Genomic DNA, 72,089 nt, shown 5'->3' on the forward strand with positions numbered 1-72,089 from the left:
TAGGTGCTGCAAAGCCAGTAGAACGTTTTTTTTTTCAAAGTGTGGGAACTCTTATAATGATTGATGTTATGTAGATTTCGTATCAGTATGTCATGTAATAATTGTAAATATAAGGAAGACGATTATTAAATGTAAAATATATTACGATTTTAGGTAAAATTAATGTCTAATGGCGATGAAAATAATTTGTGTATGATCGTTTTTAACATTTGAGATATTTATGAATGTGATGTCTAATAAGCTTAAAATCTTTGTGCATGGCCTCTCTTATCCTTTATATTTGTGAATTTGCTACTACTTCAAATTCAAACACTTTGGCCTAAGAAATTAAATTATATTTATGAATACTTCTTGTTAGCTTTAAGATATTTTTATCATATGTGGATATCTTTTTGATAATTTTTCACATATGTTTTGTATTGAATGATGGTCTTGCAAATTGTATATCAATGCATCACTATTTTGCATGCCCTCTTGATATGATTACAACGCTTGATCCTATGCCCACTATTTTGCATGCCCTCTTGATATGATTACAACGCTTGATCCTATGCTGGGCATCAAACTTTAATTTGTCTTGCTACATCGACTCAACGTGCTATTGGGATGCAAAATTGCATCGAGTCAACATTTTATTGAATTTATATAAGCAACTGCATGTAAATGATTTATGTATCCAATTGAAAGGATGTTACAATGTAGCATCACATTTTTTTCCTTCATAGTAAAAATGTTGTTTGCCTATGTGCATGCCCGGCTGTGCTTTCGTTAGCTCGAAAAGATAGAGAACACAATTTTGTTGTAGAAAACAAGAGAAGATCATAGAGGAAAACTGGTAGAGAATGGGTTACCCATTTTTTTTTTGGAAATGGGTTACCCATTTGCATGCTCAATTTCGTGTTTCCTTCGAGAGAGCATTTTAGTTTTCGAGAAATTTGGTTTATATATACTGCATATACCACAAACCTAAAATGCATCCTACAAGTTTTTTTGAGTACTCCAACAGATGAATCATTTGAAAGACCCATAAATCATTTGAAAGAGCCTTAAAAACATAGGAATTTTATGTGAATAGGTGTTTGGATGGAATAAAGGAAAAACATAGCAATCTTTTGAAGAAAATGGGTGCACCATTACATTAATCAATCTAATAATGTGCTTTAGTTGATTGATGGCATGATTTGCCTTGTTCCCACGCAAAGGAAGAGAAAAAAAAGAGAGCTCTGCATAGATGTGTTTTTCCTGTGATGTTCATGTGATATGGCTAGCGCATGAAATTTCCCTATGAATTTCCTACGATTGATTTCCTTTGATCCTAATGGCGCTACAGGGAAGCAATCCATAGGAACCGTAATTCTTCATTTTTCCTATGTTTCTCCACTCCGAATGAACCCTAAAAGGTCTCGTGATCACATAATTCCTCTTTTTCTAGAAGCTAAACCTATGTTCATAAGACCCTGTAGACACAATCCTACCTAAAAAAAGATGATATAGAAAAACAGGTCACATAAATGCTTCACTCTGGAGTAATTCAGCCCAACAACCGTGCTTTTTCCCCTCCAGCCTTGTTGGTGAAAAAGAAGGATATGACATGGAGGCTTTGCATTGATTACAGACAATTTAATGCAATCACTCTCAAAGGAAAGTTTCCTATACCAGTTATCGATGAGCAGTTAGATGAACTTTTTGGTTCCCATTTCTTCTCTAAATTTGATCTACGAGCTGGTTATCATCAGATCAGGCTGATGGAAGGAGAGGAACATAAAAGGGCCTTCCAATCACACTCTGGCCACTATGAATACAGAGTGATGTTTTTTGGTTTGACTGGAGCCCCTGCTACATTCCAGGGTGTTAAGAATGAAACTCTTGCTCATGTGCTCATGAAGTTTGCTCTTGTTTTCTTTGTGACACATTCATACATAACCCTGACATGCACTCTCATGTAAATCATCTGAAGCAAGTGTTGCAATTACTTCTAACGCATCAATGGAAAATGAAGCTCAGTAAGTGCTCTTTTGCTCAAAACTAGCTCTCTTACTTAGGTCATACAATCAGTGGGCAAGGGATTACTGCTGATCAATCTAATATTGAGGAGATGGTAAAATGGGCAGTTCCTAATAGAAATAAGTTCACCAGAGGTCCCTCAACTTAACAAATTTTTTGAGGTCCCTTAACCCCAAAACCAGAAATGTTTACCCCTAAACTCACTTAAACCGTGCACTCAAGTGGTTTCGCTGAAGTGGCATCCTAGTCAGCAAAAAAAAAATTAAAAAAGTATTTGGGACATGGAGCTCAAGCTCACCTCCGCAGCCGACTCGGCCTCCACCGGTCCTTTTCTCCCACTGCCGCCGTCGCGCCGGCCACCTCCTCTCCCGCCGCTGCCATCACGCCGGCCGCCTCCTCTCCTTTTCTCCCACCGCCGTCGTAGCGCCGGCTGCCTCCTCCCCCTCTCCACCTCTCTCCACTCCCCGTCCCCGTCGCCTAGAGTGCCCCGATAGGAGGAGGGGAAGGGGAGGCGGCCAGCGGGAGATGGGGAGGGAAGAGGCGCGATGACAAGGACAACACGGCGACGGGGGACAGGGGGCGTGGTGCGGCGACGGGGACGACGAGGCGATGGGGGATGGGGCGCCCGGTGCGGGGTCAGCGGCGAGCGGAGCAGGGTCATCCGCGGAGGGCGACGGAGGCACCGCAGCTGGTGGAGGAGATCGAGGGCCGGAGCTCGTGGAGGTGGAGCTCGAGAAGCGTGGCGGCAACCGCCACTCCGCCCCTTTTGCCGCATCCCTTGCTGCCATCCTCCCTCTATGGCCTACTACGGCCGCTCCGCTTTGCCTGCTGCCACGCTCGCCCGCCGCCGGTCCCCTCCTCTGCCGTGCTTGCCCACCGTCGCTCTCCCCTCTTGCACGCTCGCCCATTGCCGGCCCCCCCCCTCTGACAGCGACGGCGATGAGGAGCGTCGCCGGGAGGAGAAACGGCAAAGTTACGAGGCTCTAGACTCGTCCTCCTCCCTCGGTATTAGCTCCGATAGTGGCGACCCGGAGATGCCGCTCGCTCGCCGTCGCCGCTCCGCCACCGTGCTCGCTCACCGCTTGCCGCCGCCGACGCCAATGCTCCGCAGCCGCGCTCGCTTGCTGCCGCCGACAACGATGCTCCACAGCCACGCTCGCCTGCCGCCGCCGTGCTCGCCGACCGACGCCGTCGCTCCGCTTACCTCCGGCCGTCCGCCACTGCCGCCGCCGTCTCTTGCCTCCACCACCTCTCACACCTCTACCGATGGCCCGGTGTTGGATTTGAAGGGAAGAGAAGAATAAAAAAAAAGAAAAGTGAGACCTCAAAAAAGTGGTTAAGGGACCTCAAAAAATCTCGCTGTTGAGGGACCTTCGGTGAACTTATTCCTTCCTAAAACTGTCATGAAATTAAGGGGCTTCCTAGGATTGGCTGGTTATTACAGGAAATTTATCAATAACATTGGTGTAATCAGCAAACCTTTAACACAACTATTAAGGAAGAATATGACTTGTTTGGAACACTGCAGCTGAGCAAACATTCCAATCCCTTAAAAAGGCCATGGTCACAGCTCCAGTATTAGCTCTACCAAAATTTTCCAAACTATTCACAATTGAAACGGATGCTAGTGATGGTGGAATTGGAGCCGATGTATCAGGAAGGACAACCTATTTCATATGTCAGCAAGGCTCTGAGTATCAAGACTAAGGTTTTGTCCAACTATTGGCCATTTTTTGTGCAATAGATCACTGGAGGTCCTATTTGAAGCATGCTGAGATTGTTATTCTCACTTATCACCATAGTCTCATGCATCTCACTGAGTAGAGGCTTCACACTCCTTGGTGATATAAAGCATTCACCAAACTGTTGGGTTTCCAATTCAAGATTTGCTACATGAAAGGAGTTAGTAATGCTGCTGCTGATGCCCTTTCCAGGAAATATACTGAAGAGACTTGTGAATTGCAGGTGGTGTCAAGCTGTGCTCCTGTTTGGCTTCAGGAAGTTTGTGATAGTTACCTTCATTATGAGTTTTCTAAACAATTGCTGTCTGAAATAACCCTTAATGCAAATGCTAGACCCACGTACACTCTATGCAATGGTGTGATTAAATACAAGGGAAAATTTTGGTTAGGTAACAATGTTGATTTACAACTCAAAGTCATCAATGCATTGCACAACAGTTCCATGAGGGGTCATTCTGGCATTCTTGTAACTTACAGAAGAATTAAGTCATTATTTGCTTGGCCCAATATGAAATAGATGATTCAGACCACTATCAAAGGGTGTGGTATTTGCCTCCAGTCCAAACCAGGTAGGAACAAATACCCTAGCTTGCTGCAACCACTCCTTGTTCCTGATGGGGTATGACAGGTTATTACAATGGACTTTATTGAGGGCTTGCTTAAATCAGGGCAGTTCAACTGTATTCTTGCGGTAGTGTACAAATTTTTTAAATACTCTCACTTCATTCCTCTATCACACCCCTTCTCTGCCTATGACGTTGATAGTTCCTTCATGTGGAATGTCTACAAGTTGCATGGCCTGCCCAAATTCATCATCTCTAACAGAGATGATTTTACTAGCCAGTTGTGGGAGCAATTGTTTACTAGATCTGGCACTCAGTTACAGTTAAGTATTGCTTACCATCCACAGGTTGGTGGCCAAACCGAGACGGTTAACCAATCTTTAGAGATTTATTTGCGTTGCTTTGTACATGCAATGCCTGTTAATTAGTGGAGTTCTTGGCTATACCTGGCTGAATTTTGGTTTAACAAACCTTACCATTCAGCATTGCTCAAGCCTACATTCGAGGTGTTGTATGGTTACCCACCGAGTCATTTTGGAATCAGATCTGATGCTTGTTATATTCTTGACCAAGATGAGTGGTTGAAGGGAAGGAAAAGTGTGGTGCAGATTCTGCAGCAACACTTGAACAGAGCTCAACGACAACTGAAAACTAATGCTGATAAGAACAGAAGTTTCAGGGAATTCTCCGAGGGAGATTGGGTTTATGTGAAGCTGCAGCCTTATGTACAATACTCGGTAGCTAAGAGAGCAAGTCTCAAATTGTCATTTTGATACTTTGGGCCATTTCAGATTCTAACCAGGGTGGGAAAGGTGGCTTACCATATCATATGCAACGCCCTACTGACAATACCATTCACGCAGCCCCAACTGCCATCTCTGTCCTAGCTAAAAACGCCAGTCTCTATTTCCTTTCAAGAGGTACATGGGCGTTCTGAAGAAGTATATTCGTAACCGTGCTCGTCCAGAGGCAAGCATCACCAAGGGTTATGGAACAGAGGAGGTCATCGAATTTTGCGTAGAATTTATCGAAGATCTTCGCCCAATCGGGATACCTGAATCACGCCATGAAGGGAGACTACGGGGAAAGGGAACTCTCGGAAGGAAAGCAATAATGACAGTAGACAACAATTTATTCCGTAAAGCCCATTCCACGGTTCTGCAACAATCTTCATTGGTAGCTCCTTACATCGAGGAGCACTTTGGCTCTAGTTCGCGCCAGGAACATCGGTAAGTTCGATGCATGGATTATACGGCATCACATTGATACTTTCCCCGCGTAGATAAGACAACATCTCATGGGTAACGAGTCGATCAACCAACAACTTGCCTTCCTGGCGAGGGGACCGTCTGGGTCGATCGCGTCATTCCAGGGATATGAGATCAATGGGTACATATTCTACACGAGAGCCCAAGACATGATGAGCACGAACCAAAACAGCGCTGTTCGTGTCGATGCCATGGGACACGATGGAACAACTGGCACGTATTACGGTGCCATCGAGGACATATGGGAACTTGACTATGGTCCTCTCAAGGTCCCTCTGTTCCGGTGCCAATGGGTTAGGTTGATTGGTGGAGGCGTAATGATTGATGATAGTGGGATGACAACGGTTGACCTTAACAAGGTTGGATACTCGGACGAACCTTTTGTCCTTGCCAATGATGTAACGCAAGTCTTTTTCGTGAAGGACATGTCTAGCAAAGGAAAGAAGGGAAGAGGGCTTGACGAGCCTAAGCGTCACGTGGTTCTCCTACGCAAAAGAAAAATCGTCGAAGTTGAGGACAAGACTGACGAGGATTACGATCAGTTGGATGGGCAACCCCCTTTCACGGTGACGATTGACCCTAGCATCCTCCTATCAAATGAAGACACCCCTTACTCACGTAGCGATCACAAGGAGGGAACAATAGTGAGGAGAAAGTACGTGCGGTCAACCGTCACCGCCGATGTATTGCCATAATTATTGTGTACACGATGTAAACTATTTTGGATGTATTGATTATCCATATAAATCAATTGATGTATGACATATGTTAATTACGCACGATTATTAGAGGTTTTAACAAGTTTAAATCATGTATATGCTAGTTATATGCGATACTTACAATTTTTAAAAGTATTAAATCACGCAGGTGGCAATTTCATATGTTAATTAGAGTTTTTAACATTTAATTTACTATCATTCATATGCTAATTATAATTGACTAGAGAATTTTTAAAAGTTTCAAATCATGCATGTGGCATTTACATATGTTAATTAGAGTTTTTCACAATTTAATTTACTATCATTCATATGCTAATTATATATGACTATTCGAATTTTTAAAATTTTTAAATCATGCATGTGGCATTTACATATGTTAATTAGAGTTTTTCATAATTTAATTTAATATAATTCCTATGCTAAGTATATATGATGATTACAATTTTTATTAATTTTAAATCATGCCCTATGTATATACATATGTTAATTAGAGTTTTTACCAATTTAATAATATCATTCATATGCTAAGTATATATGATTATTAGAATTTTTGCTAATTTTAAATCATATATTTGCTTATTACGTTCTATCCACTTAATTTATTACAGACAACAATAATTTTTCGAAGTAATTGTCATTAATCTTTGTACTTTAAATAATTGTAATGCATTATCTTCTAATTTAGAAACACATATGTAATGGAAAATAATATTCAGTGCGCTTATCAGTAGTCCCGGTTATTAACCCTAACCGGGTTTAAAAAGAATTTGGAAATAGCGGGAAAATATCTTTAGTCCCGGTTGATGAGAACAACCGGGAGTAAAGATATCTTTACTCCCGGTTGTTGAGAACAACCGGGAGTAAAGATCTTTTCTTTAGTCCCAGTTGTTCTCAACAACCAGGAGTAAAGATATCTTTACTCCCGGTTGTTCTCATCAACCGGGACTAAAGATCTAGGGCTATATATATTCTCGATGCGCGCCCTCGTCTTCTCCACCAACACTTAGAAGTTTTTGCCCGATCGATCTCACTCGGCTTCTCCTTCGCCGCCACTGCCTAGGGCATCCCCGCGCCGACGCTGCCGCCGTATCTCGCCGTCGTCTCGCGCTCGTCGTTGTCGCCGCCGCCTCCGCCTCCTCCGCCGCCACCGCATCTCTGGGGTGAGAGCCGCCGCGCGCCGCCTCCCTCTCGATCTCTCTCTCCGATCTCGATCTCTCTCTCCCTCTCGGTTGCCGCCGGCCGCCGAGTTTCAGACGCCGACGCCGACCTCGTCACGACACGACGCCGCGCCACGACGACGCCGCGACGCCGCACGCCGCCGCCGCGCCCCGCCGATGCCGCGCGCAGCGCCACGCCGCCGCGCCACGCGCCGGCCCGATGCCGCGCGCAGTGCCACGCCGCCACCGCGCCGCCCCATCGCCGCTCCGCTGCCGCCACACCGCCGTCCCGCTGCCGCCACACCGAGAACGTGAACGAGCGAACGGACATGAACGAGAACAAGGTGAATGAACGTGAACGAGAACGAGCGAACGAACGTGAACGAGCCAACGAACGTGAACGAGAACGAGAGAACGAACGTGAACGAGAACAAGGTGAATGAACGTGAACGAACAAACGTAGGTGAATGAAACGTGACCTTAACGAGAACGCGAACGTGAACAATATCGTGAACAAAACGTGAACGTCAAATGCAATATATGTTACTTCGCGTTTATCCTAATACATCTTTTTGTATCTTGCAGAAAAGACGTTGTCGGAGTCGTCCCTCAAGCCGGAGTGGTAGAGCTAGCCCTCGAAGGAATTCGCCCAGGCAAGTGACGTAATTATATATATATATATATATATATGATTGTTATATTTGTAATGCAATTAAGATTATTAGATTTGTAATTAGACTTAATTAGCATATAAGATTGTGTAGTGTTCTAATATACGACAGTTACACTTAGAATACATGACTATTTGAGTTTTAGTATAAGATTATTGGAGTTTTAATATAAGATTATTATATTTGTAATTAGACTTAGTATATATATAATTATTGACTAGCTAGGGTCCTATAATATACGTCACCTAGACTTAGCATATATATCACTATTTGAGTTTTAGTATAAGATTATTAGATTTGTAATTAGACTTAGCATGTAAGATTGTGTAGGGTTCTAATATATGACAGTTAAACTTAACATACATGACTATTTTAGTCTTAGCATATAAGATTATTGGAGTTTTAATATAAGATTATTATATTTGTAATTAGACTTAGTATATAATTATTGACTAGCTAGGGTCCTATAATATATGTCACCTAGACTTAGCATATATATCACTATTTAAGTTTTAGTATAAGATTATTAGATTTGTAATTAGACTTAGCATGTAAGATTGTGTAGGGTTCTAATATACGACAGTTACACTTAGCATACATGGCTATTTTAGTCTTAGCATATAAGATTATTTGAGTTTTAATATAAGATTATTATATTTGTAATTAGACTTAGTATATAATTATTGACTAGCTAGGGTCCTATAATATACGTCACCTAGTCTTAGCATATATCATCACTATTTGAGTTTTAGTATAAGATTATTAGATTTGTAATTAGACTTAGCTTCTAAGATTGTATAGGGTTCTAATATACGACAGTTACACTTAGCATACATGACTGTTCGTTTAGTCTTAGCATATAAGATTATTTGAGTTTTAATATAAGATTATTAAAACATAAATGTCTTATGACTTAGCAGATGTTTCCTGTATGAACAAATGGCTGATCGCGATGAGGAACAGATATTGTACGATACAATCGCGGAGGGAAGCAGCCAGTACTGGAACGAAGAAGAGGGGAACGAGGATCCAAACCAGTATTTGAACGAGGAAGGGAACGTGGAGAGGGATGCGGAGGGGAACCAGGAGGGTCACGTGGAAAGTGATGTGGAGGGGAATCAGGAGGAGGAGCTAGTGGAAGTCAACCCTCCGTTGGACAGAAGAGGGCACGCGGGCAACGAGGTGCCGTGAAGAAGCTTGAGGGTCGGCACATCATAACGGAAGTGGAAGAAGATGGACGACCTAGTGCCCCGGCAGAAGCCGCTAAGAACTATGTACGTCACAGCGGTTGGGTTGTGCGGGATAACGTGCCTGTCAGTACGGTGTACTGGCGAAGAACAAGGGCACGCGAAGATCATGAGAGCTTTGTCCTAGATTCGGAGAAAGAGATGCTGTGGACCACAATGCTCGAGACATTCACCCTTCCCGGGGGTACAGAGTACAAAGTGAAAAGGTGGACTCTGAAGAAAATGGCAGAACAGTTTCAGAGCTTCAAGGGAGAGCTGTACAAAAATATATCTTGAAGGGGCAGACACCGAACTTCGACACATTCCCAAAGCTAAGAGATCACTGGGACGAGTTCGTTGCATATAAGACAGGTGAACAAGGGAAAGCGATGATGGAAAGAAACAAAGAAAATGACGCCAAGAAGAAGTACCATCACTACTTAGGTTCAGGCGGCTATAGCGTCGCGATGCCGAAGTGGGAGGAGATAGAGGCTAGCTTGGTTGAGAGGGGTATCGAACCGGCCACCGCTAATTGGCTGGAACGATCGAAGTTCTGGTACTATGCTCACGGTGGAACGCTCAACCCAGCTGATGGCTCACTGGTCTTTGGCGATCAGATACGAGAGGCTGCGCGTCAACTAACAGACGCAGTGGAAGCCTCTTCTCAGGGCACGTTCCGACCGGATAGAGAGAGGGACGAGCTGTCACTCGCCCTGCAGACTCCAGAGCATCCAGGACGAACACGAGGGAAAGGGGTGATTCCTTGGAAGATTGGGTTCAAGGAGGACATCCACACGTACAGGAGTCGGATGAGGAGCAAGAGAGATACCGAGGCGAAGATTGCAGATCTTGAGTTTAGGGTATCGAGCTACGAGCTCAGCATGCAAGAGGAGGTGGCAAGGAAGGTTGATGAACGCATGGCCGCACATCGGTCCAATGATCCCCAGCCGACCATTCCTCCTGCAATGGTGAGCCCGTCAGGAAACCGTAGCAGCTGCGCCTCAACGGGGCAGGTAGGATCACAGAGCATGGACGCCATGCAAACTCAGGACGAATCCACCTGCCCCGTTGATGACATCACTCAGCGGACACCATGTGAGCTGCATATTCCTTTCAAGAACTTATCAATAAAGGTAAGCTCGTAGTTTATATATTTTAGATTTGCCCATTCCGCTAGTTGCTGCTTATATATGTTGATTACTAATAAATAACCTCTCACCACATGAAGGTGGTGTCGGGCATGGCCATCCCAACGGACCCTTCAGGTACTTACCACTATAGGCCGAATCCAGCAGGATACTCCAAGGTCGAAGTTGAGTTGGTCGAAGGCGCGTACAAGGACCTCGAGCTGGATTACCCTGGAGGAGACGGTGAGACGCATCTACGAGACACAAGCCATACCATTATTCTATGGCGCAGGCGGTACATCATCCTCCCTGGGCGACAAGCGGCATCTCGTGCACCATCTCCTCCAGCTCCGCCATCTCCTCCTCAGGATCCTGCACCGTCTCCTCCTCATGCTCCAGCACCGTCTCCACCTCAAGCTCCTGCACCGACTCCTCCTCATGCTCCAGCACTGTCTCCACCTCAGGCTCCTGCACCGACTCCTCCTCAGGCTCCTGCACCGACTCCTCCTCGGGCTCCTACACCGACTCCTCCGCAAGCTCCTCTTCCGGCACCTTCAAAGTCAAAGGTCCCCCAAGCTCCACCGCCTGCCCACACAAGGGCAATGAAGAAGGCGAAAGTTGACGCCGCCAAGAACAAGGATCCGGGGTACGATTGCACGCAAAAGGAGCTTGACGCTTACGTGGCATCAGAAGTCAAGAGACAATTCAAGCCTCGAAGTCTAGAAAAGAAGATTCCTATAGACCCGAGTGTCATGAACTTCTTCAGGGGTATGTCTGCACCTGCCAAGGAGGCCATTAAGCTATTGGACTATCAGCGAACGCTGAAGAAAGCATCTTCTGGAAAGTCCAAACCAGTCCCTCAGCTTGGAGAGCAACCAAACCAGGAGATCGAGCCGTTGGTGACCGGTAAAGAAATGACGATAGAAGAATTTATTACTGACACCGGTCTAACTACGGATCAATTGCTAGGATTCGCACCAATCGAAAAGGCGGAAGTGAAATACATATACGAACTCGGTAAACCGCTTGTCAAGCCTGAGCTGCTGCAGTCCCTACCCACACAAATATACAAGTTCCATCAGCTGTACATGGAGATGAGCGCCACCGGTAGAGAGATGATCGGAGCGAGGATCAGGGACACGGACTTCTTGCAAGGAGATGACATTCTCTGGATCAATTTCAAGGGAATCTACAAACTATACCAGCTGGACGCCCTCGACGTCTCTATTATGAGTTGCTGGATTTTGTAAGTATATCGTTCAGTTAGATTTCTTACTACGTCTCCTTTAATTAATTAGGTCCTTGTATATAAGTAGACTATAGAAAATAATATACTCCCTTTTATCGTTATAGAATGGAGATTCAAAGGGCCCGACGGCGGGGGGTTTTCGATACTGGATTCATCGACCCTCGGAAAGTAAACGTCGCAATGCTCGACCAATATCCGCAAGCCACAGAGGACAATCTCGTCCATCTCCTGAAGGCGCAGCATTACAAGACGTTCATACTGTTGCCGTACAACACAGAGTTAGTTTAATTTTACTGTCTTCGTTTAATTTTACTCAATGGATAAAAAAGAGTCTACGTTTGACAAGGTTTTCGAACTTATAGACAGGTACCGTCATAAGTTCCTCTGTTAATTAAGAAAATCTTGTTATGTTAATTGCTACTACGAATCATAGCTTTAAAATCCATGTAGGGCTTGGTATCGGTTCTGTCATTTGGTCCGCGGCAAATGAAGAGAAAGACTTAGGCGGAATTTCAAATTTCCTGTGAGTACACATGCTCTACATTTATATTTCTCCAATTCAAATACATACAAGTGTATATTAATTAGATCTCTCGTTGTTTGTCATTTATTTGTAGTGCGCAAAGCAAAAGAAGGGAACTAACTTGTGCGGCTATTACGTGTGCGAGTATTGCCACTGCCTTGCAGACCAAATCATCACCACAAGAGAGCTCAATGTACGTACAAATAAATTCAAAATTTCATTACGTATCGATTTCTTGTTTAATTACTAATCAATTTCATACATTCATATAGTTTATTCGCATGAGGGATAACCTGACCACGCACAAGGAATTTATCGCGGCGGTTCAAGAACAACTCATGGGATTCATCAACGAACAAATCCTTGATCTCAAGGGTGAATTCTACTACGACGGAAACACAATTCGTAGGTCCTTAGCTTCTGAGCTAGCGACTACTACTACGTCGAAATTGTAGCTAGCTAGGACATATAATGGATTGTAATTAATACATGACTACATATGTTTCTATATGCATGTGTACACATTTTCTATAATGTAAATATATTTTGGTCCTATATATATATATACATATGCATTTGCATAACATATATATGTATAAATACATATATATTATGCATGTACATATGTATTGAAACATATATAAATATAATATTATATATATATATGCATATATGTACTGAAACATATATATGCATGGTTTATATATATATAAACCATGCAGCAACAGGGCCATGCAAAAAAAAAAAAGGTCAGCTCGATCTTTAGTCCCGGTTGGTAACATCAACCGGGACGGCTGAGCCATCTTTAGTCGATCTTTAGTCCCGGTTGGGGTTACCAACCGGGACTAAAGATCGATCTTTAGTCCCGGTTATTTCACCCAGGACTAAAGATAGGGATCTTTAGTCCCGGATTGGTAGTCCCGGTTTGGAAACCGGGACTAAAGGGGAGTTACGAACCGGGACTGCAAAGGGTTTCTCCACCAGTGGTACCTCCAACCACACCCATCCCAGAAAACGAAAGAATTCAAGCAATGTTCAGATCATTGGATGCTGTCATTAATGATCCTGTGAATGTTCATTGTCATTGTCTCAAGCCCTTAGGACACTTACCTTTAAAAAGTTAACCTAAAGTTATTCCTTATTCAGTAATACTGCACGCACAAAGTGCCATTCAACAATGATCCAACTAATCAAAGTACTATAAACAGATGGCTAATTTTTTTAGTACATAGAAAAACAGAGCAAACTTCATATATGTAAGAAAATGGCTATACATGAGTTGTATGACCCAAATGATATCTATAAAGCCCAATACAACAGCCATCACAAAGAAATAATGAAAATCCCACGATGCACACATAGATAATCAGATGTTTAAGGAAACATGCATATTCCAGGAACATGTTAATAGGAATAACAATGGGCTATGTAGAAAAGAGCATAGATCACATTGGCAGTGGTGGCATATCCTACAGTGCCAAACTGAGAGGTGTCAAAATGGCAATCATCGATTCTCCATCTCCTAACTATCAGGTGTTGCTTTGACAAACTACTAATAATCAATTAAAAACTTCTCTTCTAAGTGGAGAAGATAGTGACTCCATACTAAAATATGAAATAGGCAGCAAAAATGAGAGCAGCTTCCTCTCAGAAATACTAACCTCCTTTCAATGAGATTTTCTCACTAGTTTTCTTCAAAATAACTAGAGAATGTGATGTAGCTGCTTAGAGTGAATCTTTAATGCTTTAGCCAAATCTTTCTCTCTGACCCAGTGGCGCCTGTGGTAAAAAGGTGTCACAATTTGTGCATCGGTCATTATATATAAAAAGAGTATACACATTAAAGAAGATGAATACAGAAATGATAGAAAAATATCATTTCAAAAAATAGAGAAAAGAAAGGAAGATAATGGACTACTTAGAAGACTACATTCTTTGTTATCACAGTTAGACAAAAGAAGCAGAATCTCCAAACCTGATTTCCATCTCTGTTGTCAAGGTTTTCTTATTAGTGAAAGCGACAGGAGCTCTGCCACATTAAAGGGAGGAAGAGTTACAAGCCACCTCCTCATGCAGGCCCCAAGGGCCAAGACAGAAACACATGCTACGAAAACTCAATACACTATGGGCACAGGAAATACACTCCAGGGTTAAACTGCAAAAGACAGGGAAAAGGAGGGGGGGGGGGGGCAGAGGCAAGGACCTAATAGTCAATTGCATGGCATTCAAAACTGAGACAAGCAGCATTATTAAAATATATATATATGAGACACCAATGAATACCAAACAGCATTACATGTAGATTAGAATGACAGTTGTTTTCTTGGCAGTTCTACATGGATAACAAGCCATAAGAAATCATAAAAGTACTACTCATAAGTACATTCCTTTCATAATGTCGTATGCAAACTTGATCCAATTAGTGAGGTGATTAACCATTATTTCAAGTTGCATTTTCAGAATGAAGTTATCAATTTTAGCTACATAACCTTGATAACCAACAAATCATGAACAACCGCTACACCAAAATAGTACATGAGGGATCATAAAACTGTTCAAAATTCACTCAGAAAGGACTTAGTCAAAAACTGGATCTACATTAATTATTGATGCTTCTTTGAGCATTTAACAGAAGGCTGTTGCCAACATGCTTTACAAAAGCAATGATCAATTTCATCCTGAGAAATAAATCCTGGATCAACCATCCCATAATCTGACAAGGCGTAAAGGTCAATATTGATTATCTTATTAATTGTAAATTATCTTTGCCTGAAAATGATAAAATCACAAGAGAAAGCAGTCTTCAGCAAGGAGGTTCCCCATTGGCCCTAACATCATCAATCAGGTGAGTGAGACCAACAGAACATGATGTGGAACATGTACAACAACACACGCATTAGAGCACAACTATACATGACACCCCCAAGGTAGAAAGATGATCGCTGGCCTTGTTGGTAGAGTAGAATTCAGTAATTACCAGATTCTGAATACTACAAACCATTTCTGTCACAGTTTTTGCCTGCCTTCCTTATCCAACCCTAAGGATAGCATTCTGCTACATTGTCAGCTTCTTCAAATTTCAAATTCTAGGACAGGATTAGAAGAAAATTCCGTCATCTTCCTATGAACAAGATGGTGTGTATCAATCAGAAAGGATTAATAGGCATAACAGAACCAATAAACAATTGGTGTAAAGATGCTTACACCATTTGTGCATACAATCAAATTGAGGTCCTTCTAAATCGAACAAAATCTCAGCAAAGCAGGAAATGTCCTCAGATGCATCAAATGTATATGGTGTCGATTTCGGCGAGTGTCATAGCTAAAACCGCTTCCTTCAACAAGGTTTAAAATTTTGTTCTTCTAGAAGCATTTGCATTGTGGTAGTAATTTGAGTGTGCTGTATCAGCGAGCCTTAAACAATTGATCAGATTAATTCATGTAGAGCAAATTACTAAACTATCAGAAATACTAGTACACTTCTCTTGGCCTAATTATAACAAAACTCACTTCCACTCCATATGAATTAAATATCATCATCAACTAAAGAGCAAATTGTCACTAGTTCCACTTCACAACGGGTCTAACCGAAGTGCGTACCTGCCTCCGACGGCGCCCGGCACCCCACCTGCCGCTGCAACCGCCCTCCGCGGCGGCCAATCCGGCGCCTCCGGAGCTAACCCTAGCGCAGCCGTCCTGACACGAGCGGGGGGGAGGGCCAGTACCTCCCCGCTCCCGCCGCCCCTAACCCTAGCCTCCCGCCGCCGCCCAGGCGCCCCCAGCCCGAAATCGTCCACGGCCGCGCGGGAGATCGCAATTCGCGAGCAACGGCCGCGCGGGGAGGCGAGCAGCTGGAATTTGGTGGCGTTCCCCAAACGCGGGTTCGGGCGGAGAAGAAGGGGGAGAACCGGAGACGGAGAACCCAAGTTTTTTCGACTGAAAAAAAAAAGAGTAAATACAAAATTTTAACTCCAGCCCGTCCAAACTACAGCCCAACAATTGGCCAATGCTCTGAGGTGAGGTGAGGTGATCAGGTGACATAAAGTTATTTTATTCCCCTTAATCGTTAAATCAGATACAAATGCTTTAATAATTCAGAACATGTTTAGATTACAGCCAAAATAAACCTTATTAAAATTTGGTAATGTCAAAATTTTAACAATATTGCTAAGTTTTGTCATGATTTCTTATGTATTTACCAGAGTTTAGTAAAAAAACTAAATGGGTACATATATTTGATAACTTTATAAAAAAAAGTTATAGTTTAAAATACATCAATCTGCACAACCTCTCAATATAGTTTATTTTGTCTTTTCTACATAACATACTTTTTTTTAATGACTCGCACAAGACAGTGCAAAGTTCTATTGATAGAGCAGAAGAAAATTACAAGATTACACTCTGGAGGGTTGTAACCAAGAAAAAAAAAAGTATATCACCACCCACACACCGACAACACCAACACACTATATCAAGAGAAGGTTAGCAACGGACCGGCCGCCGCTATCTACATAACATACTGATATAATCTTCACCTGACATAGTGCCTACATGACACTTACATCGCATTCAAAAAATATAAAAATTAAAATAGGTAGTTCATATATAAGCTCTCAATAAAAAACCAATTAAAGAAAGTGAGAACCATTGTCATCCCCTATCCCTTCCCCTTCTCCTTGCTCCTCTTTGTCCCTATCTTATCTCTCAGTCAAGGTTGCCGTGGAGTTTGAGCTCCTCCTCACAGCCAACCAAGTACCAACACTGGTATTGGCACCCTCTCTCTGCTCCTCTACTCCTTCGAGTCCCAACCAGGATGCCAAGATAGGGATTGAAACCCTGCTGCCGATGGTGACAATGTTCGCAAGCTGCTGTCACCCAACTCCTTCTGGAGCTTAGCCTCTTCCCATGTGATCCTGGGATATCCTCGCAGACATGCGTGATGCCATGGCGAACAATGGTGGATGTGGTGTGGGTTTGTGCCGCCCTCGTCTGGACTGGCAAGAAGAAGGGTTTCCGAGGGGATGGACGGTGGCGGGAAAGTCCAACCCCGCTGCGTAGAGGCCGGTGTCAGTTCTCCAATGCACCGTGGGAGGAGAAGCGGTTCACTACTACATAAAAGATCTCTCCATACGGTCAACTCTGATTTTCCAATACGGTTGGGCCACCCGTTTGTCCGGACATGTCTGTAAAAATCGGTATTTTTGCATGCAGGAGACACACTTGTATGCAAAAATCTTTTTTGCGTGTGGTCACTTATGCTACCCGCTTGCAAAAAGAAAAATCGTGAAAAAAAAAGAATTAAAAATCCACCGCCGCAGTCAGGCAGCGTGAAAACCCTAGCTCCCAAGCCAACGTTGTCATCACAACAGCCACCGCTATCACTACAGCTCCCCACGCCAGATCTGCCGTCACTGAGGTCCTCCACGTCGTTGGATCCAGCCCACGGTTGAGGTCCCTGTGCTAAATCTGCATTCGCTGAGGTCCCTTGTGCCGGATAAAGATGTACTAATCCTATATACCTATACAAGTCATCCCCACTAAGTGCAATTTCCTGAGCTGTGGTTGAGCCACGTCATTATTTAGTTCTCAACCGTTCGATTACATCTCGAGAATCCTCATTGCATCTCCGTAGCGCCCTCGGAGCGACCAACGCCACAGGTGGACCCCCCCTCACGGCCGCATCGCCTCCCGTGGCCCCGGCGCTATAGTCGCCACTTCCCCTTCTGCCCGCGATGTCGCACCCCTGTGCCGCAGCTGCCTTCCCGCGCCCCCAGCACCCGCCTCCCAACCTCTTCGCGCTCCTAGGCGTGTGCTTGAAGAAACGGAGCGTCAGTGGGCGCACAGAGCAACCCGAAAAAATTAGTCCTGTCTATTCATCTTCAATTCTTCATGTTTTCAAACGGTCGCTTGCGTTACTCCGGCCTTTCTTTCCCATCTTATTTATGTATGATGATATACACAGCAGCTGGATCGATCTTCTCGGCCAACAAGCAGGTGCTGCTTCTCCTCCATACAAGAACGTCCCTGGATCGATCTGCTCGGCCAGCAAGAAGCTTCTCCTCCATACACAGATCCTTGGATTGATCTGCTTGGCCAACAAAGGGGGGGGGGGGGGGGGTTCCACTTCCACTGCTTGCTGATCTCAGATGTTCCAGTGTAAGTTCTTTCCCCATTCAGCTAAATCTTTTTATAATACATCTTGATTGATGCTAATTGAGTAGTCACACTAATTTCTTCGATTCAATTATATATCAATTTTCTACCGAATTCAGTATCCCAAATCAGTCCCTTTCTATTTTCCCTGTACGACAGTATTTGCACTAAATGACTACAAATAATTCTTATCACTAAGCAACATTTAGTGAATCAATGATTTTATATACAGCTCATTTTGTAAAGAGAAAATTCCCTATATACCCCTGAAAATTTACTCAATCCCTTCAATACCCCTGAATTTGACATTATCCCTTATATACCCCTGAGTTTTCATTTTGATCTCCTCTATACCCATCTCCGTTAGTTGACCATTAGTTGACCATTAAATATTTTAAAATGATTATATTACCCATCCTATACATATGTGGTACCTACCCAATAAATTTTCATATGAAAAATAACCTTATACAAAATACAAGCAATATAATCATTTAATGCCCAACTTAAAAAATATAACTTATTATTTTTTATTTTTTAAAAATTATGATTAAATCCATACATTAGTTTCACCAGAAAATTAAGAGCAAAAACTAAATGTTATTTAGGTTTAAATTATTGGGAAGATATACAAAATTCATCAAATTTGATCTGAAATTTATTTAAAAATTTTAAATTTGTTTTCTAATTTGTGATAAACTAATTATATCCCCTTTGTTTTTTCACAACGAATCTTTTTTCACTAAATATTTTTTGAAAAGTTATTTTCAAATCTTATGCAGAACTTTTTTTTACAATAAATATTTTTTTATTTTAATGAAATAATGTTTTATTTTCAAAAATTCATAACAAATATTTAGTAATTTATTCCTTATTGGTTTTCACAACTCAAATAATTTACACATAAAACATTTCTAGCTTTTAACAATATAACAAGGACAATAAAGTAATTTCTACAATAACTAACGGTCAAAGTAATGGTCAACTAACGGAATGGGTATGTAAGGGATCCAAATAAAAACTCAGGGGTATATAAGAGATCAAACAAATTTCAGGGGCGTAGAAGGGATTGGGTGAAATTACATGGGCATATAGGGAATTGGCCCTTTTGTAAACATGATTTATCTTGCGGACTTGAGGTACTAAATGATAAGATAAAAAATAATTGCAGATAATTCCCAATATATCAAAAAGTATGGTGATCCTTAGTCAACTCTATGAGAATACACAGGCAACTGTATGATTCAGTGAAGCAATGACCTAGATGGAGATTTTTTTTATCATATATGCAACACGGTGCTCTCATTCAGAGTTCTTTTTGTGTGATTCTTCAGGCTCAATGATGCAAGTACCAGAAACAGTTTGTACGGGCCCTGTCTCCTTTTATTTTTCTTTACCAAATATTACCTGACATCCTGACCTGAGTTTATAATTTAAGTAATATAATAGTATGATCTCAAAATTCTTAAATTAACTTAAATAAGTTGTTGTTTATGACCTCAAGCTTCTATTGATTCATCTATCATGTTTATCTTCCTCATGTGTTGAGAAAGGGTATAATTAATCAACTATTCATGAATCTCATTTCCTCATATGGGAGGTAGCATCAGGTCAGCCACTCAATTTGCATGACGTTAGTCCTGAATCTTTGTATTTTAGGTGACTCCTGTTTATTTTTAGATATGATAGTAATCTCCAAATTTCCATCAATAAAACGCATGAAAGATAAGGACTGTGTCGAGTATTTTCAGTATTTTTCATCTCCTTGCCCCATAGATTTGGAAGTTAGCTTTTGATCAATAATAAACTGAGTTTTGGAATATCACGTTACAGTAGTTGAGAAAAAATACATATAAAACCATTCAACTCATGCCTCTGCAACAGGTAACAAGCTTGCTCTTTGCCATTAACCTTATCCTATTTTGTTCATCATGCATAAATATGATCCTGTTTTCTATCAAGCACTATGATGGTGTTTTATATGAGATCTCAAACTCTCAATGTACTCAAAGTAAAGCATTGCTATTATTATATTCCTTGCAAAAAGTTGCTACAGTATCATCCAGAATTTTAGACTGCAGTCTCTGTTGCCTCTGTTTCCCTTCTTTTCTTACTATTTTTTTAATCACATAAAGTGTACTTGAATTTTTAAATTTTATTTTAATACAAATATTCCGCAGCAACATGCGAGGTATCCTCTAGTTGAATAGACATGCACTACCTCTATTTTATAATTTATATTATAAGTCGTTTTGATTTTTTTTAACCAAGTTAATAAAAAATATAGCAATATATTAAAAAAATATCAAGTTATGTTCCATGTTAAATGTAATGAAACTAATTTTGTATTATAAGTGTTGCTATATTTTTCTATAAACTTAGTTAGTTAAACTTTTAAGAAGTTTGACTTAGAGAAAAAGAAAATCAAAGCTTGTAAAACAGTCTTAATCTTAAACTGAGGGGGTTATTAAGTATGTAAATAGGAAACTCCACGACAAATAAATAGAGACGTACAACAGGGAACTCCTAATTTTTAGAAAACTTTCGACTCAAATTTTAAAAACTTTCAGTCAAGATTTAAAAACTTTCAACTTTGATTTAAAACTTCCAATTCGGCTTTGAAACTTTCAGCTCAAATTTGAAACCTTTCATCCCAAATTTCAAAACATTTATCTTGAAATTAAAAAACTTTCAAACTGAAAATTTAAAACTTCTAACTACAATTTTAAAAACTTTGACTCTAAATTCGTGTTGAATCGTGCGTGTGCACTTGCACGTGATTAAAAAAGTTCATGAAAAAATCATGCGGAAAAAATAAAAAATATCAGGAAAAGAAAATCATGCTGTTTACAACACATGGGCATATACGAAAAAAAAAGTAAAAAAAAACAAAATAGCTAGCTCCCCAGCAGCAGGCCAGCAGCAGCTAAGCCGGACCCCTTCGCTATAGCTAGCCGTTTACCTCCCGATACCCGATTCTTTCTTGCAGGTATTGGGACGCAAGCCGGGCATTCTTTCGGGTATCGGGAGGCAAATGTATTCTTCACATTCTTTGCATTTTACGCCGAATGTATTCAATGTATTTACCGTTGATTATTAATGAATAATAAGGTCGTTGAGCACTGTCATTTTTGTTGAGCGGTAAAATTTACATGAAAATTGAGATCACACCTCTTAATCTTTTCATGCAAGTCGATCCTGCTTTGTAGACATTGGTGCTCCTGGGTTTTCTTCCCTGGGGTCATAGACCCTAGGTAGATTATCTAATTCTAACTAAATTATATCCTACTCTCTCTGTCCCAAAATATAAAGGACTTTAGACGGATGGGACAATTCTTAGTACAACGAATCTGGATAAAGGATTTTAGATGGATAGGACAATTACAATGAATCTGGACAGGTTTCCTATCCATCCAAAATACTTTATATTTTAAGACGGATGTAGTATTAGTTAGTATATCAGTGAATAATTAGATAATTAGTATGTACATGACCCTGATTATATTGTTCTGGGTTCGCGACTGTTCGTAGAGTGATGAGAAGACATACTACTATATGCTTCTGTAGAGTATGTCCAATGAGAAAGCGCGCTACTCAAAGACCCAGGAACTTTTTTTTATTTATTAATTTTGTTAATAGACCTTTCCAAAAAATATTTCTAAATCCGAACTTTTGGCCAAGCTAGCTCGCTTGGCGTGTCCAAATAACTCTGTCGCGCCACGTACAGCTAGTGTGGTATTATTGGCCTGCCACGCTACTGTAATTGGCATGGCCAAAATGTTCAAAATGTTCAGTTTTTGAAAATATTTTTTGAAAAGGTCTATTAATAAAATGGGGCAATTGCAAATGTACCAGTAATTTGAATCGTTATTGCAAGACTGCCACTAGAAAATTGCAAAAATGCCACTAGAACCGTCACTCGAGTGGCATTCTTGCAAAATTAAAAAAATCGGTGGCAAATTTGCAAATGCCCCCTAATAAAATTTAAAAATAAAAGGTCTAAAAAATAAAAAAAAAATTGAGACCCAGTCAGACTCGCATTATATCAACGGTATTATTTAGGTTACTTTTACTACAAAGCATACAACATTTTATCGAAAAGTTTACAGGTTCAAAAAAAAAGATAAGAATTGATTATTTATTTAGATTTTACCTCAGTACCTGTTGGGTTGGTCGTCACTTTTCTGGTTCAAGCATACAACATTTTATCGAAAAGTTTACAGGTTCAAAAAAAAAGATAAGAATTGATTATTTATTTAGATTTTACCTCAGTACCTGTTGGGTTGGTCGTTACTTTTCTGGTTCAATTTCTTTTTTATTTTGGCATTGACATCCATCTCAACTTACATATATATATTACGATCGTACACATAACCTAAATGATTTGTATGGATATTTCTTACATTGTCGTACAGCCATTAAGATCAGTGGTAAGTGTCCGTTCATACATGGGCCCTGTTTGGATCCGGAGGGCTATTAAATAGCCCTCTAGAATCTTGCTATTTAGGAGTATTAAACGTAGATTACTGACAAAACCCATTCCATAACCCCTAGGCTATTTTGCGAGACGAATCTAACAAGGTATGTTAATCCATGATTTGCTACAGTGATGCTACAATAATCAGCTGCTAATCATGGATTAATATACATCATTAGATTCGTCTCGCAAAATAGCCTAGGGGTTATGGAATCGGTTTTGTCGGTAATCTACATTTAATACTCCTAAATAGTAAGATTCCGGAGGGCTATTTAATAGCTCGGAGGATCCAAACAAGACCATGGTCAATAGATATTTTCATTGATGGTGGTTTTAAGAGAGAAAGTTCCAGCTGTACACACTAGAATAACCTTGTATTAGAATGGCAACAAAAGAATTATTATCACTACTGTAGTTTTATTTATGATGAACCTTTAGGGATGGTGCACTCTGCAAAGAAATATTGGAGAACATCGTAACTCTTGCCAGTTACTATTGGATTGTAAATCCTACACGGAGCACAACGAGTGATGTTACAAGATACTCTCGGTGCTGCACTCTTGCTTGTTTCCTTCTCATCAGACGTTCTGTTTTGTTTGGTTTAATTTGGTAATCTTGCGTGTTCTCGTGCCGGACGAGCTACAGTGCATGTTCTGTTGCGTGCGTGCCAGATAAGCTACAGTGTGGGTCCTGCTGCGTGCGTGCTGGATGAGCTACAGTGTGTGTTCTGATATGCTACAGTGTGTATTCTGTTGCCCGTGCCGGATATGCTACAGTGTGTTGGTGAGTCTGTTCAACTACAGTGTGTTCAGGACTTCAGGGCGTGGAGTTACAAGGCCACCATTGCCATGTTTAGCTGTTTAACGAAATGAGAAAGCCATTAGCACATAATTAATTGTGTATAGTATATAGTAACTATTATACCCTTGCAAATTAGATCTATTTATCTTTTAACAAAAAAAATTATATAGATTTTTTTTTTGCACAAAACACACCATTCGGAGTTGAACGAAAGAACTTGGCCTTATATATGAAATGCAGTACTATTTAATACCACGAAATTACAGAATACAAAGCTGCAAGCATGACAAATATTAAGACCTCTCATTGTGCCGTTTTATTCCATAATTCGTTGATTGGTCTAGCTAGGCATCTAGCCAGCTAGCTAGGGGTAAAACATCCTATCGTTGATGTCGACGAAGCCGTAGTGGTCGAGGTTACCCCTGCTACACCTGCAGCACCCTCATGTGGGCGCGGATCTTGCACCATCCTGTATGTGTAGTACGTCACTGGCGGCGCCGGCGCCTCCTCAACGGAGTCGGGCATATTCATTGTTCGCTCTGCTCTGCTCTGCTTCTGTCATGACAACTATGGTGGTGGCGGCGGCGAGATATACTCACGGAGGAAGGACGAAGAGGGTGAAGAAGAAGTGGGGAAGGGACAGGACTAGGGTAGGGTGGTGAGGGAGGAGAGAGACGAGAAGCCGCCGCCGCCAGCTGCAACAACGGTGGCGGCGGGGCGCTGGGTCCATGTGAGAGAGCACAAGCGTCGGTCTCTCACTAACCAAGAGATTCTATTCTCTCACGGTGCAGGACATGCTTGCACGAGGTAAATAGAGGAACATCTGAATCAAAAGTACCACACAAAGATATTAGTTTTCCCAAATATATATACAAAGATATTAGTTTGCCACAGTCCATTCTCTTGCCCTCAACCTTTCCGGTCCCCTGTACCCCGATGCAATTATTTACATGATCTCCCCTTCCCCTTCTCTTGAATTTCTATGGTCCTCCTGTTTACTGCAAATGTTTTGTTTTGGTTCATGCATGGATTACTGACTATGCATCGGCGAAGAACTCAGCGGCATATGACGAGGGAATAGATTGGGAGCGAGCCTTTCCATTTTCGTAGGTTGATTTCGTCAGCATGGGCTGAAAAGAAGCCAGTTGGTTGCCGTGCTTGTTTACCTCTGTTCGATGATGATCGAGCGGCGTAGCGGCATCGGATGTCCCTCTGACGTAGATTGCTCTACGTCAGAGGATCCTGTTCCGGCTTGGCTTTATATGTGCCTCCCTTTTCTCTCTCTCTATATTTTGCATTGAGATTGGTGCGTTACCAAAGGAACGAAGACAGATGAGCCGTGCTTGGACTGATTGCTTGGCACGGTGGGCCGGCCCGGCCCGGCACGGCACGGTCCAGTAAGCAGGAAGAAAATAGTTGAGGAATCTAAAGAGATGAGGGAGGAAATAGACTTGTTTTATAGGGAAGCACGGTGGACTGTTGTGTCTTCGGGCTAGCCCGGCACGACCTGAGTCTTATTGTGCTGTGCCTGGGCCGTTGGTGCAACCCATGGGCGGGCCTAGCCTAGCCCGACTGACCTCAGTCAGGGCCGATCGTGCTAGGCTGTATGGTCCATTTGGCCATCTATAGAAGACTATATCAAAAAAGAGTTAATTAATCGTGTCATGCTAATATAAAGTTTTCGGTTTTTCAAATATGTTATTACTATTCATAATATTTTAGCTGTTGCCATTACAACTTTTCAGATATTGGATATATGTGGCTACTTGCCAATATGATGCATTTAACAAAACATAAATACTAACTTATCTTTTTCTTCTTGCTTTGTCTCTTCCCATTCCTCTTTTCATCTCTGGTGCCTTTCATCTCCCTTGTGCACCTCAACCTGATCCCACATGAGTACCCACACCATCGTAGCGCCTCACCTCCTCCGAGACACTCCCTGACAGTTGTCGTCACTGTTACCTTCATCTCCTACTCGTTGGGATCTGAGGACGGCGCAAGGCGGAGGTGGGTGGAGAGGGTGGCCCACGATTGCCTAGGTTCACTAGACAATGGGAGAGAAGATAATCGAAGGAAAAGGACAAGGAAAGAAGAGATCAAAATGAAAAAGCTAAAGAGATATTCCCTTCGTCCCCAAATATAAGCATTTTTAGTTCTTGACACGGTCTCCGAGATGCTATTTTGACCAACAATATCTGTAAAACTAAGATGTTTTAAATAAAAAATATTGTATATTATAATAGTTTGTTTAATGGTAAATCTAGTAACATCAACTTTACATTATTGATCTTTTTTCTTTTTGTTATTAACGGTCAAAGTTAAAAATATTTAACTTGTCACTATGCTAAAAATGCTTATATTTTGGGATGGAGGGAGTACGAGATGGGAATGAAGATGACAAGCCGCAAGATCCAAATCCTGAAGGGGAAGAAAGGGCTGGAAGACAATAAACACAAAATGAATGAACAAGCCATGGGCAATTCAGTCCAAAAATGTTAGACAATGCATTGAAGGTCAGGCTGAATTCTTTCACAACTTTCTCAACTCACCTACCTCGTTTTCTACGCGTACGCTTTTCAAACTGCTAAACATGCGTTTTTTACAAAAAAAATTTCTATACGAAAGTTGCTTTAAAAAATCATATTATTTCATTTTTGAAAAAAATAATAAATACTTAATTAATCATAAGAAAATACGTTGCTCCGTTTTAAGTCGTGGGAGATGAGTTTCCAACCTCACCTTCCAAACACAGCCGAAGTAGTGGCATATGTCGAAAAAATATAAAATTATAATGGTGTGGCTCTAAATAAGTGAATAGTAATGTGGTATTTTCAAACCGAATGATTTATTGTAGCATGGGTCCAATTAACCCATTTTTCATAACCTTAAAATTAGTCATATATCGTTTCAATACAAAACAAGTAAAGATTTGTCACCACCTTAAAACCCTTGAGGTATACTTTCGCCAGAAGATAGCTTCCACTAATTAAAGATATGAAAATTACATTTACTCCTTAGTGAGCCAAGCTATCTTTTTTTTTGTGAAATCTACTTTTTTCAGGTTCAAGCTTTGTCACTAGGTGGCTAGATTTCTATTCTTTTTATAGTTTAGAAATGTGCTAGGACAGATCCTCATGGTATGTGTGTGCGCGCATGTGAGTGTGATATAAGATTCATTTTTGTATGTGATTCCCCTGCGCCGCTTTGTATCCCCTTCTCTTATGGCTTTGCACCGTAAGATTTGCAAACCATCTCCAAGAGAGGGCTAAACAGGTTCCTAAAAGATAAATTTTAGGATTTCGATGAAAAACAGGCCTCTAACAAATTCCCAACCATAGTCCCAAAATTTACCTATGACCAAAATCAGGGCCAATCTGAGCCAAGACTTGGGAACGTGGACGCGCTCCCAATCCAACTAATCGCACGACTTTTTCTCTGCCTGCGCCATTTTTTGTCCGTCCGTGCCCTTTTCCCCTCTCGCGCATGTATGTGCGATGTTTACCCTCGCGTTTTCTTTCCTTCTTTCGTATTCTCTAGCTTCGGATGATACCACGCTCACGCCGTCTTCGATTCCTCGTCTAGGGTGCCGTATCTCCTCCATCCATGGCATGGGGTCCCGTGCTGCCTCCGTCGTCTCCTCCATCCAGATTTTGATGGTGAAAATCTGTCTCTCTGAAGTTAACAAATACCAATACCATTTCCTTATGAATTGTTGAATAAAATGGCTCCATGCTGCATTATTACGCAACCCTGCTGATATGTGCTTTCCCTTTTTGTTGCAGAAAGATTTCTTTTGTTCATTCGTGGTTGAATTACAGAGATTGCATAAAGATTGGCTTTACCTGGACACAGATTTTTAATATGTTTCCTTGGCTCAAAATTGTGGAACTTTAGGAGTCTATCATGTCTTGCTCTGTTCATTAGAATGTATGTGCTTTGTAGCGTGGAGGATGATGGCTTGGCAGTATAGTTTCGGTTTTCTGAAAATCAATTCGCTGTACAGAATGTAGAGTACTCCAACTTCAGCCTTGACTTTTTATATTCAGATTTATAATTTTAAGTACTAGTATATTTATACATTGATAGTTTATGATGTTCCTCTAAGATTTGATGGGTCAGAGTTTCTATGATTCTTGGACAGTTCAGTGTGAAGTCTGATTCATTTTCAGCTTAATGTGAGAACAAGGTATATATCCCTGTTGTCCAGTAATATAAAAAAATCAGTTCTATCTCTGTTGTGAAACTCCAAATTTTCAATTTTTGTTGCTTACTGATCATCAGATCATGTCAAACTTGTTGGTTTTTTTTTCGTGCAATCCATTTAGATGTTGTACTGCAGAGTGCAGACTGGAGTAGCTGAAGCCCCCATAAATAAAATTTTGTACTGATATGAGGAAGTGGACCGATTAGCATCTTTGGTCTTGAGATGAACTAATCCTGTCGATAGGGAGAGGAACAATCGGCTTGACACAGAACCTGATTGCTTAACACCAGCACTTGAATTTGGAGCAGAACTTGTCATGTTATGTGATAATAATGCAACTTTATGTTTCTCACATGTTCAGGTAAGGGATCACACCTTTGCCTTCTGTTTCTCTACACGTTGAAGCCGCCGGCGACGTACTATACCGGCGAACAGAAAACAGAGACAATGGCGATGACGCGATGTACTGTAGTGGTGAGGCCACCGCGAGAGAACGCTCTTATGCGTGGGGCGTATGAGATTGATATCAGTACCGAACCAGTCCACTCTACAACTAAAATATTGGGATCCAAATTTTAGGTGTCTCTTGGAGTATGAGGTGATTTTTAGGTCTAATTTGTTTTGGGATGGCCCCAATACAAGATTTTTAGGAGTTCAATATTACCACCATATTTGCTTGTTCCCTTAGTCTAACCCGCTTAATACATCCGCCTCACCCCAACTTGTGGCTAGTGGTGCCACTATCACTGTGATGATGCACTGCCATATATATCACCGGCCATCGATCAACTTCCTACCCCATGCAGCCATACCTATTATTGAAGCCCCCTTTGAACACATCCTTCTTTCTCTCTAAAATTTTCCTCCTCCGAACCCCTATCTCCCCCCCCCCCCAATACTAGCTAATCGGGTGTCCAAGTCAGTCTGTGGGCAATATTTATTTTTATTGAAAATATTGAGCACTAAAAGACGAATGAGAGGTTGACCACCACATCATTGCAAGGGGAGCTCGATTGATTCGCAAATTGGACTGACTTCAAACTTTTCAACCGGATTAATAGTCAACGACTTTGATAGCCTTTCCTTACAAGGTTTTTAATCCATCGCCCCATTATATTTTTCTTAAGTTTAATTACACTTAAAAACTTAATGAAAAATTAGAAACGACTTATAATTAAAACACAGAAGGGGTACCCTATATAGACTAAGTCAAAATATAAGCTTCCATCTATAAATGGCCAAATGGACCGCCCTGCACGGCCCAGCCTGAGCATGACCAAGGTACGGCCCGTGATCAGTCAGGCCAGCACCGGCACGGCCCGACCAACACGCCATGTCATGCCGTGCCCCGCCCACGGGTTGCATCTAAGCATGGCCCACAATAAGACTCGGGTCATGTCGTGTCGGCCCGAAGGCAAGATCAGCCTACCATACTCGTCCTTTTAATAAGTCTATTTTGGCTCCCTCATCTCTTTAGTCCGGCCACCGACGGGCTACGGCCTGCAAGAGCCAGGAATGTTGGGCCGCGGTTGTGCCGATTGTTGGACCATGCCGTGCTGGGCTGGCATGTCGTGTCAAGTAAGAGACCCAGAAACGGCCCGACGGTCGGGTCGGGTCGGGCCAGCACAGGCCTAACAACAGTCGAGCCGTGTCGTGTCTGGGCTGGGCCAAATCTTCATACCATGGGTCGGGCCGTCGGACTGCGGGCCTATTGGCCAACTATACTTTCACCCAAGTACCAAACGCCAATCTGAACGCCGCCGGCCGGCTGTCACGCATGCCTCGCGCAACGCATGCAGCCCGCGTGCTACTGGGCCAACTTGGGCCGCTTGAGACGTGCACCACACCAGTTCTCTTAGCGATTTGTTTTTCTTTTGCGTGGGTTTTTGCAAGCTGTTTTGAATAGATTTAAAATAAATTCGAATCCCTAGTTTGTTCTGCGCTTTTCGTTGCCAGAGTTTGATCACAACATCCAATCATCCATGACTAAAATGACCTGTCTTGTTTTGTCCCTAGAAAATTATCAAAACAAAGAAAAAAAATTCTAGAACATGCAAAATATGGTCACATAATTCCTTATTATAGCCTCGTTAACGTTCTACGGTGCTCCTGAAAGAGCGGATTTCAGTTGGAACAAAAAAGGAGAAATCTCTGGAGCGAGCGAGGATTAGGCAACAATTAAAGCTAAGATAGACCCGGAAAAGCTTACAATCTGCCGCCGAAAGAAAAGCACAAAAGGCATATGCACAAATTCTCGTCACTTGCGTCAAATTAATTTCTTGTAATTCACTCAACTCTATCAATTACGTATCTAGGCATCACTTCAGAATGGCCATGAATTAATTAATTAGTACTACCCAACAAAACTCCAAAGACTATCAATAAAATAATTCAAGCACTGTATTGGTGGGACAATTATTAACACGCTAATTAATTAATCATGGAAGGAACCCTTACAGGTTGAATTACAGAAAGCCCATCTAATTAATTACTGAGAATCAAAAACGAAATACATGCATGGTGACAACGATATCGATCTCAACGAAACAGAGAAAAAAAAAACAACGATTAAATTACAAGCCCTTAATTAATCACTACTTTTTTTTTAGTCGTCGCACTCTCTCACTGCTAGCTAGCCAGCTAGCATGTCTGCAGCTTCACTAGCTCTGAAGCTAGCTTGGCCACGTGGCGCGCGTACGGGCTGGACACGTCACGCCTTCTTCCTTCTTACGGCGACCCATGTACGCATGCACGCACTCATGCAGCTACCTTCTTCTCGCCGGCGCCGGCGACGGCGGCGGCGGTGGCGGCGGCGGCCTTGTCGTCCTCCTCAGGCGGCGCCTCTGCCGGCGGGGACTCGACGTCGACGGGGTGCACCTCGCGGGTCTTGACGACGTCGACGGCGGCAGAGAGCTTGGCGATGTTGACGACGTGCTCCTTGACGCCGGCGGCGGAGTGGTCGTCGTCGCCGGTGGCCGTCGCCGCCTCGACCTCCTTGGTCAGCACGGCCTTGGGCGTCGAGTTCCTGTACATGGCGTACAGCCCCATCTGGATGACGCCGAAGGAGAAGCCCAGCACGTTGGGAAGCTGTTCCATTTTGGATCACCATCAGAAATTAAAATCGGTTATCAGCTAGCCATAATCACTATAATTAAACAATCTTCCACAATTAGAAATAGAAATTAAATCGAGCAGCGGAAAATTTAGGAAGAAGAACGGGTCGAATCGGAGCTACTCACAGCGACATATTTGTCCTTGATGAGGAGGCCGTAGAGGAACCAGACGACGGCGCTGATGGTGAGGGAGAAGGAGAGCGAGAACGGCATGAACTCCACGCTCTTGGTGCGCACCACCAGCCTCTGCAGAGATAGCAAAAGCGGTGCGTAAATATGTGCATCCTTAGTTGGTGCAGAGACCGAAAGTTATTATTGTTTACAGGCAATTCTAGGGTTTCTTACGATGATGCTAAGGGGGGCGACGAAGACGCTGACGGAGAAGCCAACGCAGACCCAACCAAGAACCACGATGCGGCGGTCGCCGGCGGAGAGGAGGAGGGTGAGGAGGAGGATGAGGCCGAAGACGCCGACGTTGACGAGGAGGAGGAGCTTGGCGGTGAACATCTTGGCCTTCTTGGGGGCGTAGACGAGGTAGACGGCGATGTAGATGGTCTCGATGACGCAGCCAGCGGAGTTGATGGTGATGAGGAGGCACTCGTCGGACTTGAGCAGCGCGTAGTAGATCCACAGCATCGCGCTGAACAGCGCCACCACGTAGGGTACCGACTGGAACCCCTGCGTCGACTTGCTCTTGTAGATCCTGTAGAACGTCGGCCTGCAAGACATCCAAGCAATTGGTTAATTCTTTATATTTTTCCTTGTATTTACTAGCAATGTTAATTGATAGGATTAGCTCTAGACATGTGTATTGGTTGTCTACATCTTAGTTATACAGAGACGGGGAGTGTTTTTATCTGAAGAAAAAGGTAATTTTATCATTTTTGATAAGGTACCAATAGTACCACATTAATTTTATGGTGGTGTATAAGAAATTTTAGTGTAAAAGGTACTTTCTGGAGCAATGTAAAATTTCGCTAAAGAAAAGAAAATATCCGGATGTGTGGGACTTACAGTGGGGCCAGGTAGGTCATGAAGGAGATGATGTTGCCTGCAAAGAGAATAAAATAGAAATCATATGTTAGGATCTTGTTTAATTTGATTAACTAAAAACGAAGTGCATGCATAAAATGCGACGGACGTTATAATTAAGCGAGTGAACCATGCACAGCAACGTGACACAAGGAGATACGTAACGAACACATATGCATCTATCCTTTTAATAATTGTGTGGGTGACGTCATGTTACACTGATCAGGCCGGGCAAGATATTGGAGCCCCTTTTCTTTTGAGCTCCTTTTGTCTTGGCTCTTTCTGTGCCTGGCTAGGCTTATCACAGCAATGCATGTGTAGTATGTATGTATATCTAATCTCCTCTAATGATGAATCAAATGTTTCTTATCTTTAGTTTGGTTCTAAAAGAGGGGGCTTTGCAATAATGAGGGTGGTGGAACAAAAAGAGTAAAGGAATGAAAGATCACAATATTGTGCTAACTACAAGGGAAATCATATTTTGCCAAACAATTTATTTGGCTATGCATGGCCCCTCTAATGTAAACCACTCACAATTGCATCCAAAAGTGCAAAGTCGATCCACTAGCTGCCTTGCTATAATATAGTAGTTTTGGATGAATTGGTAGGAAAAATATAGTAGCTTTGGCAACAAAAGTGGAACATGGAAAAGTACATGATTAAAAATGTAGAGAATAATAACAACAAAAGTAAATAACCATGCAAGATTAATTCTCAAGAGAATTCCTTGGATCAGATCAAAGGCAACACACCTAGGAGACCAAAGGCGAAGGCCCAGGGATGCTGAAGAGACATGCCAGCCATTGCAGCAAGATCTTGATTAACTAGCTAGCTCGGAATATGAGAGAGAGAGAGAGAGTTTGGTGGGAGGAGATCAATGAGGCACAGTACACTACTGTTCTTGCTTGCAAGTAACAAGAGGATGATCAGGCAATAAAGCAGAGATCAAAACTTAATTCCCTCTTCTCAATGAGAAGAGAGAAGAGCTGGTAATCAGCTACTACTTGAGTTTGCTTTGCTTGAAGGCTTGATGAGCTTAGCACCTGGTTGGAGGGGGTTTATATAGTGCTAGGAAGGAAGAAGGGAATGAAAAGGCACACATGACCAGCTGCTGACATGCATGCCCTTATGGTGTGTGACCCTGGACACCAATAGGCAATATAGCTGCACACACAAACTATTCCTGATCAATCACAGCCATGGGATTGATTAAATTAGATACAAGATAATCATCAGCACCCATGCATGACAGAAAGTGCCAATCTGCTAGCTTTTTTTTGTTTCCTTCATAACTCTGTCCTCAATGCATGGGATTAGTAACATTGTTGTGTACTCCAAGTTGTCCTAGTTAAGGGATCTAGAGTTGGGCAAGCTATAGTTATTAGGTAATTAACTAAGCTAGCTGCCTTAGGCTTGTATAGTGGAATGAATGGTGAGAGCTTAGAGAAACTGATGAGCCGCAAAGGAGCACACCTCCTTTAATTCCCCAACGGACGATCTGAGACCAGCTGGCTCTAATTAACCCACTTGTAAAAAATCAGAATGCCAGTTGCCTAAAATTAGAGACAAAATCGATCAAACTCTGCATTTCTTTTTAAGATAGTACAAGAGTGATTTGCACTTTGCAATTGTACGTATATTCGTTGTAATTTTCAATTTTTTGACAGCTGTTGGCTATATACACTACGCCCCCTTTTTAACTAATATTTGGATGATATTATTTAAAAAAAGGGACGTAATGTATATATCTATCAATAACTGTAGAGTTATTATATGGTGAGTTATCAGTTGGAGTGGCACACACACGGTTACTTTGCAATATGGGCACACAAAAAAGAAGCGTGCCAGGCACAGGCCAGAACACTCTACGTGCCAGATCATTCAAGCTTGGCCATGACTGTTACACGTCACTGCACCCTTGCTTTCTTCCATGGCTTTCTTCCTCAGCACATAACCACAAAATTTTTTGCTTGCTTTCTCCATGTATGCTGCTACTGATAATTCCCCTAGCTAGCTTGGACTGCTTTATTTGCTTCAATTAACAGTCCTGCATTTAGGGAGAGAGAACATAATTGTTCTTCCTTTTTTTCATGATCTTTTTTCCGGGTTTAAAGCTTGGTATCTAATGAACCCAACGCATATGCATGTTAATGAATATATAATTAGTTGATAAATTCAGAAGCTATTTACTCCATCCGTTTCACAATGTAAGTCATTCTAGCATTTCTCACATTCATATAGATGTTAATGAATCTAGATAGATATATATGTCTAGATTCATTAAAATTAATATGAACTAGAAAGAAAGCCCGCGCAGATGCGCGGGCATGCTATTTATTGCTCATAAAAGAAATGCTAAAAGAAAGCCTACCTCATTGTATTCATTATTAGTACGATAAACTAAATATAATCAGAAACCACTAAAAAAATAAATATTTATATTGTGAAATATATTATAGACTTTGATATCTGAATGTCATATTAAAAAAATTCACTTTGTCCCAATTACATCTACACTCACCAATCACGACTATTTAGTATCTTTGCCTTGTAAGTTGAGTCCCTTTTTATATATGAAATTACATTAGTATGACAAAAATAAGCATAATACATTATTCATATAATAACAAAATCATTTCCACTGTGTGGCAGTTTAGGAGCATTTGTACGAGTGCCATGTGATAGCCTAAGTACGTTTTTTCAACTTCACATAACTAAATGGCTTAACTAAACTAAAAGAAGCTAAATTCGACTATATTTCTCCTAAGTCGAAAGAAAAGATAGGAAATTATCGTCCCAATAAAAAGATTATTTGGGTGATATATCAAGTTTAGCGGTGCATGTTTTTGGTAACTTATGATGGTTTAATTTATGTTGAGTTTGATTTTAAGTTTTTTTTAACTATTTGGATAACATGTAAATTAAGGGGTAGAACATAGTCCCACGTGCCTCTTTTTAATCAAAACATAGCGTTAACCTAGATAATTTTTAGAAAGCTGGTAGTTTTTGAATTCCATTGTCCAACAATTTGCCTTAAAATATCTTGGTAGTAAGAATCATATGAAAAAAATATTTTCTCGAGCAATAATCCCTCACCAACAAATGAGTCAATTTGTGTTTTGGTATTTCATCCCTGTATTATAGATGTAATATAGCTAGGCATGTATGTAGGGTTAATATCGAAAATATGTGTGTTAATATGGGTTTTGATATTTTTTCTCTTCTATTATAGATCTAATTTAGTTATAATTTATGTTGTCAGTTTTGTTTTACTAACTATAAGACTTTGGATGAGAATAATATGAAAATGGATATAGTTTAGTTATATGCGATATTTTTAAATAAAAATGTAGTTAATTAATACATTTGTAAAATTTCTACAGAAAAGATGAGTGTTCAAGGTTCGTAAATGAATATAGTGTCTGTTATGAATTACTTAAAAACAAACAAAGGGAGTAGTTAGTAAGAATATTTGGATGAGCAAGACATAAAGGACTAATATGTTTCCATGTGATATTTTTTAATTAAAGTATAGTTAATGTGGGATGTACTCGTAATATTTTTCTCTTGCGTAATAGATCTAATATGTGTTGTGGTGTGATATAAATGCAATGGCGATGAGACCAGAGTGTTTTTCTGTTTGTGGTAGCAACAAACTGGAAGAGCACTATATAACCTCTGAACTAATATGCAATTAAAGGTGATTAACTCACTAAGGATAAAATTACCTTTTTAAAATAACATTTATGATGTTAGGCCATTCATCTTCTTTAAAATCCTTAAAATCCATGCAGATTTTTTCTTAGGAGGGTATCGAAGCACATCTCATATTATAGAAATATTTTTATTCGGTGAATAGTAGGAGTACATATGTACACGGGATTTTTTTAGCTTTTTCACTGGTAAACAGTACTACTATGTATTTATATGTACACGGGATAATTTTTTGGGTTTGGGAGGCATTATTTTTTTTAATAGATCTGATCTAATGATACAAAATAATCCACCGATTTAAGTGAAAATCGAAGGTTGGATGTTTTGTTTTTTTAGAATTTGTAGGACTTCCTATTATAATTACATATTTTTTTTACTAATACAAATATAAATTTTAAACCAACTGCACACTACTCCCTTTGTAGCTTATATATCGAATATATACTATGTGGAGAAAGTCATAGCTGCTACCTTTCTTCTCCAACGTGAGCCCCTTCGTATTTGGCCATGGTTTGCGTGCGTTTCCTGCATGCTTGCTTCTGTGGTGTGCTATTAGCAACTTATCTACCGTGCTAGGGTATTACAAATGAAAATAAATATGAAAGGAAAAAAAATAGGAAGTTAAAAAAGATGGGTATATATGTACGTAACCTGTGAACTAACAGGGTGAGGGAGGCGTACGTACGTACATGCGGGAAGATGAGAGGGGGAACTAATTTTTTTAATCTAATATAATCTAATGGTCTAAAATAATGGATCCACTAGTTTAAATGAAAATCGACGGCCAGATGTTTCTAATATATTAAAATGCCACGTGGCAGCATAGGAGTGTTTTTAGAAGTCCCGTGTGGCGGCTTGAGAGCGTTTGTAGGAAGTTTAATGGACTTTTAGTATATAATAGAAGATAGATGTGGAAAATAATAGAATGACTTACATTGTGAAACAGAGGTAGTAGCTAGCTAGCTAGCTAGGATAGCGCATATGCAGCTTGTACTGCTTCAGTGACGGTAGCTTTGACCGTGTTTGACCGTTGTTCCAAGCATGCGAATTTGATTAAATCTACTAGCTATAGGGCCCTGATTGACATTAAGAAAGTAATTAATCGGAGGCCACTGGGAGATGCAAAGAACGGCTGGAGGTTGTGCAGATGTTTGCAGTGATCGATCGGCTGCCAGCAGTTTGATATCTTCCTTTTTGGAAAAAGATATATAGCTCTCTCTGTTGCATGCATCTGGTGGTGTACTCCACTCTGACCTTAGCTTATGATCATCGATCTCTCTTTAGTTTGTAACCGTGTTTGACGTCGGCGAGGACGTATATTCTCCATGGGAATTGTATAGAATTTCGAGTGTTATTTTCTTCAGGAATATCTCCTTTAGTTTATTAGTCAACACTGTTGTGCACACTATAATACCCAACTATGGAGTTGTAGTACTTTTTAACTAGTTGTCTGACATGCATCGACTTGGTATATATATATTGAAATAGGATTGATTGTCATGATATTTTTCTGATACTATCATTTTTACGGTCAAAGTATTTTAAATACTGATGTATTTATGGCACACATCCTTCATATATAAAAGCACCAAATATGAAAAGAATTCATCAAGTGGGAGTATACACTACTTGTTTTATATATAGTACACTGTAATTTAGTTAAGCTAGGAATATGTTCTTCTCCCAAGTTATGAATTAATATATATCGACTGTGTATGCAAATTGAATCAACAAAACCTAGCCAAGTGTCGCAAACAAGTCTTAATTAATCTGGGGACATGATTAATTTAAAGGTTCTTCAGATGATCTCCCATCCAAGATGTGCCCCCACCTTTAATTAATTTCCCATTTTCCCTGATGACATGCAAGCTAGGGCACATGGATTTCATTGCCTGAATTCCTGAAAGCCGTCTTGTATTACATCGTACCATCAGCAGCATGCGTGAGCCCTTTTGTTTTTCAGGTGCTTTCCAGTGCACATCTCTGCTTCTTGCGTATACAGCACTACTGACAATATATCATTGCAAATTAATCATCGATAGGTACGTGATCAATCTGGCTGCAATCTTTGTAATTAAGCCGGGCTGAACCTGCCTGACTGACGATCGAACAATGCAGCCAGCACTAGTACTCTACTAATTAGTCTAGGGCTCACCACAACGGCGACATGAATGGATCAAATCTTAGAGAAAAAAAAAGAGAAAAGAAAAGGAGTATAACCATTATCCATCTGTATCTGAACAGTTTTAATTAATTTCGTCCCTAAATGTTTTTTTAAGGACAATAATTGGCTACTGAAAATTGGTATAACCATATTATCTGGTTTAACTCTTTTTCACCATTGTGTGTATATATTGACCAACTGAGCAATACTAGTAGTCGCCTTATTTTGCTGATGTGTCAATATATATGATGTTGGCTGATAATATAAGAAAAAATAATTCGTAGTAAACATAACGGTACATATCGCTATTTGATGCTTCTTTTTGGTGTTCGATCTACGAGTAATCCAATATTTAACATACACACAAAAATAACGGGGCCACCTGCAAATCGTGTGCCTAATTTTTTGGCAAAAATCAGGCGCTATTCCACCAAATAGATCAGAAATGTTTCACTAAGTAGATCAAAAATGTTTCAATCATTTAAAAAGCTGAAACACAACCAAATCACCTCATGAAATATTTTTCTACAACGTATGAAACAACGTTTCCAAAAAATCGTACGCTGTTTCACCCTATATAAAAATAATATTTTAACAAATAGCGAAGAATGTTTCAATTCTTAAAAAAAGTGGAACATGGTCAGATCGCTAGATGAACAATTTGGTTAAACGTATGCAACAAATGATTTAAATCCATTGCAACACTTAAATCCCGTATACATCAACAAACCATGTGTCTATCAAGATGAAAAATATTAAATAGTATAAAAAATTCACTGCAACATTTCATCCATACGTAGTGAAACATCACAAGTAGTACACTTGTTGAAACATTCTTGGTGGAAAAAAAAAATAAAACGGATTCTTTTAATAGGGTGTTTCCATTATATCCGGGCGACTGTTGCAACGGTGACGAGTATGGTGTGGGACGCATGCAGCGTGGTGGGGAAGCCTGGAGCACGCGTGTGGGCGGCGGGCGGTGCGGTGCCCGGTTTTTCTCTCACCCATCAGGTGTCCGACGCGTGGCATTTTCGAAAAATAATATTTGTATATTGCATTGTTTTTTTTATTCCTCAGTTTTGTTAAATTATCCGAGTTTTTACTTTCTGTCCTTTCCAAAAACCTAAAGTTGTATATTCTGAACAACCAGCGCAATATCCAAAATAAATATCTCCATATCAAAAATATCCAAAATATAAATAATCCAGCGCGTCTGCGCGTGCATGATATTTTCAGAGTTTCCAAAAAAAAGATGGATATCCGAAGTAAACAAACGCCATGTGCCATGATTCTGATAGATTGTACACTACAGCACTGGTAGCCAAGCAAAGCTGAAACTAATTAACTACTCAATTATCAATCGCTAAGTGCGCACTCAAGCAAATTAATTAATTAATTAATCAATCCAGTCTTTCTCCTTTTTGCCTGCTGCTGCAGGGTGTCTGCATGCTCGACTACCGTTGGTTTTGCGGTCGTTGCTTTGGGCTTATTTGGACGGCTCTGATTGCTCCAAAAAATCTTCAGAATGTGCAGTCAAACGCAAGCGATGAAGCATCTCCTCTCCTTTTTTTTTACTTCTTTTTTGGCGGGAAACTTCTCTGCTGCTTCTGCAAGCAGACTAGTTGTACTAGGACTGCAATTTGTCTGAAACAAAGATCATGGCCGGATTAAAATTTCTACACATGTTGCAGTGTTATGTGTACTTTTGCTGTTCCTTTTTTATATATGGACCGTGCAATTTGCTGATACCTGAACATTATTGCTTAGTGCATAATGACAGTAGCAGCTACATCATAATCTACTGATAATTGGAAAGCATATGTGGGATTTTGAGGGTCCAGGAATTACTCTGCTTTTTGTAAACTTTATTTATGGGGGAAGTTCCTAAGTACTTCGCGTCAATGAGAACCTGTTGGAATTGATTTGTTCTCTGGAAATTCTACCATTTTCTATGTGCTTTCTTTTTTCTTTATTTCCGAGAGTACGACTGAACACAAACCATCCCCAATATAATGTTTCAAATTTAGAGATTTTTTTTGTGTCAAATAGATGTTGTTGCCAAGTTACCACGAATTATCTATTTATTATATCAATAAATTAAATATTTTCATGTACAAACAAATTTAGCAAATAATAGTACTACTAGCTTAGAACAAGTAGCGTTAGCAATGCAGTAGAATTGTTTTCTAAGAAGACATAATTTTAAAGTTGTGGAGCAAATAATCCATGATAATAAAGTGGTAAGTGTAGCTGAAAAGAATGAGGCCATATAAGCACACAAAGGTGGAGTTTGAAACTCACGTGGATGAAGATGAAGATTAAGAGTGAGTGTTTTCGTAAAACGAGTGGTATTAACGTATGATTAATTAAGTTTTAATTATTACAAATTTAATAAATATATTTATCTGATATTTTAGAGTCACTTTTATATAGAAAGTTTTCGCACGGGACACATCGTTTAGCAATTTAAAAGCGTGTCACAAATATCCAAATTTTCATCCAATTTTGTTGGAGATTGATGGAGGCATTCACTTTATTAGCGATCAATATGCATATCTTAAATTTCTGAAAATTGACGATAAATCTGAAATTTGAGTACAAAGTGAGTGGGTTGCACAAGGCCAGCATCGGGAATAAACGGTTCCTACTGTTTGCCACATGAATAAGAATCAACACAAGTTTGACTGCTCTTTTCGAAAAGAAATTAATCAGATACGAGAAAACGTACCTGTTAATGAACAATATATCTTTCAATTAATTTTGTTACTCTGTGGCTCACATGTAGTCATGAAAAGCAAGATATATATAATATAATATGTACATTATATTCCCGACGTCAATAAAGCAAGAGAATGTATTGTACGACGAGGATCTTCTGATGGTCAAACATGCCCTGCATCTGCAACTCAGATTACATTCTGTTAGTACATCTCAGAAGCATCTCTCCTTTGACAACTTGCAATAAGCATGTCCAGGTTCAGTGTATTATATAGTTACTCAGTACAATTCTACAACATTCAGCTAGAGGTTAACAAAATATCTAATAAAGATATAGAGATTAAAATAATTTCTGCACTAAACATGGAGCTGAAAGGTAGATCTAGCTAGCTAGCTAGCAAGCAAGCTTTTTTAGTCGGCATTTTCAGGAATCTTTGCAAGTCAGTTCTATTGTCATACAGAATCAAGAAGATCCAGGTGAGCGAGACATTCACGGCCGTGCGAATATTCCTTCTAGATACAGGTTATTAGCAACCATAAGCTAAAAGAATTAAAGCAATTAACTGGCGAATAAGAGAGGAAAAACGATGAACCTTTTCTCCTCTCTCACTTGATCATCTCGCCGTCACCTTTTCCCACTGATGGTTAATTAATTTACTTATGAAAAGTTGAACCCTTTTTTTCTTCTTTGGCTTTTTAGTAATCTATTTGAACAAACATATGCATAGGAATGTGCTATATATATATTAACTTAATTTGTTTTCTTTCATGGATGTTATATAAAGTGTTTGGGCAACAAAAAATAAGATCACTGTGAAATTTTAAGCGTTGGAAAACAGCATCCAATTAATGTGATATTTGGGAAATTTAAGTTGGTAATGTACCATTCATACTACATAAACGATTTTTCTATACAAGAGCCCCTATAGATTGCAGACAGACCATAACCAATGGCGTCTATAAAAATCAAGCTCCATTTTTGCATGCGGCTCCTTAAGAGATATGCGTGCGAAAAATATATTTTCGCAGGCGGATATGTTAAGGGAACGCATGCAAAAAGTGAGCCTATTTTTGCATGCGGTCTTCTTAAAGGACCACATACCAAAATAGATTACCTTCACAGATGTTTTTTCTCCTCTCTTTTCCCTCTCAGACACATCAAAATTTTCACTTCTCCCCTCAATTTATTACTTTCACCTCTCTCTCTCTTCCTCTCTCTCCCTCTCCTCTCTCTCTCTTCCTCTCCTCTCTTCCTCCGATCGGACGGTAGGCGGGCGGCGGTGGTGGCGGCGGCGGCTCCACCTCCTCCCCCGCTGGGCGACTAAACCGCCAAGCAGGCGGAGGCACGGGCTCCACCCCCTCCACCGCTTAGCGACCTCGGACGGCCCCAACGCTGACGAGGAGGCGGCCGAGAGCGGGTGGGCGGGAGGCGTGGCTATGGGCGCGAGGCATAGCGGCTGGCGCGTGCCGTGGCAGGCGGGCTGGAGGCGCGACAGCTCCACCTCCTCCTCCACTGCCCCCTTCCGCGTGGATCTGGCCGCCGGTCCACCCCACGCGCACGAATTTGGCAACGGCACGATGGATCTGGCGCGGGCGACAGTGAGAGCCGTGGTGGCGGCCGGCGGCCATCTCAACACCACCGCCGACGAGGAGGTGCCCAGGAGCCAGCGGCTCCACATCCTCCATCGCCAGGCGACTCCACCGCCTCTCTCTCGCGTGGATCCAATGGTGGCATGGCGGATCCAGCAACGGCGACGACGGGAGGCGCGACGGCGGGGGCCGGCGGGGTTAGAGGTTGGGTTTTTTTTGGAAATTTTATTTTATTTATCGCGATCTTTTATTTTTGCATACGGTCGATATAACCACCCGTATGCGAAAATAGGACTTCCGCATGCGGGTGCACCACCTGCGCGCATGGAAAAAACACTATTTTTGCTAACCTTTTGGTGCAAACGGCTGGCTTAACCACATGAAAAAAAATATATTTTGGCCGCACGGAAAAATGGCTTTTGTAGTAGTGCATGGCCGGACCAGAAAGGCATGTATTGTTTACCGACATTTATTATATGTTGATTCACTAGTGAATACCGGTGGGTACACTGGAATACCAGAGAACTGATCTTTCGTCGAATGGCTCAAAACAGAAATATCTCGGCTCTTATAAGAACCGATACTAAAGATGATTTTTACTACCGGGTAAATAGTTCCGTCCCGCTGTAGAATATTTAGTGCTAGTTGGTAACACCAATCAGTACTAAAATTGGTTTTTATTACTGGTTCACTGTTTTCAAACCATGTTAGGTCCCCCGGTCGGCGCAAGGGATCTTTAGTACTGGTTGGTGTCACCAATTAATACTAAAGATCTATACTTTATTACAGGTTGTACTTAAAAATGCCCGTTTTTTTGACAAATTGACCCTTTTCAAAAACTTAATTCGAAACTAACCCCTGCCAAAAACTTCAACCAAAACTAGGCCGTCGGCTCAGCGCCAAGCGCATTGGCGCTGAGGTTGGCCGTGTCAGCGCCAACGGGACTGGCGCTGACATTGTGCCACCGTGGCGGCCGGGCCGATCCCCTAGCTGACGTGGCAGCTACCTCAGCGCCAACCGCTTCGGCGCTGAGGTGCCCAACCTCAGCGCCAAGTAAGTTGGCGCTGACCTTGGCTACTTAGAGCCCGGCCGAGGCCGCCCCAGCCAGTTCTTCCTCCGTTTTTTCCCCAGCCGCCCGCCTAGGGTTCGGTCGCCACCGCGTTCTCCTCGCCCAATCTCCCCCAAAATCCTCTCTAATCGAAGGTGATTTGTGCGGCATTGAGTTTGGGATCGGAAGAGAAGTTAAACCCCTCTATAAACCCTAAGTTCCCCAAAGTTTTATTGGATATTTTGCATTGTTTTGGTTGTAGACGTGGTTTGATAATAGTTGGCTAAGGATGGATTATTAGATGGATAATATGGGTGGGGATGAAGTGTGGAGGTGGCATATCTTTATCCATTTGGTTGTTATTGATACATTTGACAAAATATATTTGGGATGGATGTTTGGTGATGCACTAGGGTTTGATGGGAGATGGATGTGTGGTGATGGCCTAGGATGTGGGATGGATTTGTGGTGATTGAGAGGGTTTGAAAGGGGTTGATGTGTGGTGAAGGGTAGGTAATTTGTAGGAGTAGAGTTTTTTTTATCAATAATGTGTAGTATTTGAGTAATGTACTTATTTATTGGAAAAATTAGACATGTTGTTAGCTTTTGAAGTATTGGTATTGCAATGGTAATTACATATTATTTTCAAGTAATTAATGTTTATGCATGGGTTAAAAATTGTAGATGGATAGATTGGTCCGGCTTCATTATGGTGGTTGTGTGGTAGATGAAAGTACACATGGAAGCCAATTTGAGGGAATGACAGTTAGACAATTAGTGTTTTTTGCGAAGCCTACCTTTGAGGAGTTAATGTCTCGCATCAAGCATGAATTGGATTGGAATGATGAGTCGGTTGGTATGCAAGGGAGATACGATGTGGGCGGCGGTGTCATGTCACATAAATTTATGTTAGACTTGAATGGAGAGATCGAATGGCAAACATATATAGATATAGTATTGGGGTCACATTTCAAATCTCTTGAGGTGTTTGCATGGAAGAAAGATGGTAGGATAGGGAAGAAAGAACTTATAGACCTTAATGAAAGTCCACTCATAGAATCACCCATTAGCTGTCACGAACTGTCGGAGAGGTGTAGTAGGAAGGAAGAATTGATTGAGGAAGACGTGGTGGGGGGCGAGGGAGTAAATGATATGGCGGATGTGGAGGTCAGGTGTCGCGACCGAGAAAATTGCCTTTTCCCGAACGCTAGTGTATTAATCCCCGTCCCAGGAAAAGCCGGGGTACACCATACAAACATGATATAAAAGACACATCTTTATTATATCGATAATATTTACATTATTACAAAGGCACTTAAGGCCTGACAATCAAAATAAACAGCAGCGGACTAGCGGGCCTACGGCTCCATCTTCACAGGCGCTCAACTGGGGTATAAGCCAAGACTCCACCTAAGACTTCTTCTCCAAAGCTTCTCTTGCTGAAGGGGGGAGAAAGATAGAGCAAGAATGAGTACAACCACAGTACTCAGCAAGCCACACCGGCAGATGCACGACTAATGCAAGGGGGTACAAGGGGTAATGATATAGGGGTTAAGTTTTGCAGAAAACAGCATTTAAAAGTCACTTAGTTGCCCAAAGCCATTTTAAAAAGACGATCCTAGAGCTACACAGTATTATTAATCAAGGCCGTGAACCCTCACGAACCTGCCTTAACCCAAGGCCTACGATGATTCAGACCGAACTGGCAACCCGACCCTGGGTCCCAGCTCGTCCCAAGCCAACCCAGGCCAACCATTCCACATTTTAGTTGTTGAGCAAATTTTAAGAATTAAAACACTAACTTGGGTACATTGCTCGGCTTGCCCATAACCGAGGGCGCGGCTATTCGAATAGATTATACTCTGATCAGAGGTGTACATCTTTACCCACAAGACACATCTTCCTCACGTGTAACCACGTGCCACATACCACCACGGTATACGGACGGAAGACGTGACATAGTTCCCAACCCATCCTAGCCATAAACAAGAGTACCGACCCAACCCCACCTACGGCCGGAACCTCCGGGACAGGTAGGCAGGATTGAGCCCCTAGCAGCAGGACACCAGCCCTGTGCCATGACATCTCGACTACCGGGCCGCAGCTCGTGTAGCCTTCATTTGTCCTAGAGATGTCCATCGACCCCGACTTCGTCCATCTCCATCCGTGTACTTTTGTTTATAACCAGACTGAGCCACAAACTAAGCCTTACCCACTAGACATGTGGAAGTACGGTAGTGCTTTGCAACAGAGGCCCGAGCTTAATCCTTATAGTACCCGAGGTACGACTAGCAAAACCCAACCACGCACCTCGAGCCCAACCTAAAACCATTTTGGGGGTTTTGAATAGAGGGGGAGGTGTGTGTCCAATTCCACAATAAACCAACAATTCCAAAGTGTCCAGGTGATATGAATATCCCAAAGTCTAGAGTTGTAAAACCGCCTAATGTTACCTAATTAATCAGCGAAGCATCTACCTAAAATTATACTAGTGGTACTATGAGTAGAGTGTCCACTAGTTGGGGTTTTGTTTAATCTAGGGTGAACAAGGTAATAATAACAATAACAATAATAATAAGGTCATAACAAAGGTGGATAGGCATGGCTAGATAAAACAGTGATAACGCGGGAATTTAAATAAAGCGATAATGCAATAATTTAAAGCAACATAATTTTATAAACTGGGATTCAATATGTTCAAGGATGATGTGACTTGCCTTGCTCGCTTTCCCAAACGTCGGCTTCAACTTCCACGAAGAGCGGATCTTCCGAAGCTGCAGCGTCTACACGACCAACGGAAAAGAAACGGCTTTTACTCTAATAAACTCCCTATAACAAGCAGAAACAAAGCACAAAAATGGGTTCTTGACTTCTTAAGGAAAAATTAGAGACTTGAACGGTCCAATTCCGAGTTCAAATGGCCAAGATATGGCCATTTGAAGTTTATATGCTCTTTAAATGGATATTTGCGAATTTCTTCATTTAAATTTTAATTTAAAAATCGGATTTATTGCGTCAGCCGAGGGGAGGGGCGCGCGGACCGGGTCCACGGGAGTGGGGCCCACGCGGCAGCCTCACGGTCCACGGTGGACCGGGTGCACGCAGCTTGCGCCGGCCGGCGCCGTGGGTCCCACGCGTCAGCCGCACCCGAGGGCGCGGGCGGCTGACGGCCGGGCCCCACATGGCAGCCGCGGGGCGCGCCCGAAGGCGGCCTCGCCGGCACAGCCGACGAAAGGCGACGCGCCCGCGCCCCGATGGTCGCCGGCGGCGACCTCCGGCGCGACGGAGCGGCGCCCGAGAGAGGGGAGGGAAGGGGGAAGCGAAATGGCGGTCGTCGGCTCACCCCGGGTCGACGGCGACGACGGAAACGGCGACCGAAGCGGAGAGAGGCGGCGGCGCGGCTCGGGTCGACGAGGACGGCGGCATTCCGGCGGTCGGCGGGCGAAACGAAGGGGTGGACGAGGTCGGCGAGGACGCGGCGAAGCCGAAGGAGGCGATGCCGAAGCGGGAGGAGGTCCGGGGCGACGGCGGCGGCGGACCGAAGCTCGGCGGCGACGGCGGAGAGAGAGGACGACGGCGCGAGCTCGATTCCGACGGGGAGAGAGAGCGGCGAGCGGCGGAAACGGAGGAGGGAGGCACGGGGAGCGTTTATATAGTGTTGGGAGTGAGAGAGGGCGGCCGGAGGGGAAGGAAACCGGCGCGGCTATCTCGGCTCCATCAATGACGCCGGCGAAGTTTGCGGGAGGATTTCCAAACGAATCCGAGAGAGAGAGAGAGAGGGAAAAGTGGGGGGGGAAAGATTGAGGGAATCACGGGGAGTGATTTCCCCCTCTTTATTGCGCGTGGGGGCGGCGGGATGCGGCGGAATCCGCGGCGGCGGCGGCGCTAGGGCACGGGCGAGGCGGCGGGAGCGGCGGGAGGACAGGGATGACAGGTGGGCCCCACCCGTCAGCGAGGGTGGCGGGCGGGCCCGCCCGTCAGCGGCACGCGCGCGGGGAGGAGGCCGATTGGGCCGCGGGGGAGAGGAGAGAGAGGGAGGGAGGTGGGCCGAGCCGGCCCAAGAGGGGAAGGGGGGGAAAAAGACTTTTTAGGGTTTTTCTTTTTATAAACTCATTTTAACTTTGTTTATTTCTTAATAATTATTATTTGTGCTCTGAAAATTCCACTAAAATTTGAGGGCTCCTTTTTGACCAAGGAGAATTTAACAAAAATTCTCCGGGCCACATTTGAATTTTTCTTGCACGTATTTTAATGTTTGCCAATTTCTTTTCGAATTTTAATTAATTCTATTATTCCTTTTAGCGAATGATTTTTAATTCGGGATGAATTTATCAGGACGTGACAAATCCACCCCCCCTTACAAGAATCTCGTCCCCGAGATTCGAGGAGGCTAGCATGAAGATAGGTTGGGCGGTCTTCTCTTCTTGTCTGACTTCTTCCGCTCCGTCTTCTATAACCAACTTGCCTAACAAAACTTCTCCACTCTGGAATGCTTGGCTCGATCTCCTGTTGCAGATGGAATCTTCTCTTCACCCGACTTGTCCCTGGTTGAACCTCTAACTGACCCAGACTAGGCTGCGGTGGTTGAGGATGGGGCTTCGGTTCTAGAACTTCTTATCATTCGTACCTTTGGCGTCAACCTCATACAAGTTACCCGCTTCATGTCATGCGTCGAGATCAGCTCGTCATTACTAAGATACCATGCTTGTCATCATGAGAATACCATGCTTGTCATTTACTTCTAACTTGCCACCAACTGCCTCATATTAGCTTTCCTGGTCACCGGGTGCAAGCTACTTCTGCTATTCGATGTAAGGGTCGATAACTTTGCCTTTGAATTATGCTTCCCAAGAGAACCAACTTATCCCACTTGACATACTTTGACGTCTTCCCAAATGGTTTTACTGCTGGATTTGTTATTGTCTAATCATTATCCTGCCAAATCTGAGGCTTCGTTGTTAGATGTGATTTTAATCTGACCTCTGTAGATTATCTTCGAACATATCACTTGATTCATAACTGGGAATAGCTCTCACGAACAAGCAACTCGGATTCACTTTCTTTACATTCAGTTTACTTCCCATTATCATCTTCAGGTTGTCCTCAGTTAGTATTCAACGTATTCCTTTACACCTTTAACCTTGATGTGTTCTTTCCCATTGGATCATCTCCCAAGAAATGGCATTGCCTGGTAACCGGTGCTTGCACTTTTCACTCCGTGTAGCATCTGACACCGAGTTGAAGATTTCACTCTTTGCCTTCCTAGAAACACTTTTACCTAGGTCATCTTGCTTACTTAATGACAAGGTGACTGTTGCGGGGCAATTACAATCAGGGGTCTTCCTTGAGCGATGCAGAGCATGTTTCTGTTTATCAATCACCTTTCGGCCTACTTCTTTCATGCTAGAGAACATCTTTGCCAATCTCTTTTATCAATCATCTTTCGGCTTATCTCTAACAGGTGGTATTCTTTAATGTGGATTGCGGACGCTTCTGGGGACGATGAGATCCTTTGGCTTGCTGCCTTTCAGTGAAACCTTGATGTGGTTCGTCAAAAAGCTGCACTGACTACCTTCAAGGAAATACATTGCTTGCTATCTGTATCTATGCCACTAGGGTTTAATTGCCGATGATCATCTTTAGTGCTTCCTCGAGATGGGGAGCATCCAAATTGTTCTTCTGCCATATCACCTTTGACCCTTTTCTGATACCTGATAGACTAATTACCAACCATCGACTACTATGTTCTCAAATATTGATATCTCCTGGATCTTCTTAACTGCTTGCAGGTATATCCGAACTTATCAATGTAGAGGCATGGCGGGTACCCTTATGGGTTTCATCCAACAATCATTATCTTGATCTGTAAAAGGCGTATCCAAACTCCTATCCCCAACTACTGTCTCATTGGCTTTTTAACCCAACACAGTTTAATTGGTTTTCTTTTCCATCAACAGGTTGGTTATTAACTCGAGGTTAGAATATAGTTCCTCTGACACGAGACCCTAGGTCTCCTTTGTCAGTAAACAATTATACACATGATCACATATCCGCATCTTCCAAAAGAATCCTCTTAGAACTTGTCTGTATTACACATTTCTCCCTTATTATACGAATACAAGGCCCTGCCTTAAACAAAAAGGGAAGGTGCTTAACATCGGTACATTGTACCCTCAATAGGAATCATCCATAAACATAGCAAGCTCACTGTTTATAGACATCAATATGTTTATTTATTATATGATCGCTGCAAACTTTCGATTACAGTGATAAGTAGCGAACTGAAAACCACAAGCGTAGCTGCTCATTTTGTTTCTGGAGAGATATAGCTGGCATTGTTCTAGTGACTGCATCATCCTTGATTGGTTCTGTGATGATGTGATAGGACTGCATATTGCTATCATTCATAGGAGAAGCTTCCTTCTGATTGCTGTTTGAAGCGGATGACGGTCTTCTGCTTGGTATCGCCCTCCGGAGGTTGATTGCCCTTTGCTCGGCCTGGAGTAGGTCGGGGAGGGACACAACTTCTTCCATCGATGACAATTCTTTGCTGAGGCTGTCGGTGCAGAGAATGGTTGGTGCTGAAGGTATTATTGCTATGATTTATTGCAGAGTCAGGTGGAGCAGGAGGAGCATTGGTGCTGGGGATGATATTGTCGATGTTGCTATTGGAGCTGACTAGCTGATGAGACAATCGTAGGGTTGTTCGTTGGATTTCCGCGGTCTTGGTCAACAACACACTGAGTTGGCCATCCTTGGGCATATGGTTTGTTCCTTCGCACAGAAAACATGTCACCTTGCGAGTGGGACACTCCCCTGGTGGATGGTCTTCTTCATAGTGAGAGCAGAGTGTGAGACACATGCCAGCAACGTGTCCAGTTTCTCCACAACGGGTGCATGCCTCTGATCCGAAGAAGACACATCTGAAACTCTCAGTCCAAACAAATGTCTCTTTGGTTGATCACTTGATTTTCTTCGCCATCAATCGCTAGGTTATTTGATTTATAATAGATTATGAGTTTACAGAAATGAGACCCTAGGTCTCCCTAATCAACAACAAAATGTACACAACTCCCAGCACTTGCAATCTTAACATGGATCCCTCAATAAACTTATCAAACTCATTCATTATCTCATGTTTCTCTGTTATTACATGATTGATGGGGAACAACTATAAAACAAAAGTATTTGAACACTGATATAAGAGTATTATGGTTGCTTCTGACTAGTGCTAGGCTTAACAGGTACTGCATTTGCTCCAGTGACCACTTGGCGATTGGCATGTCCGCTTCTTTAACAGGTACTGCAGTTGTAACTGACAATAACTTTCTTATGCTCGGGTTCTTCATCTTGTACTTGATTTCTTGGCTGCTGTGCTGGAACATCCAAAGGTACAATGCCGATACTGGCCTCGGTCTCGTCAACTGATGGCTGGGGCTGAAATTGGGCAGTGACATCTTGTGGTAATGCACTCGCTGGAGTTGGAGCTGTTGCAACGCGGGCTGTAGGACTGCTTCGGGATGCATGGATGACAGTTCGCTGAGGAGCAAGCTTCTGATTGCAGGGAGTTGCGTGGACTGACGTGCTGGCAGCTATGTTTCTCGGTTTTGGGCACTTGTCGGCGAAATGACCCATTCCTTGACAATTGAAGCAACAGATATCTTTCCGGACTCGGCATTTTCTTTTCTCATTTTGATTCCTCTGTCCTGGCACTGGAGTTAGGCTAAAACTGTAATCTTGGTGAGGATTTGTGTTGCCTTGATACTTCTCTCCATTGGAACTGGCGGGTTGGTTGGCCGTCTTCTTCGTCAGCAGAAAACTGAATTGACAATCTTTTGGGACATGATCAGTTCCTTCACAAAAGAAACAAGTGATCCTGCTCGTTGGACACCTGTCGGGTGGATGGTCTTCCTCACAATGAACGCATGTAGTGGCACACGAGCTGGCAACATGACCGATTTCTCCACAACGAGAGCATGCCTTACGTTCCATTTTATTCTGGTTGAAACCTTGGGGAGACTTCTCATCTTCATCATCTGAGGAGACTTGATCTGAATCTTCACTATCAGACACTCTACCTCCATTAGCTAAAAGATGCTCTGTCAACTGTGGCGCACCTCGGAAGGTATTTCTTCTCTGACGTTTTGTCATTCCTGGTGGAGGCCATTCTGTGCTGGTAATGCTCATCTTACGGACTTCATCTTCGGTTCGCATTGGTGTTTTTCTTTTCTGCTGAGGACACTCCCTTGCATAGAGCCCTTGCTCATCACACATAAAACAAATGATACTTGCTTCTTTTGAGTCAACATGTGGCACTTCACCATGGGTCCTTCGGGATGCTGGCGGCATGCTGACTTGTGGTGTGAGTGCTTGGACTGCCTCCAACTGCGCTTGAGGTTGTATCTGACTTAGGTTCAGAATTGGCGTCTGATGCTGCTGTAGTATCTCTATAAGCAATTGGTTCTGGTTAATCAGGTGTTGGACCAGTGTCACACAACTGGTGTCTGGTGCTTCATTCACTCGGGAGCTTGAGATACCAATGTCCTGACTTCTGACCTTATTGCCTTTCTCATTGTCAGCCATCTGTTGCAAAGGTTTGGAGAGGGAGAGAGGGAAAACAAAGGGGAGAGACAGATTAGAAACTAAGGATAGGACCTTAACAGATCTAAGTCTTTTGCTGTTATGATGTATGTTAGGCTTATTCTGCAAGTTGATTAAGCAAACAACCTAGCATGGTCACATCACAACCCACCGATGCAAACCACACACTACACACACAAGCAAGGAAACACACGACTAACGACTCTACCCTAGAGGGTGGCTTAGGTTCTGTGACGGGTTCTCAAGATCTTCACTCCTGCTTTACAGCTGGCTTCACTGCTTCCTCCACTTCGCTAGCGGATCCTGCAGTCTTCCGGAGCTTCGGCAAACAACTGACGATGTCTTCTTCTTCACTGACCTGACCATCTAGTACTAGTTGAAATCCGAAGAAGGAAGAAGGGAGTAAACCTTTTGCAAATAGCATTAGGGGAAGGAGAAAAAAGGAACTTTCGCAAATAGTTTTATTTATAAAATATGTCCTTAGGTTTTATCCACTTGGCTTATCCTACAGTCGAGATGGCTCTGATACCAGCTTGTCGCGACCGAGAAAATTGCCTTTTCCCGAACGCTAGTGTATTAATCCCCGTCCCAGGAAAAGCCGGGGTACACCATACAAACATGATATAAAAGACACATCTTTATTATATCGATAATATTTACATTATTACAAAGGCACTTAAGTCCTGACAATCAAAATAAACAGCAGCGGACTAGCGGGCCTACGGCTCCATCTTCACAGGCGCTCAACTGGGGTATAAGCCAAGACTCCACCTAAGACTTCTTCTCCAAAGCTTCTCTTGCTGAAGGGGGGAGAAAGATAGAGCAAGAATGAGTACAACCACAGTACTCAGCAAGCCACACCGGCAGATGCACGACTAATGCAAGGGGGTACAAGGGGTAATGATATAGGGGTTAAGTTTTGCAGAAAACAGCATTTAAAAGTCACTTAGTTGCCCAAAGCCATTTTAAAAAGACGATCCTAGAGCTACACAGTATTATTAATCAAGGCCGTGAACCCTCACGAACCTGCCTTAACCCAAGGCCTACGATGATTCAGACCGAACTGGCAACCCGACCCTGGGTCCCAGCTCGTCCCAAGCCAACCCAGGCCAACCATTCCACATTTTAGTTGTTGAGCAAATTTTAAGAATTAAAACACTAACTTGGGTACATTGCTCGGCTTGCCCATAACCGAGGGCGCGGCTATTCGAATAGATTATACTCTGATCAGAGGTGTACATCTTTACCCACAAGACACATCTTCCTCACGTGTAACCACGTGCCACATACCACCACGGTATACGGACGGAAGACGTGACATAGTTCCCAACCCATCCTAGCCATAAACAAGAGTACCGACCCAACCCCACCTACGGCCGGAACCTCCGGGACAGGTAGGCAGGATTGAGCCCCTAGCAGCAGGACACCAGCCCTGTGCCATGACATCTCGTCTACCGGGCCGCAGCTCGTGTAGCCTTCATTTGTCCTAGAGATGTCCATCGACCCCCGACTTCGTCCATCTCCATCCGTGTACTTTTGTTTATAACCAGACTGAGCCACAAACTAAGCCTTACCCACTAGACATGTGGAAGTACGGTAGTGCTTTGCAACAGAGGCCCGAGCTTAATCCTTATAGTACCCGAGGTACGACTAGCAAAACCCAACCACGCACCTCGAGCCCAGCCTAAAACCATTTTGGGGGTTTTGAATAGAGGGGGAGGTGTGTGTCCAATTCCACAATAAACCAACAATTCCAAAGTGTCCAGGTGATATGAATATCCCAAAGTCTAGAGTTGTAAAACCGCCTAATGTTACCTAATTAATCAGCGAAGCATCTACCTAAAATTATACTAGTGGTACTATGAGTAGAGTGTCCACTAGTTGGGGTTTTGTTTAATCTAGGGTGAACAAGGTAATAATAACAATAACAATAATAATAAGGTCATAACAAAGGTGGATAGGCATGGCTAGATAAAACAGTGATAACGCGGGAATTTAAATAAAGCGATAATGCAATAATTTAAAGCAACATAATTTTATAAACTGGGATTCAATATGTTCAAGGATGATGTGACTTGCCTTGCTCGCTTTCCCAAACGTCGGCTTCAACTTCCACGAAGAGCGGATCTTCCGAAGCTGCAGCGTCTACACGACCAACGGAAAAGAAACGGCTTTTACTCTAATAAACTCCCTATAACAAGCAGAAACAAAGCACAAAAATGGGTTCTTGACTTCTTAAGGAAAAATTAGAGACTTGAACGGTCCAATTCCGAGTTCAAATGGCCAAGATATGGCCATTTGAAGTTTATATGCTCTTTAAATGGATATTTGCGAATTTCTTCATTTAAATTTTAATTTAAAAATCGGATTTATTGCGTCAGCCGAGGGGAGGGGCGCGCGGACCGGGTCCACGGGAGTGGGGCCCACGCGGCAGCCTCACGGTCCACGGTGGACCGGGTGCACGCAGCTTGCGCCGGCCGGCGCCGTGGGTCCCACGCGTCAGCCGCACCCGAGGGCGCGGGCGGCTGACGGCCGGGCCCCACATGGCAGCCGCGGGGCGCGCCCGAAGGCGGCCTCGCCGGCACAGCCGACGAAAGGCGACGCGCCCGCGCCCCGATGGTCGCCGGCGGCGACCTCCGGCGCGACGGAGCGGCGCCCGAGAGAGGGGAGGGAAGGGGGAAGCGAAATGGCGGTCCTCGGCTCACCCCGGGTCGACGGCGACGACGGAAACGGCGACCGAAGTGGAGAGAGGCGGCGGCGCGGCTCGGGTCGACGAGGACGGCGGCGTTCCGGCGGTCGGCGGGCGAAACGAAGGGGTGGACGAGGTCGGCGAGGACGCGGCGAAGCCAAAGGAGGCGATGCCGAAGCGGGAGGAGGTCCGGGGCGACGACGGCGGCGGACCGAAGCTCGGCGGCGATGGCGGAGAGAGAGGACGACGGTGCGAGCTCGATTCCGACGGGGAGAGAGAGCGGCGAGCGGCGGAAACGGAGGAGGGAGGCACGGGGAGCGTTTATATAGTGTTGGGAGTGAGAGAGGGCGGCCGGAGGGGAAGGAAACCGGCGCGGCGATCTCGGCTCCATCAATGACGCCGGCGAAGTTTGCGGGAGGATTTCCAAACGAATCCGAGAGAGAGAGAGAGAGGGAAAAGTGGGGGGGAAAGAGGGAGGGAATCACGGGGAGTGATTTCCCCCTCTTTATTGCGCGCGGGGGCGGCGGGATGCGGCGGAATCCGCGGCGGCGGCGGCGCTAGGGCACGGGCGAGGCGGCGGGAGCGGCGGGAGGACAGGGATGACAGGTGGGCCCCACCCGTCAGCGAGGGTGGCGGGCGGGCCCGCCCGTCAGCGGCACGCGCGCGGGGAGGAGGCCGATTGGGCCGCGGGGGAGAGGAGAGAGAGGGAGGGAGGTGGGCCGAGCCGGCCCAAGAGGGGAAGGGGGGGAAAAAGACTTTTTAGGGTTTTTCTTTTTATAAACTCATTTTAACTTTGTTTATTTCTTAATAATTATTATTTGTGCTCTGAAAATTCCACTAAAATTTGAGGGCTCCTTTTTGACCAAGGAGAATTTAACAAAAATTCTCCGGGCCACATTTGAATTTTTCTTGCACGTATTTTAATGTTTGCCAATTTCTTTTCGAATTTTAATTAATTCTATTATTCCTTTTAGCGAATGATTTTTAATTCGGGATGAATTTATCAGGACGTGACATCAGGGAAGAGAATGACCCGGTAAGGGAGGAAGTACATGCAGAGGAGAATGTGCCGTTAAGGGAAGAAGTACATGTAGAGGACAATGTGCCGTTAAGGGAGGAAGTTAATGTGGAGGAGAATGTGCAGAGGACAATGTGCCGTTAAGGGAGGAAGTTAATGTGGAGGAGAATGTGCCGGTAAGAGAGGAAGGAGATGTTGAGGATGGTCGGGAGGTAGGAGATGATGTGGAGTTGCCTGAGGAAGAAGCGAATGCTAAGAATGTAAGTATGGGCCTAAGGGAGTTGGCTAGGCTGAAATTCTATACCCGAGAGGAGTGTGAGGAGGCTATGATACGCAGTGGATTGAACCCAGGCTGGTTGGAGTATGATACAGAGGATGAATTGGATGAGTCCGCTTCCGACTCCGATGATGATCGTCCAGTGCGTAAGGACTGTGTTTGCGAAACTGGTGGGTAGAAACCCGGAAATAACACAATTCGAGGATCTTACCAGATCTGGGCTAGCAATTGCTGATGGGGATCCACAATATGACGGTGCCTTCGAACCAATGTGTGATGAACCAAGGAAGGGGTTGGAGTTTCGATCGATGGATGATCTGAAAATATGGCTACAGAGTTATTCTATCCGTGTCCACCGGCCGTACCATGTGAAGGAATCTAACGCGTCAGTAAAGTATACTGTGGCTTGTCTCGATCGCCATTGCAAATGGCAGATTAATGCAAGGAAGAGTGGAGGAGATAGGTGGCGGGTGACTAGGGTGGGCGAAGACCACACATGCTGTAGTGCGGAAGTAACCGGCAAGCATTTGCAACTTACTTCAAGGTTTATTGGAAACAAGTTACAGGCATTTGTGCGAGTTGAACCAACTTTATCTCCAGCAGCGATTGTCGAGGCAGTTGAGCAAATATGGCACTATCGGCCTACGTATGGCAAAGCATGGCGTGCTAAGCAAGTTGCTATGAAGGTCATTTGGGGAGATTGGGACGAGGCGTATGTTCGCTTGCCTACACTGATGCGTGCCATCAAAGCAAAGAACCCTACCATGCATTTCCGTGTTGAGGCTCATCCCGAGAAGTCCAGGATGGTGGATGGAGTACAGAGGCGAGTATTTGGACGTGCATATTGGATATTTGGCCAGTCCATAGAAGCATTCAAGCACTTGAGGCCGGTGCTAGCAATTGATGGCACTTTCTTAACCGGTAAATACCAAGGTACATTGCTCACGGCAATAGGGGTCGACGCCGGGTTACATCTTGTTCCCTTGGCGTTTGCTCTGGTAGAGAAGGAGAATACATCCAACTGGGAGTGGTTCATCAACATGTTGAGAAACAAGTTGATCGGTCCTAATAGAGAAGTGTGTATAATTTCTGATAGACACCCTGGCATTTTGAACTCCATCATCCACATCATGCCTCATCACCTAACCATTCACCACAGGTGGTGCATGAGGCACTTCTGTGCTAACTTCTACACAGCTGGAGCTACGACTAATCAGATGAAAGATCTTGAGCGCATATGTCAAATAAATGAGAAAGCATTGTTCCTAGATGAGATAAAACGCCTCATGGGTGTGGTCGGAGAGAGGCCAAAGAAGTGGCTAGAAGACCATATGCCACTTAAGGTCAAATGGGCAAGAGCATTTGATACCAACGGGCGTCGTCATAGCATCATGACTAGTAATATGGCCGAGAGTTTCAATAATGTATTGAGAGGCATTCGGAAACTGCCGGTTACAGCTATTGTGGCATACACATTTTCGAAGTGCAATAGTTGGTTTGTCGATAGACACAAAGAGGCAACTGTAGATATCCTGTGTGGAAAGAAGTGGCCCACAAAAGTTAAGGACATGTTGGAGGAGCAGCAAAGACGAACCTTGGGGCAAAGAGCAGCATGTTTTGATTTCCCTTCAATGAAGTATGAGGTCAGCGAGCAAGGCGGAGTCACGGCGGCTGGGGTTCAATGGGGTGGACGTCACTACGTCGTGGTTGCGAGAGATAACACATGTAGTTGTCAGTTCCCTCAGCTCCATCACTTGCCATGCTCCCACATGATAACCGTTTGTAAGTTGTGAGGTTTGGATGTGGAGGTGGCCCCCCGAATGTGTTATGAAGCTTCCAATAAGGCTGTGCAGGACTCGTACTCCCCTAGGTTTGAACCTTACCTAGATCCATCGCAGTGGCCAAGTTATGATGGAGAGTTCTTCGTGCCCGATTTGTCGTTAAAGAACAACACACGAGGAAGAAGAAGGACAAGAAGGTTCAAGAACGATATGGACAAAGCATACAAAGGCTCAGCCAACCGACGGTCACAAAAGCCGAACAATACAAATTCAGAGCCAGTCATGCAAAATAGATGCTCGCTATGCCACGAACTAGGCCATAAGAAAACTAGGTGCCCGAAGCGAGACAAGTCTAAGGATCGACCGAAAAAGCGCCGTAGGACGGGGGGAGGTGGTGAGGGTAGCACACAGGTGGGATTGGATGACATTCATTTGCTAAGTTCATATTGTTGCTTCAATGTTTACTTTCTATTGTCCTCCTTTCCATTCTCATTGTGATTTTTCCATTTAATATTTTTTCAATTACTAATTATTCCATTTTCATTTGCAGGATGGAGTACTTTCCGGGGTTGGAGGATTTCTACGAGGAGAAGCACCGGGCCCCACAGATTGCCAGCGGAGAGGTTAGCATCAACAATATTCCATTTTTTTTATGATCGAATTTATTTTTTCTTCTTTGATTTTAGTTTGTACAGATAGATCATCCATCATAGAGATATCTCAAATCAAAGTTCAGGAGCCTCAAAGCAGAGCATGTAAACACACAGATCTTCTTTTCAGTTTTCTTGCTCAATCCCAAAATTAAAGTTCCTAGTTGCATGATGTATTTTCCACAACCCTTGTATATGATATATTGTCGCTAACTTTATGTTATTATGTTTGTCTATTGATGCAGCGCTTGAAGACCCTTCGAGTCAGAGGTCACACGGCGCACATACTGTTCGACGACCGGTACGTCCCGTACCTACGGCGGGCGAAGCTCTTGGCGTTCGTGACCATGGCGCAGCGACCGGTGCCTCTGTACAACGCCGCTGCTCTGACGGCCCTAGTGGACCGGTGGCGTCCAGAGACACACACCTTCCACCTACCGTGCGGGGAGCTGACGGTCACTTTGGAGGACGTCGCCATGATCCTGGGTCTTCCTATCCGGGGTCAGGCGGTCACAGGTGACACAGCGTCAGGGAATTACTAACGAGTCTTCGTATTCATTTGTTAATTTTTTTGCAATTACTAATGATTCCATTTAATTTCCGGTTACAGGTGACACAGCGTCGGGGAACTGGAGGGAGAGGGTCGAGGAGTACCTTGGTCTGGAGCCTCCAGTGGCACCTGATGGTCAGAGGCAGACGAAGACATCAGGGGTTCCTTCGAGTTGGTTGCGAGCCAACTTCGGTCAGTGTCCCGCTGAGGCAGACGAGGCTACAGTACAGCGATACTGCAGGGCGTACGTGCTGTACATCTTTGGCAGTATTCTGTTCCCTGACTCTGGTGGAGACATGGCTTCTTGGATGTGGCTGCCGTTGCTCGCGGACTGGGACGAGGCGGGTACCTTCAGCTGGGGGTCGGCTGCCCTAGCCTGGTTGTACCGGCAACTCTGTGATGCTTGCCGAAGGCAAGGCGGGGACGCGAACCTAGCAGGCTGTGTTTGGTTGCTACAGGTAAGTTCACGCATGTTATGTTTCATAACATTTCAATTTCTTGCTAACATGTTGGAAGCTAACGTATGTGACACAGGTTTGGATGTGGATGAGGCTTCCAGTTGGTCGGCCCATGTGGAGGACCCATCAGGCTTGGCCGCACCAGGATGCAGACCGACGTCCCACTGTAGCTCACCTGTGGGAATCGGTCCCATCTCCAGTAGTAGGCCGCAGGAATTTGGCGTACTACCACTACACAAACGAGATGGACTACCTACAGCCAGAACATGTAAGCTATTCGGGGTTCTATCACACATGAAGATGGTTTCTTACTATATAGTACTAAATGTGCTTCAATGTGTTTTATTTTTGTTGCTGCAGGTGGTGTGGATGCCATATCAGGCACAGGAAGTGCTCGAGCTAGAACTGAATCCCATGTGCCATATAGAGGATGCGTTGAAGACCCTACGGTGCCCACTGATCTGCTTCTATGCAGTGGAGTTCCAGATGTGCCACCGCGTGATGCGGCAATTCGGGAGGCTTCAAACAATCCCGCACCATTTCTCCACGAGTATCGACCTACACAAGTTAGTAATTTCACTTAACAATTTATTTTGCTTGCCCAATCAGTCACTTCAACATTTACTACATATTTGAGTTGGACATTTTGCATACGTGCAGGGTGGACCGTCGGAAGAACAAGAAGGTGACTGATTGGGCTTACTACCATCAGGATCATATCACGCAATGGGAGAAGTTCGAGGAGAATGGAGTACCAGACCAGGGTCAGCACAACGGGACGGAGTTCGACTTGTACTTGGCGTGGCTCCACAGGACCTACCGTCTTGTCCTTCGTCCGGCTTGGACACTAGCCGACATAGCGGATGACCCCGAGGATGTTGAGGAGCAGAACGAGTACGATACTCGTACCCGTCTAGGTACCACGGTCGAGACGGGACCTGTTCGCGACAGAGTGGTTAGTTTCTAGCATTAATGTTGTATATTATTTCATTTCAATGCCATATATGTTGTGACTTACTTCATTTCAATCCTACAGGCTCGAGAGCTCTTGCGGACCGTCAACGACGCGGGAGTGGCGCTAGGCACGGCTCCTGGCTCCGAAGGAGAGGGCGGCACCCTCCGCAACGCCCTACAGGTAATCGTTGGAAAGAGATGAAACTACGGTGTTTTCTTCCAAAAGCGATAACTTAACATGGATTATTTTTTATGCAGAGACTACGGCAGCGATGTCGGAAGTTGGCAGCAAGGCTCGGCTGCAGGTCGACTGATGTGGTCGAACATGCTCATGCCCACCAAGAGGGGGATGAAGAAGGGGAGGTGGGTGACGAGGAGGGCGAGCAAGACAAAGAGGCGGAGGAAGGAGATGAGGAGGAAGAAGGGGATGAGGACAGAGAAGAGGAGGCGGATGAGCTCGGTCCCTCGCAGCTAGAGGACGCACCAGAGTCGTCACAGCCGGATATCTCGCAGCCCGGCCCGTCTCGACCACGACGCCGGCGGGCTCCTTCGCAGGACTGGAGGTACACCCCCGACGTGCCTCGTCCTCGCACTAGAGGTAGGAGGAGGTGAGTGCATGGTTCAATGGATGGATGGATAGATGGATGGACTTGATGCATGGTTCGATGGATGTATGGACTGGATGTATGGACTCGACTGGATGTATAGACGAGGATCGATGGGATGTTTTTATTTCTTATATATATGGACTTCATATATGGATGTATTGATGGATTCTATGGATGTATGGAATGATGTTGGGATTGATGGATGGATGTATGTTTTGTATGGTTCTCTGGATATATTACTGCCTGTAAATTTCTGTGATTTGATGTTTGCCTGTGTTGTGTGCAAAGTTTTGCTAAAGTTTAGCAGGGCTGGGACGTCAGCGCCATGCTAAATGGCGCTGACATGTCCAAACTCAGCGCTAGTGCACCTGGCGCTGAGGTCCCAGCCCAGCCATCCAGAAGGCTTGCTGGGCTGGGCCACGGCCGAAACGGCCAAGTCCAACCTCAGCGCCAGGTGGGCTGGCGCTGAGTTTCCCACAGTGGCGCTGAGGTCCCAGCCCGCAAGCCATCCAGAAGGCTCGAAACGGCCAAGGCCCACCTCAGCGCCAGGTGGCGCTGAGTGTCTCACGGTCAGCGCCATTATGGATGGCGTTGAGGTCCCAGCCCGCAAGCCATCCAGAAGGCTCGAAACGGCCAAGGCCCACCTCAGCGCCAGGTGGACTGGCGCTGAGTGTCCCACGGTCAGCGCCATTATGGCTGGCGCTGAGGTCCCAGCCCGCAAGCCATCCAGCAGGCTTGCTGGTCTGGGCCTTGGGGGTTGCGGCCAAGTCCCACCTCAGCGCCAGGTGGGCTGGCGCTGAGTGTCCCACGGTCCGCGCCATTATGGCTAGCGCTGAGGTCCAAGCCCGCAAGCCATCCAGAAGGCTTGCTGGTTTGGGCCTTGGGGGTTGCGGCCAAGTCCCACCTCAGCGCCAGTCCGGTTGGCGCTGAGGTAGCTGCCACGTCAACTGGGGATCGGCCTGGCCGCCACGGTGGCACAATGTCAGCGCCAGTCCCGTTGGCGCTGACACGGCCAACATCAGCGCCAATGTGTTTGGCGCTGAGGCGACGACCTATTTTTGGTTGAAGTTTTTGGCAGGGGTTAGTTTCGAAATAAGTTTTCCAAAAGGGTCAATTTGTCAAAAAAAGGGTAAAAATGCTGAACATATTAGTACCGTCTGGAGAGACCAACCGATATATGTATTGATCTTTAGCACTAATTGGTGACACCAACTGGTACTAAAGATAATATTTGCCTTTTTATGCCTTCTTTCTTCTCTAGCCCGAGCCATTGGTACCAAGCTAGAGAAGGAAGCTAAGAGATGTGCTGCCAAAATTTTTGATGAAAGTATTTTGGTAATATTACACAAATCAAAGGAATCTAAAAGGCTATAAACTTCATCCTCTATTGATGTATGGTTAACTTATTGCATTTCTAGCCATGTTTCTATCGTCATTCTCTCTCAAAAATATATGGAAAAAGATGAGAGATAATAAGCATACTTCGTAATTTTGGAGACATTGGATACGAATGTAAAAGAAGAGGCAACAAAGGAAAATTATATTAAATGAAGGAAAAAGGAATAGAAAAATAGGGAAAATAGTAGAAAATAATAGAAAATGAAGGAGATATAATGGAAAACATGAAGGAAAAACAAATAGATAGTAGAAAAGTTAGTGTGGCATTGTATGGAAAATAGGAAAAAAACTATGGCAATAGTAAAAAAATAAATGAAATCTAACTGTGGTTAGCAATACTCTTCATCCACTCAACTTTTGAGTTTATGATATTGTAACGTCCTGCCTTCCCCAGGCCGGGCCCGCTTACATCTGATAGCTTTCATAGGTCATAGACTGCCCTCACAGACTAACACATGTCTTTTCTGCACACTTTGTCCTCACTCGTGTGCACCCGGGAAGAATTCCCCCAGGCCGGGCCCGCTTACATCTGATAGCTTTCATAGGTCATAGACTGCTCTCACAGACTAACACATGTCTTTTCTGCACACTTTGTCCTCACTCGTGTGCACCCGGGAAATGTCTTTTCTGCACACTTTGTCCTCACTCGTGTGCACCCGGGAAGAATTTCCCGGTCGGTCACCCATCCCAAATTGCTCCAGGCCAAGCACGCTTAACCCTGGAGTTCTTTGGAGATTGGCTGCCGGAAAAGAAGTTGCAACTTGTTGATATGAATATTCTATTAATCCTATTAAGCCCTAGGCCGGAATGTTACACCCTCACCCCCTTAAGAGAGATCGACGCCCCCGTCGATCAACCCTAGGCCAGGAACGTCCTCTCTTGGCCACGTCCATGTGTCCAGTGCCAGCGCATGTGCCATGCTGTGTAACCACTCCCGGTCTACACTAGCCATGCGCACCATGCCTGCGCAACTGCGACACACGCGCCCGTGAAACCGCGAGAGTCGGCTCTGATACCATCTCTTGTCACGCCCCGAACTAGTCCCGACTGGAACTAGCCCGTGACGCTCCAAATTAACCTGTTAATCGATACCAGTCCCAGGAAATAGTGCTGGTATCACAGGAAGACAGAATATCACAGCAACAGAGGTCTCTTTATTATAGAGTAGGAGTACAGTCATGTTGGGCTGTGGACAGATCCCGAGCTCACAACTGCATTACAAAAGGAAAGCGGAAGCCAGGACTAGACCAAACAACACAGGCGCGACTTGGGAACTAGGCCGAGACCCTAAAACTCATCGTAGCCGGCTTGCTCCTGGAAGAACTCCTCATCAGCAGGATCCGCTTCATCTTCTTCAGCAACTGGGGGGGATTATTTATATAGAGCATGGGTGAGTACGGGAGTACTCAGCAAGCCATGGGAAATAAGTGTTTAATGCAGGCTTCAAGGAAAGGCTGTTGTTTTTGCAATTGATTTTAGTTGAACTCTTTTCTAAAAACAACTGAGTGCTTCTCAAACGACATGGATGAGACAGTGCGTCTCGTCCGGTCGGAGTATGTGCAATGTATCAGTCTTTAAAATTTAAAACAAGGTTGGCACCCGGCCAACAGCTTTTCAAACGGCCACCCGGGCCTACAACTTTCAAACGGCCACCCGGGCCTAGCTGATCCCATCAGCTGCAGATTTTTCAAACATCGAACCCCTTTCCATAACAGCAATTTCACAAGCAATAGTCAAACAAACTACGCTAGGAATAACCTCACATCCGCCCATGACCGTGGGCACGGCTGTTCGAACAGTTTGTTAACCTCTGCAGAGGGGGTACACTTTACCCACACGACATTACTAACCCGGATCACCCAGCCCGTGGGGATCAGCCACGTCGGGAGACCTCCAAGCTTTCATGACAAGGCATTTCCAAAGCCGATACATGTTTACCATATGCCGACGAGAGGGGTCCCAGACCAACAACAGGTTAGGTCCCAGACCATACTGTGCCAGGAAGCCCAGGGGTCCTCCCCGACACCACCCCGGCGAATCCACATGTCTCTCGACATCAAGGCTCCCCTGATAAGCTAGTTACTTAGCCAGGGATGTCCCATTCCACCCATGTGATAGTACTTGTCTTATGTTTGGATGAAATTCCAAGGAATCGGTCCTTAAGTGCGAGAGCAGGAAAAACCGTACACCCGGTACGTTCCCCGGTCCGCGGTTTTGGAAATTCATTTAGTTCGCAAGCGCCGACCCAGGTGTCGGGTTTTCCAACTCTTTTGTAAAACTCCAGTTTTACCCAAGTTGTTACTCAGATTTTAAGTTTGAAGGCGACCGTCGATACTCGCACAGAGTGCACGAATATCGAGGCGCAACTGGATGGTTACAAGGGGACATGGTATAGCAATTAACAATGGAAGGATCAAATGCAACAAGTTAGGTAGGTCCGCCAATCTGCCTTGCAGACGGGACAACAGATTAAGTGCGATCCTATCAATGCATAATATTTTGCAAGCAACATAATTAAATTTCAAATATAGGCTCAAGATGTTCAAAGGTGGCTTGCCTTGCTCGAGATCTGGAGCTTGATCCTCGAAATCCTCGCACTGCGGGTCTTCGGGCTCCGAAACTACACGCGAAACGGGGCAACTCAACAAACGGTGAAAATAAAGCCCTATTAATGACCTCTAAGCGTGCCATTAGATAGATCTCGAGATTTGAGGAATTTTGGAAGTTGAACGGAGTCAAACGGATTTACGGTTGGGAAGATATTGAATTTCTAAGATTATTGGATTTTTGTCTAAAGGAAAAGGATTTAATTAAATCCTTTTTGGAAAAGAAAAGAAAAGAAAAGAAAAGAGGGATGGAAATTAGACTTTTCCTCGGGCGGCTAGGGCGCGGCCCGAGAGAGATGGGGCGGTCCGGCCGAGCTAAATGGGCCGGCCGGCCCAAGATTGCCCAAGCGCGCGCGCGCGGGAGGGGAGGAGAGAGTGGGCCGGTGGACCGGGCTCACCGTGCGCGGTCCCGGGTGGGACCCGCTTGTCAGCGGCTCGGCTCACCGTGAGGAGGGAGCACGCGGCGCACGCGCGCGGGCGGGGGAGGGACGCGGTGCACGCGCGCGGTCTGCGTAGGAACGGATGCGGCGGGCCCACGCGCAGCCTCACGGCTCGCGGTGGAAAGCGCGCACGGGAGGGGCTGACCGGGGTCGGCCCGTCCCGACCTCGGCTGAGCTGGCGCTGACGTGGCGCCTACGTGGCTGCCACGCGGGCCGGCGGGAGGTAGACGACGACGCCGGCCGGAACGGACGGCGGACAACAGCGGCGAGCGGCGGAGCGAACCACGGCGATACCGGCGAAAGCGAGCACACCGGCTGGTTGCACGAGACGAGGGGAGACGAGCCAACGGCTCGGATTCGCCGGAGGAAGCTTGACGGCGGCGAATCGCGGCGGCGGCAACCGGCGGTGGGAAAAGGGGAAAACGGCGACGAGGTCACGAGGGGCCGATTCCCGGCGGTGAGAGCATCTACGCGGCCACGGGAATCCGATGCTAGCGTCGGATTGGGCGGAGCTACGCCGAGCGAGGCTGGCGACGAGCGGGTGCTACGGAGCTCGAACGGCAACGGCGGCGAGCACACGGCAAGTGATGGCAACGGTCGGGGCGGCGCCGGCTAGCTACGGGGAGGCTACTCGTGCTACCGACGAAAACTAAGGGGAGGAGATGGAGCGAGGAGGAAGAACGGAGGGAGGCACTACCGTGCGGGCGGGGCGCAGTGACGAGAGGCCGACGGCGCGGGAGTAATCTCTCCGGCCTCGGGCCGGGGAAGAGGAAGGAGAGGGCGCGCCCGGAGTCCCCTTCCGCGTCCTTGCTCGTGCCGGCTCCTCCGGCACGCGCAACGATGAACGGCGACGGCGAACAGAGCACGGGGGCGGCGGCAATGGCGCGGAGGCGAATGGGAGAGGAAGGGAAAGGGGGAGGCTGGGGTTTAAATGGGCGGCAATGTCGGTTTGGGAACCGACTTAGGGCGGTCAAGGCGTGAGCTGGCGCTCGGCGCTTGCGTCCAAATCGGCGACAGGGCGGTGACGCCGGCGAGAGGGAAAAAGGAGGAAAAAGGGGGAGAGAAAGGGGGGCTCGCCCCTTTCTTCTTTGGGAAAAGGAGGAGGGAGCGGAGGCATCGCGGCAGAGGGAGGAGGGAGGCTTTGCCTCCGTCCCTTGGAGGCTAGCGCGGGAGTGGCGGGGCCGAGGCGATGACGACGGCGATGACGGCGGGCGGTGTGGAGCGGAGCGGCAACACGAGCGACAGGCGCGGCAGGCACTGACGACGGCGGCGACCAGGCGGTCGGCCACCACGGCACGCGCGTGCGGGAAGCAACGGGCGGCGCGGCGGTTTGAGCGGCGCGGCCCGGGCACGCGCGCTGGCTAGCGGGGCCGGGCGACTGCGCGGCAGGGCAGCGGGGCCAGGCGGCACAGACGGCGCAGGCGCGTCAAGGGCGGCGACCGCGCGGGCGCGCGCACGCGAACACGGCGCGCGGGAAGCGGCAGCGAGGGAGCGGAGAGGGAGGACTCGGCTCGGCGCGGGCGGCTCACGCGCACGCGCGCGGGCAGAGCGGAGGGAGGGGCGCTGGGCGCGGCTCACGCGCACGCGCGCGCGGCGCGCGGGCGGAGCGGAGGGGGGAGGGGGGGAGAGAGAGAGAGATAGAGAGGACGCCGGGAGGGAGGGGGAGATGGGCCGAGAGGGATTCGGCCCATCGACCCCGGGGGAGGCAAAATAGACTTTTGCGGAGGGATTTGATTTGGAAGGATTTGGATTCGGAATTGAACTCGACGATATATCGGGGATTGAGATCTTGAGATGGCACGGACACTAGACGACAAGCGAAGAAACAAATTTCGCAATTAGGGTTTTTAGAGATAATTTTCCTGCTAGGCGCCACGACGGAACGGGCGCTACAGACGGTTGCGCGGTTGAGAGCTGCACGCACTAGCCACCACACCATCTCGTTGCTTCTTTAAGTTGGTCGAACAAATCGTCAATCCGTGGCAGCGGGTACTTGTTCTTTATAGTTACTTCATTCAGGGCTCTATAGTCGATTACCATTCTCTCAGAGCCATCCTTTTTCTTAACCAGAAGCACTAGGGCTCCCCAAGGGGATGAGCTAGGTCGCACATAACCCTTACTCTCCAATTCTTCGATTTGTCTTTTAACTTCTGCTAACTCATTAGCTGCCATTCGGTAGGGTCTTTTTGCCATTGGTGCAGTGCCTGGCGCCAGTTCTATGGTGAACTCAATCTCTCGGTCTGGTGGCATACTCGTTAATTCTTCTGGGAATACGTCGGGATATTCACAGACTATGGGCACCGACTCCAAGGAGGTGACTTGTAAACAGGTTAGGATAGACCGACTTGCGGTAGGGGTGTTAGGGGTAAAGCGGACTTGCTTTCCTCCAGGTCCTTGCAAGGTGATGGACTTTTCGGCACAATTTATCTGTCCTTTGTGCTTAGCCAACCAATCCATCCCTAGGATGATGTCCAAGCTTTGCGAGTCTAGGACTATCGGTTTGGCTAGGAAGTCAACTTCCTCAATTCTAAGGTTAACTTCCGGGCATATTTGAGTTGCCCTTATATTCCTCCCAGGGGAATGTACTATCATTGGTACACGTAAATTTTGGGTTTTCCAACCATTTCTTTTCACAAAAGCTTGTGATATGAAAGAATGGGAAGCTCCTGAATCAAACAGAACTATCGCGGGTTCGGAGTTGACAGAGAACATACCCATCACAACGTCTGGAGCATCCTGAGCGGTTTCAGCTTGAATGTGATTCACCCGGCCTCGACCAAAGTTGTTGGAAGCACGTGAACCTTGTCCACTTGCCTGAGAGCTAGGACGAGACGGAGCTGCCGCTGGAGTAGGAGTTCTGGCAGTGCTGCCATTAGCATGCCCTAAGTTGGTGTTGGTAGGATTCTGAGGGCACTGTCTGGCATAGTGACCCATCTGGTTGCACCGGAAACACTGAACTGCTGACGGTCCCTATGGTGACTTGAAAGAGGTAACACTGTTGGGCGCAGTATTGCCACTAGGGGCACGCTGCTGTGGCTGAGGTGCCGGACGGTTCATCTGAGGACGAGGGGCGTAGCCTGGCTGGCGGTTAGCTTGAGTGACCGACTGGTGGTATTGCATGGGTTGACCGTAGCGAGGGCGAGGTGCGCCTCGGGAAGAATTTCCCTGATGGTTAGACTTGCGTTTCTTGTATTCTTCGGTAGCCTCTTTTCTGGCATCCTCAAGTAGAAGTGCCTTGTTGATCATATGTTGAAAAGTGGGGAAGTCATGAGCAAGCAACTGGAGTCTCATTCCAACTGCGATTCCTTTCAAGAATTTCCTGATCTTCTTCTTGTCTGTGTCCACTTCCTCAGGGGCGTACCGAGCCAACTTATTGAACATACTTAGGTACTCATTGACACTGCTGTTGCCTTGCTTAAGTCTGTTGAATTCTTCTTTCTTCATGTCAATAGTGCTTTCAGGCACATGAGCTGCACGGAAAGCCGTAGCAAACTCATCCCAAGCAATGTTAGTGGGTTCAGGGTGTGCATTGCAGTAATTCTCCCACCAATCTGCTGCAGGTCCTCTTAGCTGGTGAGAGGCGTAGAGCGTCTTCTCAACCGGAGTACACTGCACTAAGTTGAGTTTTCTATCAACATCTTTCAGCCAATCGTCAGCCTCGACGGGCTCGACGGTCTGAGAGAATTCTGGCGGACGAGACCTCAGAAAATCTGTCAGCTTGGACCTATTGTTGCTCCTGTGAGGGTGGCCATTTCCATGCGCATTATGCTGAAAACCGGCTACGGCTGCGGCTAATCCTTGCAAGATTTGTGTCTGAACTGCCATTAAGTGTTGCATGTTGTTTTCCACATGAGGTGGGGAAGGGAGTCGTTCTTCTCCAGAATTGTGACTGGCAGTGCGGAGAGAGCGGTGAGACTGTTCCATCCCTGCATCACGGGAAGCTGTGCGATGCGAGCGGTTGCTGCGGCGGGGTTGCTCAACTTCTGCGTTGCGGGAAGCAGTACGGTGCGAACGGTTGCTGTGGTGAGACTGCTCATTAGCTGACTCATGATTCGCTTCTGGCTCGGCTCTACCATCTTCAAAACCAAAGCGGGCTGGTGCACGAGCTGCACGGCGGGGGTGGCTAGCCATCTAAACTCCCAGAAGAGGGCGGGGTAAGAGTCAGATAAGCACTTAGGAGGGCGAGGAGCAAAGTAAATAGCAACTCAGATAGCACATACTAGGCATAAATTGGATTTTTCAAATCATAAAAACACCTGATACAACGGGTGTGGACAAGTCACAGAGCTACGCCGAGCTTGACTGTGCGCACACCACCTAGGAGAACCACACTACCAAACAACACCCACAACAAACACACGCACGCACTACCTCGCCACGACTCCAAAAGAGTTGGCGGCGGAACAAAAGGACCTAACACACGGACGGCTGCTGAAGACTGCCTCCTCTACTCCTCGTCGGCCTGGCTGCCTCCTGTAGTCGGCTCCTCAGTCGAAGAAACGTCGATCGGCTGACGCGAAGGCACCGGCGGAATCTGTCGAGGGCCGGCAGCAGCACGGGCCGCTGGCGGTGGGGGAGTCTGTAGCGCCCGTTCCGTCGTGGCGCCTAGCGGGAAAATTATCTCTAAAACCCTAATTGCGAAATTTGTTTCTTCGCTTGTCGTCTAGTGTCCGTGCCATCTCAAGATCTCAATCCCCGATCTATCGTCAAGTTCAATTCCGAATCCAAATCCTTCCAAATCAAATCCCTCCGCAAAAGTCTATTTTGCCTCCCCCGGGGTCGATGGGCCGAATCCCTCTCGGCCCATCTCCCCCTCCCTCCCGGCGTCCTCTCTCTCTCTCTCTCTCCCCCCCTCCCCCCTCCGCTCCGCCCGCGCGCCGCGCGCGCGTGCGCGAGAGCCGCGCCCAGCGCCCCTCCCTCCGCTCTGCCCACGCGCGTGCGCGTGAGCCGCCCGCGCCGAGCCGAGTCCTCCCTCTCTGCTCCCTCGCTGCCGCTTCCCGCGCGCCGTGTTCGCGTGCACGTGCCCGCGCGGTCGCCGCCCTTGCCGCGCCTGCGCTGTCTGTGCCGCCTGGCCCCGCTGCCCTGCCGCGCAGTCGCCCGGCTCCGTTAGCCAGCGCGCGTGCCCGAGCCGCGCCGCTCAAACCGCCGCGCCGCCCGTTGCTTCCCGCGCGCGCGTGTTGTGGTGGCCGACCGCCTGGTCACCGCCGTCGTCAGTGCCTGCCGCGCCTGTCGCTCGTGTCGCCGCTCCGCTCCACACCGCCCGCCGTCATCGCCGTCGTCATCGCCTCGGCCCCGCCACTCCCGCGCTAGCCTCCAAGGGACGGAGGCAGAGCCTCCCTCCTCCCTCTGCCGCGACGCCTCCGCTCCCTCCTCCTTTTCCCAAAGAAGAAAGGGGCGAGCCCCCCTTTCTCTCCCCCTTTTTCCTCCTTTTTCCCTCTCGCCGGCGTCACCGCCCTGTTGCCGATTTGGACGCAAGCGCCGAGCGCCAGCTCGCGCCTTGACCGCCCTAAGTCGGTTCCCAAACCGACATTGCCGCCCATTTAAACCCCCGCCTCTCCCATTCCTCTCCCATTCGCCTCCGCGCCATTGCCGCTGCCCCCGTGCTCTGTTCGCCGTCGCCGTTCGTCGTTGCGCGTGCCGGAGGAGCCGGCATGAGCAAGGACGCGGAAGGGGACTCCGGGCGCGCCCTCTCCTTCCTCTTCCCCGGCCCGAGGCCGAAGAGATTACTCCCGCGCCGTCGGCCTCTCGTCACTGCGCCCCGCCCGCACGGTAGTGCCTCCCTCCGTTCTTCCTCCTCGCTCCATCTCCTCCCCTTAGTTTTCGTCGGTAGCACGAGTAGCCTCCCCGTAGCTAGCCGGCGCCGCCCCGACCGTTGCCATCGCTCGCCGTGTGCTCGCCGTCGTCGCCGCTCGAGCTTCGTAGCACCCACTCGTCGCCAGCCTCGCTCGGCGTAGCTCCGCCCAATCCGACGCTAGCATCGGATTCCCGTGGCCGCGTAGATGCTCTCACCGCCGGGAATCGGCCCCTCGTGACCTCGTCGCCGTTTTCCCCTTTTCCCACCGCCGGTTGCTGCCGCCGCGATTCGCCGCCGTCAAGCTTCCTCCGGCGAATCCGAGCCGTTGGCTCGTCTCCCCTCGTCTCGTGCAACCACCTGGTGTGCTCGCTTTCGCCGGTATTGTCACGCCCAGAAATTCTCAAACCAGAATTTCTAAGCTGAATGTGCATTAAATCCCTGTCCAGGACCAGCCAGCGTACACAAACGACAATTGTTGACATACAGATCCACGTCTTACAAAAATAGAAAAGATAAAAATGCAGCGGAAAAGATAAAAGCGAGCTAAACCGGGAAGCTTGACTTCAGCAGCGAGCGACTCCACTCCACAGGCAATCCTTGACGGCAGCGACGAAACCAACTTTGACAAAACAGCTCCAACTAGGAAGATCTTCAGCTCTGGTGTGGGGGAAAAGAGAGCAAGACTGAGTACTACCCACTGTACTCAGCAAGTCATACCGGAAGAGGAGGTATGATGCAGGATATAACCAAAGGAGGCTAGAGGTTCTTTTGCATAAAGCTAGCATTTAAAAGCAGTAGTTGAAAGCAGTAAAACAGTTGTAGTAATTAATCAATATTAACCAAACACTGTCCAACGCTACACCACGTTGCAACAGGCCCAACCAACCACCTGAACTACACCAGTTCATTAAGCTAAACTAGGGGTGAGACTAATCACGGTGAATCTGGTTGATCGCCCATAACCGCGGGCACGGCTATTCGAATAGTTTTACTCTGGCC

The 72,089-nt window shown here is 45.2% G+C and overlaps 2 protein-coding genes and 1 long non-coding RNA gene across 3 annotated transcripts; 1 reads left to right on the forward strand and 2 right to left on the reverse strand.

Annotated features, from left to right (window-relative positions):
• Nucleotides 1–14,963: 14,963 nt before the first annotated feature.
• On the reverse strand, nucleotides 14,964–16,187 carry LOC107278223 (uncharacterized). The gene is made up of 2 exons (XR_003239213.2): nucleotides 15,850–16,187; nucleotides 14,964–15,370 (listed from the first exon to the last, which is right to left on the reverse strand). It is a non-coding gene; the product is annotated as an uncharacterized lncRNA (long non-coding RNA).
• A 14,092-nt stretch (nucleotides 16,188–30,279) lies between these two features.
• Nucleotides 30,280–33,064, reverse strand: LOC4350572 (bidirectional sugar transporter SWEET14-like). Its single transcript, NM_001423388.1, has 5 exons — nucleotides 32,785–33,064; nucleotides 32,015–32,051; nucleotides 31,346–31,718; nucleotides 31,127–31,246; nucleotides 30,280–30,974 (listed from the first exon to the last, which is right to left on the reverse strand). Exons 1-5 carry the CDS (start codon nucleotides 32,834–32,836, stop codon nucleotides 30,645–30,647), a joined length of 912 nt encoding a protein of 303 aa, NP_001410317.1. The 5' UTR covers nucleotides 32,837–33,064; the 3' UTR covers nucleotides 30,280–30,644.
• A 23,467-nt stretch (nucleotides 33,065–56,531) lies between these two features.
• LOC107279376 (protein MAIN-LIKE 1-like) lies at nucleotides 56,532–61,072 on the forward strand. Its single transcript, XM_015760775.3, has 9 exons — nucleotides 56,532–56,674; nucleotides 58,183–58,255; nucleotides 58,528–58,798; nucleotides 58,893–59,290; nucleotides 59,367–59,558; nucleotides 59,651–59,856; nucleotides 59,951–60,245; nucleotides 60,327–60,425; nucleotides 60,503–61,072. The coding sequence occupies exons 1-9, from the start codon at nucleotides 56,532–56,534 to the stop codon at nucleotides 60,854–60,856; spliced, it is 2,031 nt and encodes a 676-aa protein (XP_015616261.3). The 3' UTR covers nucleotides 60,857–61,072.
• The last annotated feature ends 11,017 nt before the right edge of the window (nucleotides 61,073–72,089 follow it).

This window comes from Oryza sativa, chromosome 11, assembly GCF_034140825.1.
Source record: "Oryza sativa Japonica Group chromosome 11, ASM3414082v1".
NCBI lineage: Eukaryota > Viridiplantae > Streptophyta > Magnoliopsida > Poales > Poaceae > Oryza > Oryza sativa.

Bases quoted from the DNA above. Each gene is read 5' to 3' on its own strand.
- LOC4350572 (NM_001423388.1), bottom strand. From the start codon at position 32,836: ATGGCTGGCATGTCTCTTCAGCATCCCTGGGCCTTCGCCTTTGGTCTC. The intron at 32,052-32,784 runs GTGTGTTGCCTT...TTCTCTTTGCAG, and splicing joins CTTCGCCTTTGGTCTCCTAG to GCAACATCATCTCCTTCATG. The intron at 30,975-31,126 runs GTGAGTAGCTCC...AAAATGGAACAG, and splicing joins TCAAGGACAAATATGTCGCT to CTTCCCAACGTGCTGGGCTT.
- LOC107279376 (XM_015760775.3), top strand. From the start codon at position 56,532: ATGAAGGTCATTTGGGGAGATTGGGACGAGGCGTATGTTCGCTTGCCT. The intron at 58,256-58,527 runs GTTAGCATCAAC...CTATTGATGCAG, and splicing joins CACAGATTGCCAGCGGAGAG to CGCTTGAAGACCCTTCGAGT. The intron at 60,246-60,326 runs GTTAGTTTCTAG...TCAATCCTACAG, and splicing joins GACCTGTTCGCGACAGAGTG to GCTCGAGAGCTCTTGCGGAC.